This window comes from Cryptomeria japonica, chromosome 10, assembly GCF_030272615.1.
Source record: "Cryptomeria japonica chromosome 10, Sugi_1.0, whole genome shotgun sequence".
In the NCBI taxonomy this organism is placed as follows: Eukaryota; Viridiplantae; Streptophyta; class Pinopsida; order Cupressales; family Cupressaceae; genus Cryptomeria; species Cryptomeria japonica.
In genome coordinates, this window is record NC_081414.1 from 310,954,439 (window position 1) to 311,026,527 (window position 72,089).

The following is a 72,089-nucleotide window of genomic DNA, read 5'->3' on the forward strand; positions in this document are numbered from 1 at the left end:
GGTATATTGTGGCCTCTACGAGCTTGGATCTCTTAATTCTCCTGTATGCAACATTGAGGTTCTTACCAAATTCTTCTTGTCTGATTGATTCAAGCTCAATGTGTCCTATATTTGTATCTATGACAAATTGTACCTCATTTTCAAACTTGGAGACCAACATTTGTCCTTGGTTACTTCATGGTAATATGAACCTTTTCCAATCTTATCTCGCTCCTTGTTTTCTTCCTCGAGGTCCCTATTGCTTCCCTAAGAATTCTTTAATCTGCAAAAGAAAATTCAGTTATTAGCACTTTGCTTGTTAAAATAGTAGATTTCAAAATGTCGGGGTTCTAGAGTCAAAAGAATTTTATAAAAACTTGTCTCGAGATCCTAGAATCTTGAATTCCTGGAATGGAAGGCATGAAAACTTGATATTTCAGGATCTCAGGATCCTAGAATGTCAATGCAAAGGATCAATAAAGGCATCTCACAAGATTATACTTTGGAATCCCGAGGACTCAGGGTTCTGAGGTTTTGAAAGGATCCGCTCAAAACACACTTCGAGGTTCTGGAAAATCGGGGTTCCAAGTGCAAACAACTGCATACCACAATGCACTTTAGGATCCCAAGAATTCGAGGTTCTAGAGTGTTGAAACTACAAAGCGAACTTCAAGGGCAATACTTTGAGATCCCGGGATTCTGAAATGCTAAAACTTAAAAAAAAAGGAACCATACTAAGGGCATTTTGAGATCCTGGGACATGGGGTTCTGAAGTGAAAAAGGTCATGAATGAAGATTCATTTTAGGATCTCAGGGTCTTGAAGGGCATCATCCAAAAACCAAGACAAGATCTAGGATTTTAGGAACCCAAGATCCCAAAATAGCATGTAAGAAAAATTAGCCAAATCATTTAGTGCACGAAAATCAACAAAAGGCTAAAACTTGTCGAAATGACTTATTAAAAATGAGAAAACCCTAAACCTAAACCAAAAGTGAGGAAAAGAAGAAAATACTAATCTAAAACACAAGGCATGAAGAAAAACCTACCTCAATATGGAGGAAGAAAGCATCAAAGTGCCCCAAGCAACTCACCTAGATCGCTAGGGGTACAAAGCTCTCAAATGGATAAGGTGCACAGAATGAGCAAAAAATGAGCAAGGCGAGGGTACTTATACCCCTTGGCGACTACGCTAATCAAGGAACAACACCACTTCAGGGTTTCAGGATCCCAGAGTTTCAGGGTGTGAGAGCAACTGACCTTGGGAATTTGGAGTTTCAAAACTCCGAAAGGAAGACAAACAAAACAAGGAGAACCCGAGATCTTGTGATTTCGAGGTTCCAACAATGAAAGAGACAAGAGGGCTTGGGAACTTGGAAACCCAAGACTCCAAAGTCCTCACAAAAAGGACTAAAGACAAAACACATAACGGACTTTGGGATCCTGAGATTTTGGGATTCTGAGGTCCATGACGTGCAAACAAAATGGGGGAACTTTAGGATTTCAGGATCCTCAGAATATTCGCCAATGGCAAATTTTTCATGTTGGCCATGTCGGAAATGGCGAATATTTTGTACCAACTGGGGGGGCCACGTCACTAGAACATTATCAATTTCCGTCAAAGTCACGGCCCGATCGCCATATGTTTTATGCAATTAAATGTTTCTATGCAACGATTTCGCCAATACAATATATGGTGGACACACGATAAATTTAATTGTTTCGCCTACACTCTCTGAGGTTTCCTTAATAGATGACCTTAATTCGCCTATAGGCATGTGAAGATTTGTTAGCCAGGGGGACCCAATTCGCCCGACATCTTGCCGACGCGTGTCTCCATTCACCCCAACTTTTGCCAACTATATTGTATTCGCCTATTATTTGGACGACCTATAATCACCTCGAAAATTACATAAGTCATATTCGGATGACCTATAATCACCTCAAAAATTACATAAGTCGTGTTATAGTTACGTGAGATTTGCCAAATATTTTTATACCATATAAAATTCCCGCGGAATTCGCCATATAAGGATTGGTATAAAATTTAAATACATGCAAAGATCAGATCTATCTCAACACAATCTGGTGGGTTCTAGGCTCTGAATTCTGATCAATAGAAAAGTTTCAGATCAAGGAAAATCATTGTTGTTGACTGCATTGGCGACTGCTAGTGACCTAAAGCCTAAAGGTGAGTGATCATATTTTTGAAGTGGTATATTATACATTATAGTCTATTATTGCTTCTTCAACAAATTGATATTTTTTTGGCAGCCTTTATTTCGTTGGAGATGTCGAACAGGAAGAGGGGTAGGAAACCTGAATGTGGGGAAGGCCAGGAGAGGCCAACAAAAAGAAGTTAATTGTCTTCGTACTTTGGCATTGGAAAAGATTGTGGTGAAAATTAGGAAGGTACATCATCACAAGTACAAGTACAAAATTTGCCACCTACACCGCATGTTGAAGACGACAGCGAACCTGATATCTTAGATCGGGATGATCTTGAAGAAGATTATCTGGTAGATACCCAAGTTAGCCGGAATGATATAATTGACTTGGGTGATAATGCCATTGATGATAATGCACGGAAGGTGAAAAGAAAAGCCATATCAAAAAAGGGTGAACCATAATAAAAAAAGGATCAGGAGTGGGATATGTCAGCGAGGAATTTTCAAATTAATTGGGCATCAAAGTATCCATTCATTGAACCAGTGGAGAATCCAATTGAAGGCGTACCTCCAATAGAATGTAGGTGTAAGATTTGCACTTGGAAACATAACAAGGAAATTAGGTTGCAGCTAAAATTTGACACCATAGAAAAGCTTATGGGTAAAGTTTATGAAAAACAAATGATAGACGGGGTTGAAAAATCAGTGATAAGATGGAAAACAAAGGAGGAATGTAAGCATGTGAGGAATGCCGAAGAGTATTATTTTCATGAGAAATTACAGACGAAGCCTGCTGAAGTTAAAGGTTCTATTGAAATTGTTTTTGGAAAAGCAATGCAAATAGAACATTTGGGAAAAGCTGTTCAGTTAAGCGATGTTTTTCATATTTTGAGAAAAGGGCTTGCTATGACAGATTTCCCATCAATTAGTGGTTTATTACACTTTTTGAAAGTTCCTAACTATCCTAATAGACACTGGTCAGTAAATAGTGGATGGGAATGGGCAAGTTGTCTTGCCGAGGTTGAAAAAGATGTACAGGAAAAAATTAGAGAGTCAAACTTCATTGCATTTTCTTTAGACGAAGTTACGGCAGTAGACAATACTTCAAGGGTATGCATGCATGTTTATACTATAGAGAATCATACCTACCAACCTCATCTACTATCTATTGCTAAAATGAAGGAGAGTATGACAACGGAAAATTTATTTCAACTAGTAAAGAGAAGTTTAATTGAATATGGAGGTATGGATGACATGACAGTAGCCAAAAAATTGGTTTGTGTTGGAGCAAATGGAGCTTCAGTAATGCAAGGTCACAAGAATGATCTTTGCACAAAGATTGAAACTTCATTTGCACCGTACATTACTGCAATTCACTGCATGGCTCACAGAATGAATCTAGCTTTTGGAATTGTGAGCAAGTTTGCTTCGGTTAAAAAAATTGAAATTTGAATCAAAGAGCTCTACTCACACTTCTGTCGAAGTCCCAAATGATTTATGGAATTTCAACACTTTGCTGATGGATTAACTGATGGGAACAAGCTTCTCAAGGATAATGATACCAAATGGATCTCTTTAGATGGTCCAGCGCATCAAGTGTTTTTAGATTATCCATCCTTGATTGGACTATTTCACACAACTCACGACGAATTAGATCAACCGAAATTTCCTGAACTTCTTGGCAGGTTAAGTAATTTAGAGACACTCTTAACTTTAGCATCTCTTCTGCCCATGCTAGAGGAAATGATGAATATTATGAAGGCTGCTCAAAAAAGAGCTCTATATATTGCAGAACATGCTACGCTGCGTAAGATGACATGCATGACCCTCAAAAATCTCTATCGAAATCAACCAACACTATCTGATGAAAAATTTGTTAACTGGCGGACATTCACAGATTTGAACAATCCTGACAAATTTTTACAAATCGATGCAGATGGGGAGGTATGTGCCAATGTATGGGGAGTTGAGATACCAATGGACTTCTATGCCACGGTTGACCCTAAGGAACTAGGAAAGCGCCCCAGGAAGAAACTAGCAAGAGTTACAAATGAAGATTTCGACAAGATTGTTGAGACTGTAACTACTTCTGTGAAGAAAATTGCATATGATCTTTCCTCACAAATTAGAAGCAAATTCCCTCCTGACAACCTACTTGAAGCCATGTCTATTGTGTTTTCTCATTATTGGAGCCTCAACAGTGCATCTGATTTTCGAAGTAAGCTACTGACTTTGATAAAACAATTTTGCATATCCAGAGAATTGAATGGAGTAACTATAAATGGAATATTAGATGAAACTCATCTTCGAGAGCAATCATCTCATTTTGCATACACTATGAAAGAACAATATGCCAAAATGGAGAACCCCCACGAAGAGGGATCAGTAACAAGGCTTTGGAAATATATAGCTGAGAACGCAACCTTGCGTGATTCAATGCCAAAATATGTGAAGATTGCTGATTTATGTCTTACCATGATATTGGGTTCAATGGAAGCTGAGAGAGTTTTCATTGCTTTGGGGTTTCTAAAATCAAAGCTAAGAAACAAACTAGACAAAAATTTGGAAAATTGCTTGAGGCTCTATACATCTAGGTATGATGTCCACACTTTTCCTTACGATAGGGCACTGCAAATCTGGAGGTCCAAATGTGAAAGAAGAGGTTTGGGAAACACTTCAAACCAAAGTGCCAGTGGGACTACTGGACCTACTGGTAGCATTGAGATGTAGTTTAGCGAATATATGCAGACTCAGACTCAGAGTGAAGAAACCACAGACGAGAATCAAGAAAGCACTGAATTTGATGAGGATGAATGGCAACTGTAAGAGATTGGTATTTATTAATCTTATTACTGTATCTCATCATTCATATTACAAAAGCATATTATATTTTGCAATTAGAATTTAATATTGATTTGTAATTGTATTTTTCAACTTTCTATTTCTAGATTTAAAATAGCATAATAAAAAAAAACTATAATGTGTTTATTGATACAAAGATGTTTATTGTTTATTTATACATGTTTGAGTCTCAAATCTGTGTGATACATTTCAAAACCATATGATACAATTCAATCAATAGTAATACACATGTCGAGAAATTAGATTTTCATTAATTCTTTCAAAATATAGCCATATGATACAATTCATTCAATAGTAATACACCAATCTGTTTGATTCTCCATGCCAATTGCAAAAGTGAATACAAAGTTTCAGAACCCTTTGCAAATGACCATGAATTCCCTTTTATAGAAACAAGAGAGCAACAACAACTCCTGTGTGATTCTCCAATGTCCATGCAAAAGTGAATACAAAGTTTCAGAACCCTTTGCAAAATTGCAATTGACCCTGAATTCCCTTTTATAGAAACAAGGGAGCAACAACAGCTTCAGGTTGAATTGCAAGTTTGCAACATGTGAACACTGAACATCAAAATCACAAACTCAGCACAGATTTATATGGCCATCACAGGCCGTATTAGCAATTCAACATCTGCTACATGTTTAATGTCTCTTGTTCAAAAAACAAAGTTCAAAATTAAATATTAATTCACGCCATGACAAATTAAACACAGATAATAGTAGTGCCTAAAACCTACTAATCAGAAATAGAGAAATGCATAAATGTTAAAGCAAGGGAGAATTTGAGAATACAAATTTACTGGCTGAAGTTTTGCACTGTGCATCATAGATTCATAGGCTGGATTAGCAAAATAGCAATAGCGAGTGCTATTTTTTCCTATTCATAAAATAGATTCATAGGCTGGATTAGCAAAATAGCAATAGAGAGTGCATCATAGATTCATAGGCTGGATTAGCAAAATAGCAAACAGAAAAAACATAAAACCTTGAAATTAAGAATAAAAGAAGAAAATTGTGCAATACATACTATGATTCTTAAGAATTCTGTGCCAGTTTTTGTAGGGTGCTCCACTCTTCATCTGATGGAAGGTCAATATTCTGTAAACTATGGAAAGTCAGCTCTAACTTCGTCAACATTCCATATTTAGAAGATTTACTTGACATCACTATTTCATCCAATACCGAATTTAGAGTTGTAAATGGTTGGATGAATTCCATAAAGCTTTTGGGAGTTGTGTCCTTTGGAAGCAAGTCTAAATCAGACTTCATTTTTATCTCCATGCTTTTTTTGTAAGCTTTTTCTCCAATGAATTTATTTGATGTGTCAACAGGCTTAGGCAAACCAAGTTTAATCAAATTATTTTTCTTTTCTTGCAGCTTCACTATCTTTTTTCCACAACTTTCCATAACTTCTGATGTTTCCTTTAGCTTTTGGAATTTTTGAATGATAGACGATGGCTTAACTGTGGCATCAATGTGGCTCTTAATTCCCTTGGATGCCAAGTAGCTGTCATTGGAACTGTAGACTACTTTCAAAATATTTTTTGCCATTTCCTCTTTTGAATAAACATGTATGCTCTTCTCATAGCGCCCTTTGATTTTTATAAAAAATAGACTCATACTTTCAGTCAATTGAAACCATTCACACAACTTCTCACTCCTCTGCATTATTTGCCGCCAAATGTTTTCTTGTATATACTTCATTGTATTTTTCATATTATCTTTCAATCTATCCTCCAAAGTTTTTATTTTATCATTTGCATTGTGCCGGTCTTCTTTCATTTGTGCACATTTTTTTCTTTCTTCCTCTACTTCCTCTTGCAAATGTTTTTCTTTTTCCTTCCCATTATCCAATAGGTCCTGTAATTTTCTCATTTCGGCGGCAGTAGACTCATAACTTTTGTATAATTTTTGAAAACTGCCTTTTTCCTCAACAATTTTTTTACTGCTTTTAGCTAGTTTTTCTGTCACGTCCTTCAATTTTGCATCCTTCTTCTCCTGCTCTGCAATTTCTACTGTAGAGCCTGAATTTTTTATCCTTTTCTGTAAATCATTGCACTTGCTATCTGCTGCTTTCCTCCTTGATTTTTCATTTTCTAGGTCTACTTGTAACTTTTCTATTTGTTTCTCCAGTTTATTTTTTCTCCCACCTTTAGTAGCGAAGTGTAGATCACTTCGTTAGTCCTTTTTTACACACTAATTTTGTCCACATTATGTACTTTGGAAAAATCTATTTGGAGGGTGCTAACTTGAAATTGAGAGGGATCTATCTGACTGTGTGGTGGATTTTTATCTTTAGATGGGGTTGGGGGCATAACAACCATGAACTCCATCATATATTTCTGTGGTTCATATGTTGGAAATACCCCGTTCCTTGTAGGCTGTTTGTTTACAACTTCAAACACAAAAATCCTATGAAATGATTTCTTTTTTTCTTTATTTGCTTTTGTTGTGTGTTCATATTTTTCATAGTAATCATGAAATTGAAAATTTGGGCTTGCTGAAGCAATTGAATGTTTGAAAGGTGACATAGGAATAACATAGGCTCTAGTTCCACTTATTCCTGTGGTTTTAACTAATGCTTGACCAGGATTACCAACAACAATTCCTGATGCTGTCCCACTCCCACTGACACTTTCATGTGTAGTTTTCATAGTCTTTTGAGGTGTGTGATCTGAAGCTGTAAATGATTGATTTATAGTGTTAGTGGCACTTGATATAGGATTCTCAATACTATGAGATTGAGTATCTATCTCTAGTGGCCTCTTGCAAGAGATATTTTGTTGTTGCCCCTGTCCAACACCAAGACAACTAGTATTAGTAGTAGTACCCATGCCAACATCACCAATCACATTGACAGTTGACTGAACAATAATAGGAATACTATCCCCAAATTCCCCACCAGTGGCAGTGGCACTTGATTCACCACCAATGGGAATACCATGATGTGGTGGTGGTTATGGATTTGAACCAGAAACAAATGTAGGTGGATTCTAAGGGTAATGAGTAGTACCTATTGGTGATGAATTTGAAGAATCAACTCTAATGACTGGTTTATAAGGACCTTTTGATTTTGACCCTGATGGAATTTGTACTTGAAGTGGATACCAAATGCCCTCTCCTCTGGGACCTACACCACCACCTTCAAATCCCATTTTTTCCACAATGCTTTCCCCTTTGCTATATTTGTCTTTCATTGCGTCATGGACTACACCTAATATTTTAGGGATTGTAGTAGTTGTTTGAGTGGGCTCAACCTCTAGCTCATACTAATCAATATCTTCACTCCTATCATATGATGTTGTGGGATGCTCCATATTCCACAATTTTCTAAAATATGCATCCTCGTCGATGCTCTCAAATTCTGCACTTGTCTTTGGTTCACCGAGATTCCTCCTCATAGTCCAAAAATCATTTATTTTGGTTTGAGTCCAATAATTCTCTTTACATTCGTGTTTGGGAATAGTTTTCTTAGATGGATTAGCAAATTTTAGGTAGAAATTATAGGACCTGCTATTTTGGATGCCCTGGCCCTCCTCTGTTGTCCTCTTTGTGTGCAATGCCATAATTTGTGATGAAATTTCTTCTATTGAAATGTTATTGTCAATTGCAATTTTCTCCATCTCTTTTTTAACCTCATCCCAAGAGTCCTTATTTCTAAGCTTTTCTAGCAATGGTTTACTTTCATGTTGACATAACGCTGAAGAGTTCTCATTTTTCTTAAGCCGTGCTTAAACTACACCGATTGGATCATACTACCAGAGACCCTCATCACCAAAGTTAAAAACTGTCAAAAAATCATGTGCCACATTGAATGCTTTTCTCTCAAATGTGAACCCTCCACATGAGAAAGGCAAGGAAGGAAATATGCTCTTCTTTTGCTGACCATGGAAGTACCTATATGTGCTCTCCAATTGCCATACATACTCTAATGCAAATACCTTCTCTGTCACATATTTTGGAAGTCTGTATGGTTTTACCGCCGATCCGTAAAACCTTAACACAGTGAATTCTTCCATGAAGAACCAGTTAGCCAATTCTATTTGACTTCCGAGTTGATTGCAATCTCTACAAGACACAGGCAACCTAGGCATTAGAGTGCTTGTAATTTCATTATACATTGGTGCCAAAAAGAAGTCCACAAAATGGTTGTAGTTCTTTTTGTTATCATGCATCCTTATCTTTAGGGCCCAATCATATATTGGACACTCTGTTCTCTTCCCAGTCTTCTCATCAATCTTATAGCTCACAATTTGAAGCTTGTTGGTCTTGAATATTGCATGATACTTGGATAGAGGGAGATAGCACAAGTAGGATGAGAACCTAAATGTCTTAAATGTCTTACAGGAACCTTTTTTGATCATTAGTAATTGTTTTTGCATGGATTTTACAATCTGCTCAATAAAATTATATCTTACTGGCTGAACTACACAATGGATATTATAAATCATTTCAAGAAGGCTTGCACCCACTTCCCTATCATTTTCCAATCCCAGGAAAAATGACAGCAAGGAAATACTATACCCAACCCATGGAACAAAAATGTTAGAATCATAAGGAGGCTTATGATTCTGATCCAACACAATACCAATACCACTACCACTCTTTATTAGAGCTTTGACAAATGAATCTATGCGACTTGGATCGAGACTCTCATAATTCCCTGCTAGCTTTTCAAGATCAATTTGGACGTTTGAGTTTTGGGCTTCAAATCCTAGGTTCAACAAACGAGCAAATTCTCCCTCATTTATGGATAGAATTTCCTCTTTTGTATTTTTATTGACAATTGCTTTTTTATCTTCATCATAATTTTTGGCGCAGACCATGACAAAATTAGGGCAAGGGAATACTTCAGGAAACACCATGCTTCCCAATCCAACATCCCACGATGCGATTTTATTTGTTTTTTGTTGTAACATTAGGTTGAAAACAATAAATTTTGCCCTGGATGCATCTCCCACCTTACTAGACAATGCATATCTAATATCTATGATACACTTTTCGCCATGGATAGCAGGGTCATAAATATCATGGTATTCATCAGTGAAACCTAGTGTTTTAACCAGTTTAGTTAGGTACATTTTGTTTTTCACTTGGCTTCTTGTTGAACAACTGCTTCCCATTTTCCCCATCACTATTATTGTTAATAATTCAAAATAATGCTAGATGAAAACCTGAAAATGCTAACCCTCAAATTGTACCACGAGATTACCAAAAGCAAAAAAGGCAGGATGTAGGTGTTCTAGATTTTACCTGGAAATTGGAATTTCTATTTCACTAGATTGGCGTAGACAGTCTCTGTTGCAACTTGCATTCCTCAATCTAGTAGCTATTTCTGAATCTCCCTTGATTTACAGGTTTGTCCATGAAATAAAAGACAATTATGATTTACGAGTCTCTTATTTTGAAAAATCTGAAAAGTAGAAAAGTAAAACCTAAAGGGCAAAATATCTAGAATCATGTTGTAATTTTATTAATTACTATTAATAACTATTCGATGCCGAAGGACAAAGCATTCATTACTTCAGTATAAATTCCGAGGACATTATGAATCATGTTGTATAAATTCTAAGGACATTAAATGTAATAGGTTCAATTCCGGGTGGAGTTCTCCCAAATGTGTTCACTTCCCACATTCGGGGTGAAATCCACCCTAAGCCATTGATCTTTGCTCATCCAATGGACGAGGGACCCCAAGGTACCTGTTGTGATTTTACGGGTCTATTTTTCAAGTCTGTTTAATAATTTTAAACTTTTGCCCGAAAAAGTGCTTTATAGACTTAATTATATTTAATTAAATTTAAAACGTTTCAATTCCGGGCAAATTTCTCCCAAATGTGTTCACTTCCCACATTCGGGCCGAAATCCACCCTAAGTCGTTGATCTTTGTTCATCCAACGGACGATGGTACCTGTAGACGTATAAAAATGACCATATTCCTAAATGAATATTTTATGTTCATTTCTCTATTTGATTAAATCCAATTTAATTAAATTACCCACATTCCTCTATTTAATTAAGTAAATTACTCAATTTATTTAAATTAAATTCACTATACCCATTTAATGAATAAATCATTTTATTCAATAAAACCCCCCTATCCACTTTTAATTAAATTCAAATTTAATTAAATAGTTATCCTAAATTGAATAAATCTAATTTATTTAATTACAACCAAATTGAATGAAATACTTTATTTCAATTAAATCCTATTATCCCTCCATCCACTTGCAAAATCCTAAACCCCTTTCTAATCCCTTCTAGAATCTTCTAATCGCTTCTAATTAACCTAACCCCTCCTCTAAACTTTGTCACATTCCTAAGCAAAGGGAAGTCACTTCTCAAAACCTCAAAGTCTTTGATAACCATTAAAGGCTTTCAACCTTCAACCACTTAATTCCTCAAAGTCTTTGATAACCATTAAAGGCTTCCAACTTTCAACCACTTAATCCCCCAAAGTCTCCAATAACCATTAATGGTTAACTCAAACCCTCCTACATGGTTAAAACATTTGTTTTGACTCAACCTTCATCCAACCCAAGGGTCTCATCAGGCCTTTAATGCTTTGACCATGATTATCTCTTAATCATTTGCACAAAGGTTTATCCTTGGATTAACTCTTAATCCAGTGGGTAATCCTAACTTAAGCTTGACCCTTACCCTCTAGATAACCATAAGGTCTTCTTAGGCATTTAATGTCTCCAACCCCTTCTCTCAACCCAATCTTATGTTGACACTTGTCACCATTTCATCGGTGCAAATTGCAAACATGGATCCCCAACTTTCAAATTCAACCCTTGATCAACTCTTTCAATCCTGACCATCCATTGCCCTGTTTTTGCTATAAATAAAGCTCTCATTCCTCCATTTTCAACAATCATCCTCCAAATTTGTAGTATCACACTTATGTTCAAATACATTCAAGCTTTCATATCATTTTTATGCTCATCATTTAGCCTCTTTTAAATCAGGAACTAGTCTAAATATGCATGTTTAGAATAATTTCTTTATCATTTTAGCTCAATCATAGACTAATATATCATGTTAGGATAGTATTCATACTAACCTTGTCATCTTATAATCTAGTTTATTGCATTTCTAAAATCATGCATAGTTTAGAATGCATCTCATACTAAAATCAATCAAAACATCCCTCGTTCTTGCATTTGCCATCCCTAAACCATTTTGCTTAGTGATCTAAGAGCAAAAACATTGGTTTGAGGGACATTGTAAGATAGAGAACCATGGGACCCACCTTGGGAAGTTGAGTAATACTTTGTTACTACATAGCTTGCATCAAGAAGTCCTGTGTGTGTGTGTGGACAAGTATTTAGCAATATTTTCACATATTGAGTTTTATCAGCCCACTTTTCCCGCATACAGTACCTGTTGTCAATTGTTGTGGGTCCCATGACTTCTACCAGTTTTTGAGAACGTCACCATACTCGTGTCACTTTTCTAGGAAAAGTTCTCAGAAAGTTGTTCACTTCCCACATTCGCCCTAAAATCTACCCTAAGTCGTTGATCTTTATTCATCCAACGGTCGATGGTACCTATTTTCAGATGTAGTGGGTCCCACGACTTCTGCCATTTTTCTGGCATGTCACCATACTCAGACACGTGTCACTTTTCAGGTTTGATTTTTAAGTTTATTTAGTCATTTTAAACCTCCGCCCGAAAAAAAGCTTTACAGACTTAATTATATTTAATTAAATTTAAATTGTCCAATTCCGGGTGAAGTTCTCAGAAAGGTGTTCACTTCCCACATTCAGGCCAAAATCCACCCTAAGCCGTTGATCTTTGTTCATCCAATGGTCATCGGGTCGATGGTACCTGTTTTCAGATGAAGTGGGTCCCACGACTTTTGCCATTTTTCTGGCACGTCACCATACTCGTGTCACTTTTCGGGTCTGTTTTTAAAGTCTATTTAATCATTTTAAAATTCCGTTTGAAAAAGAGATTTATAGTCTATAGACTATAGACCTAATTATATTTAATTAAATTTACAATGTTCACTTCCGGGTGAAGTTCTCACAAATGTGTTCAATACTCACATTTGGGCCGAAATCCACCCTAAGCCATTGATCTTTGCTCATCCGACAGACGATGATACCTGTTGAGAACTTGAGTGTTGTCAGATGTCGTTGGTCCCATAATAAGAGACATTTAAATTTTAAAGATGTGCAAACTGCAATAGTTTGAGATAACTATTGAATATAATGTTAATATTATTTGTAATTAAATATGTGCAATAGTTTGAGATAACTATTAAATATAATATTAATATTATTTGTAAAAATTTGAAATTCAAAAATAGTATAAAACATGAAACTTAGATTCTAGAATAAAACAAATAACTAAATAAAAATATAAATTTTGATATACAATTTGAAAGGTAAAAGTTTAATATAAAAAAGAAAACATTCAATAATAAATCTAAAATATTAATTTAAAGTTTAACAAAATTCTTTGAAAATATGTTTACGATATATAATTTTAAAAAATAGTTTAAAAATATATATAAATGTACAACATAAATTTAGTGTATTAATTTAAAAAAATGTGCAGTCCTCAACCTGTTAAGGTGAGCAAATTTGGAAAGTACAAATGCCAAGGTGGCGATTAATTGTTGCAGAAGGAGTTGTTTGCGACATGTCGCACGAATGGAGGAAGGGGAGGATGGCAGGAAATTTTTTTCTTGATCTCATGGCATTAATGCCTTATCATGCACATTCATTACTTGACCTATAAGAGTTAAGACAGAGGCAGAATTTATTACCTTATGATCTATGTACCAGTTTTTGCTTTGAAGCAGAACAAATCTGTAGTTCGTAGAATCGTGGCTTCTGTAAGACATTTTTTGCAGGAAGTGCTTTTGAAATTGCAGGTGACCATGGAGGCCAATTTCACACTTCTAACAGACAAGAAGTTGGTGCCCTTTTTGGGCAAAGTATCTGATAAACAAATGCAAGGACTATTCAAGTTTAAGGAGGAGAAGTTATGGGTGGCAACTTGACTAATGCTTGTGGAGGAGGTGGCACATATCATTCACCGGTATCAAACTAACATGGAGGTTTACTCTCTGATTCTGGCATGGTCCTGTGAATTCGAACCGAAGGTGGAAAAGGTAAAACTCACATTGGTCAAATTGATTGATGGGGATTTTTTGATTAACCTGGATTCAATCTTGGAGTGGGTGGTGCCGGGAGTTGGCATTCGAATTAAGGGGATGACCAAGATGAATTACTTCCTTTTATTCATGGCCAAGAGGATGAAATCAAATACTAGTGCCGTGAACGTGCCTGAGTGGGGTGGGAAGCAATGAAATTCTTTATGAAATTAACTAGGGTGGATGAAGTCCTAAAGGCTTTGCACGTGGTGGCAAGGATGGAGGTTGGTAGGGAATTCAGAGATAGGGCTCAAGAAGGAAGGGTCATATAGCTATTGGCAAGCTTGGAGGGCGACCCCGACTTCGGGTGCCTAAATTGCATTCCAAAAATGAAAGCTGAAGTGGCAAAAGGGAAAGACAAAGCATCGACCTCTGAGGAGGGAAGGGACTAGGAGGAGGCGACCCAGGGGGACAGTGAGACTGAGTGAGTGGCCTATCGACAATGAACTGGGTTTTTTGTCTTCTTGTTATAAGCTGTGGGCAATATGGTTTTCTCTCTATCTGCATTTATGCATGAATGACTGCAAATTTTGTATCTTGAAACTGTTGAATTAATAGAATGAAAAAACCTTTATCGTTAAACTTTTGTATCTTGAAACTTTTGAAAGTTTGTATTTTGAATGAGTGTATATTTATAAAATTATAATCAACCATATTCAATGTACAAATAATTAATGGAATGAACTAATTTTTTTTTTATAGCATTACATAAAAAAGATCACAGTATTAAATTGATTTCCATTGTTTAACAAATAATTGAAATAACGTACCTCATATACAAAAAGCATTTGAAAGAAATTAATTAATAAAAATGAAATAGAATCATAGAAAGCATTTTTATATCCATAAGACTGTAAGAGGCAAACTGAAACAAACTGGAATTTGAAAAATTATCATTAATATTTATGCTTTTTAAATTTACAATTTTTTCATCTGAGACTTGAGTCCCCCCAAAACTTAAAAACCAAAATGAGTGAGCCATTGTCAGTCAGCCTGTTAGGGTTTGAGGACATAGGAAAAAAAAACTACAGGCGGGCGGGGCTAGGGCATAGGTAGTGGAATTGTTTACAATTTTGCCCTAAGAATCTGGCCCTCCTTCCATGTAGAATTCGTCAGACAAAATAAGCTAAGAGAATTCTTCAAGCCACATGTAGTTTGGAAAGTGGTCCAGGAGGAACCATTTCCGGAGGAAGCCCCTGCTAATCCACGTCCATTTTTTGTGATGCGTCAGCTACTCCGCATTTAGGTTTAGGAGAAATGGTTGCCTGGCCACTGGCACTGCTTGGTCAGGGAGGAGAAGCTTGGATAATTCACTCGCCCAAGGGATCCCCACCCCTACTTCTGCAATGACGACAAGAGTAATGTCATCTCCAAGGAAGTCTTCCTTAAAAACCTTCCTCAACAGCATCAACATATCCACCTTGTCTCCTGCTAGGTCCAGAAGAGACGCTAAGAAGCGGGATAATGTCTGTGTTAACACGGTACCTATTTTCATTTTGCAGAAACTCTCTACCTAGCACCATCCACACAGCCTCATTGGTGAATGACCCAACCTCATTGTAGACTGATTCGAGGGTTGGGTTTCTAACAAAGCCTAGAAAGGCCCTCTTGTCCTCTGCATAAATGCTTCTCAAGCGGATGGGAGTGTCCATCTTGAGAAAACAGATTAACAAATTAAACAACTTGAGCCTATACACCTAAAATACCATGAGCTGAAGCTCTGACGATTTAAATACCAAATGGAAAAAGCTAATTGAAGATGAAAGAAGCAGAGATCGTATATAAATTGTTGAAGCTCTTGATTGTAATAATTACTTCTTTAACCGTATTAACTGCTATAATTTTTTTTAAATCTTTCGTATCTCTGCGAATCTTTCCCATAAATGCACTATTGTGCAAAAATGGAAACAGCTATGAACCAGTACCAAATTGGCAAGTATCACATTGGAAGTCATGGGGACATAGTGGATTGCCGTAAGTTAATAGATATATATTAAATGAACAAAATTATCGATCGTGATTCGTGACATTTGATACATGTTTATTGAATCCAATTCCATTCCGGGCACTTTCTGGTGAGCTATGTTCTCTTCAGAAAATTGGGCCGAAATAAAACTTCAGCCATTGATCTACGATCATTGAACGGTTTAAAATCATTGATAGATTTTAGGTATGTGTCACCCTTCACGTGTCAAAGAGGCCGTGCTTATTGATACATCGTGTAGAGTCCAGACTCATTGTATTATGAATTTATGTGATGTGATGTGCCTTGTCTATTAATGGCAATGAATTCATGAAATCGCTAATAAATTATATATTTTTTCATAAATAACAAAATATTCGCCAATACATTTAAATAATTTTCAAGCAGTGGATAAAAATTGCCAATACATTTAAATAATTTTTCCTTCGGAGTAAAATTTTTCGCTCATACAATTATATATTTGTTCCTTTTAACAAAAAATATTCGCCTCCCACAATAAATATTTCCCCATAGAACAAGGTATTATTCTCCAGAAATTTATGGAATTATCGTACCTTAGAAAAAAATCGCCAATGCAAAATAATTTTTTTTCCTATTTTAAATTTTTTTTTTGCCATCGATATGAAAATTTCCCCCCGAAAATAAAGTCCGATTCGCCAGGATTTTACACATTTGCCTGAGGGGTGGTTTCTTAAAGTTATCCCTGCCTTGGATCCCAAAGTCTTATAGATAAAAACTTTAGGGATTTTGGGTTTTCAGAAACCTGAAGTTCTGAAGACACACGAAAAGAAATGAAAGGGGAACAGAGACACTTTGGGGTTTCGAGATCCCAAAACTCTGAAGAGGAAACATAAAGGAAAGGAGACAAAGAGAAAAGAAAGCACTCTAGAGTTTCAGGATCTCGAAACTCTGAAGGGACAAAAGGGAAAACAAAACCAAACAAAGGGCAAATAGGAAAAAGTGGGGGACCCTCATTTACTAAGCAGAAATGGAGAGGGCGAGTATGCAGGGCATAACAGGGAGGAGATATGTTATTTATACCATTGATTCCCACATAGTCTATGTAATCTTTTTTTTGGTCATAGTAAAATTGGAGCTACCCCCTACTAGCAATACTCCCCCTCCCCCACCCCCTTGCCTCCCCCCCCCCAAAAAAAAGGAATTATTGAATTTATTTTATGAACTTTAAAATTATATTTAATTGTATCATTTTATGTTTCTATATGATTTATTTTTAAATGTTTTATTAATTTCTTTGATGTTTATATAAATATTAGAAACCAACCACTTCATGCAAATTTCAAAGAGCTTTTTTACCATCTAAATTATCTACAATCATTATTGCATGAATAGCGCTATCAAGTAGGTCTTAAATTTTATTATATATTTGTCTTCATAATAATTTAAAATTAAATTCAATAGTATCATTTTATGTTTTAATATAATAATTTATTTTAATATATTTGTGTTCTATTGAAATATGAAGTTTAATACAAATCATACTATGTATAACACAATAAATTCTTAAACTCCAACTAAACCCTAAACTTACAAAAAACCAATAATAAACAAAAAGTAAACCAATTCAAAATAATTCCAAAATACAACAACAACCACCTCTACACCCTTATAATATTAATAGATTCTAACTATTAGCTTTATATGTATATTTTTTTAGTACAAAATAAAACTCCCTACTCATACCTTTACTCTTATTATATTACTATTACTATTGTATTTCAACCCTTATGATACAATTTTTAAATTTAAATTAATATCTTATTTAATAAATATGATGTAGCCTACAAAATCTTTTGAATTTTTGTTCTATTATATTACTATTTCTATTTATATTTCAAACCTTATGATATAATTTTGCAATTTAAATTAATATTTTTTTTGTTTACTAGATATGTTGTGGCTTAAGAGAAATTTTAAATCTGATGAACAAAATAAACAATATCAAAGAGAGTATCAAAGACAATCAAAAATGAAAAAGAGAACAAATGATAGATGCAGAGAAAGAAGAGCAGAGAAAGCGAAGGAATGAAGCAGATAGAGAAAGATATGCCTGCAGAAAATTACAAATATCAATACAACAATTACAAAGGGGAGGACTACAAAACATAGATATTGATGAATTTGAACAAACAATTACATAGCAAGCGAATCATATCAATAGAAAAAATCAAACTGCTACTAACAACACAAATATAAATATAGAGAAAATTACATCTGAACAACGACATATCTCTCAGTTAATATTTCACATACTTGGTAAGATAGAGAACAACAACAAATTCAATTTTGTTCCCAATCCAACACACCAAACAATACTAATCCAAACGTATTACTTGCCACTGAATTTAAAAAAAATTTAGTCTATATTTTATAATCATTTAGATACATCTAATTCCACATCAATGTGTTATATTGTGAAGAGTTTAATGTGGGAATCAAAGTTTTTACAATTTAGAACAACCCAACAATAAATCCAATGGAAATGATTGAGAGGTCAATGATTGGTGCATCTTTTATTAATGAATACGCTACATCAAGACTACTTGATATGGCATTCCCAACTTTATTTCTTATTGGTTAATGTGATTGGTTAGAACCTCGACTTGCATTTGTATGAATATGTCAAACATATGATATGATATAGAGAAATCGATTTGGACAACATCCACAGTTTGATTATTATGTGACAAATATGATCATGAGACATTACGCACAAACATCAATTGTAGTTTTTATCAAAAGAGGTTTTCATGAAATGTCAATCACTATAATGGAGCTTCATGATCATATGGAAAGTATGTCACAATCACATCTAGCAAATAGATTGATGTGATTTGGAACTTATTTAAGGGGTACATGATCATATTAGACCAAATGTTGTGTAGAACTAAAAGACACATGACACCAAATTAGAACACCAACAACATTCTTCACAATAGTGCAACTGATTTGTATTGGCCAAATTTACATGCACTAATTCCAAGAACATCACCAATAGCTCCAGGAGAAGCACATGTTGTTAGATCATATTTAGCTATTACTTATTTTTTAACAATTAGTTATGTTTTTTTGCTTAAGTTCACTTAGGAGTGCTTGCTTCTAATTTAGCTTTAGTGCATCTAGTTGAGATTTATTTAGCTCATTCTTGCACTTTAGTTTTTCTAAATTTAGCTTCATGATTTATTTATAAACACCTCATTGTACAATTTTAATTCATCCTATAATTTTGTATTCTTTTTTTTGAGTAATATAACATTCTTTTGTGTAGCTCTCATCTATGGAAGGTGTTTTTATTCATCGTTTCATCTTGTAGGTGCTTGCATTGCAAAATTAAACATGGTATCGAAGTTTGATCTTTACTTCAATATGGTATTAGAGCACAAATTTCACAAACCCCTTCTCAAGTTTTGAGTGTTTTCTCTACTCGAAAGCATTGTAGGGTCACATTTTTTTTTTAATGGATTTAGAAGTGGACAATTTTTTTTATTATCTTTGGAACAAAACAAGCATCACCATCACATCTGTAACATCGAACAACCCTAAGATTAATTGCCACTTTGTCAAAATCTGAGTAGTATAAATTTGGGGCCAATTTGGTTGAGGACACATTTTTCGAGGTGAGTTTTGTAGGTAGCTAAAAAAATTGGGCACTTTGGAGGAAAATGAAGGTCACCATCACACTCAAGAGACCTGAAAAACCATAAAATCACATGTCAATTTGTCAAAATCAGAGATCAACAAATTCTTTGCAAAGAAATTCAAAATTTTTCCATTTTTAGAAAGTTTTTGTTTTTTAGAAAGTTTCTATTTTTTGAAACTTACTACTTTCAACAACTTTCTATTTTCCAAAAGTTGTTTTTGTGAATTTTCCATTTTTGGGAATCCTTAATTGACATGTAGTTGGTTTTTTTGCCCATAACTTCGTCATACAGATTCCAAATTGGGTAAATGAGATATCGTCAAAAAGCATAATTCAACTCCAATCTAATTCTACAAGTGGTTTTGTTAGATTTTGCTCCTGGTCTTTGCTTAGATTTTGCTCTTGGTCTTTGCTATAGGCTATTGAGGTCAACATTCTTTTTCATGCTTTTAGGGCCATAATTTGGGCAAACAAACTCCATTTTTTTACTTCTGCATATCGCCAAAAAACCCTCAAAGTCACTATTCAAATCTGCTATTAGATTTTCCAAATTTTTCTCTAGGTAACTTTTATTCAGTCTTTTGTGTTTTCACTTCATGGCTGATTACTTGGTCATTTTGGCTCCTTGAATCATTATATTTGTAGTGGATGGCTTCTCTTGGGTTGTGTTACATGTATTTGTGATACTTTTCCCTATTCGGGCATTTTGAACATCCTTTTCATGCACTTATTTTCTTGTAGACACACTGAGATAAAGTGCCACTCTTGTGTATGGTTTTAAGAGATTTTGCACATTCTGTTGTGTCTTGTTTTGGACATGCATTGTATTATAAAGTTTCATGGGAGTTGTATAGTGCCTTTTGTTTTGTCATCACACCTTTGTCTGGTGAGTGTCCCTCCAAGACAAAATAGAATTCTTGTGTTTCTTGTCCCATACATGTGTTCATTGGTTGTGCCTTTTTCAATTGCAGGTACCTTCTTGAGCATATTCAAATTCTCCTTCATGCATTTCATGGCGACACACAGTTTCAGTGGATTTGTCATGCCTCTCCCTTGTCAACATTATGAGGGATTTCTATTGTTGGTGTTAATGCTTCCTTGATTTTGTCTTAAAGTTGACCTTCCATTAATTAATCAATGTTCTTCATACTATTGACAATTGCATTTTCAACTAGCAGTTTATTCTTGCAAGGTTTAGTGTTGTTGGGGTCACTTGTATAGATTCACATGCTATCGATATCTTTGACTAATAAATGTTTTGCCTTTGTTTTCCATCTAATTGTTTGAGTGGTATCATTGGGGGCACTCATGAAAATTGTTGTCTTCTTAATCTTGATCATCATCTTGGTTGTAGAGGAAGTTATTCATTCAAAACTATAGTAATTATCATTCAACAGTTATCTGCAACTTATTTGTGCTTCAAGGATGTTCTTCATGTTCCTGTTCTTTTGGGATATTTTCTTGGAGGCTTCTTAGTCCTTCATATTGGAGTTGAATGCTCAACCCTACAGCTCCGAAGATCACCTACAATCAAATACCTATCATGAAGCAAGAGAGAAGCAAATAGATATGGAGGCCAAAAGATGACTGATCTAGAAAGATAAATCATATTGATTATCTAATGATTGAATGAATAATTACAAAGGGATCAATTCTTATAAAAGGATATCAAACCAAAAAGTAAAAACCCTAGATTGAGTAATTAATAATGAATTAATTATTAATGTGCCTAAGTTTAGCTTAAGTGGAAATAAAGTAAAAGGTGACTTAATTATTAAATCAATATCATTTAATTAATTAAGTAAATAACCTTATTACTCTAACATCCCCCCTTAAGATGAACTTAGGGAGAAACTAAAAAAACTAAGGACTAGATGCATGAAAGCAAATAATGGCTCTCGACAACAAAGCCTGATGAGGTACACAAGTACAATGAAATCTTTGTAACGTGGAGAAAAGGAGAAAACCTTGTGGGAACAAAACTCCTCTCCAAGAAGAGAAACAAAATTGAAGACTAAGATTCCACTAAACAAGAATGTTCCAAAAGATAGGAACAAAAGATGAGCATGAAGAATCACTGAAGCATGGAGAAGTTGCAAACACTGTCGTAGAATGACTGTATGATGCTAAAATAAGAACCTCCTCTGAAACAAAAGATGATTAGGATCAAGAAGACATGAATTTGCATGAGTTCCCTCAATGACACTACTTGAATCCAAATCAAATGGAAAACATAGGCAAAACATCTAGAACCCGAAGATACAGATGGCACAAGTACCAATAATCTAAAGAACTAATCAAGTGAAAAATGGAAGGTCTCCTCCAAAAATAGGAATGCAAGAGTGTCCATATGGTAAGTGTTCCATCTCACCGAAATCCTCGGGTAACCAGCCGCTACATCCACCTAGTACATAGGAACAAATATTGAATACATAGCTCACTCCAACACAAAACCAAGGAAGCATTAGCACCAACAGTAGAACCCCCCCCCATAATGCTAACAAGGGAGAGGTATGACAGGTACATTGAATCTGAAAGCCATAATGTAGTGCATGAAGAAGAACCAAGAACATCTAATTCTGCAAACATGAAAGTACAAGCAAATACAAAGGGTGTACAAACCAAGGCACACTCACATGAGAAAGGTATGAAGGAAAAACAAAGGCAAACCTCAAACCCCCACGACACTTTATATCATAGTGCGAGTACAATAAGGCACAAAAATGATGTGCAAGATCCCATAATACATGTTCAATACAAAAGCACCTCAGTGTGTTTAAAAAATAAAAAGTTCTTACAATGAAGTAAGTCTACTATTTGAAGGTATGAAGGGCCCACCAAAAATTCTACAAATCATGAAGGACTGGCATGCAAATAGTAAACCATGCCCATGCAAAAGGAGATCCACTACTGCATAGACCACATGCAAAGATATAATCTCAATTGATGCCAATCAAATGAAAATCTCCTACTCAAGAAGAGACCGCATGTGCAAAGTTAGATCACCACTCAAAAAGACATCACTGCATGCAAACGACTTGAAATGGCATTGTTCACCATGCTTGGAAAATAAAAGCTTCTTGCGAACTTCCAATAGATGCAAGTGGAATTTGAAGAGTCATGAAAGAAAAATATCCATCCATTGCACAGTTGACTTAGTAAAACAAATGCCAAAGCATGCAAGAGGAAGATCAAGACGCCACCCAAAATAGACTTTTGACCCCATGCAAAGAGCTGCTTGTCAAAGAGAATTATTGAAAGCACAAAGTCATTGGTAAAATTGTAAAAATAGTCACCAACCACAATGCAAAAAATCCCCCATGCTGAAATTTGGAAAGAACCAGAAATCAGAGCATGGGCTAAACAAAAGTCGCCTCACCATGCAGAAAGAAGGCTACCAACAGAGGTAAAATCCAAACAACTTCCAACTAAAAGGAACAAACTACCATGCATGCAAGGAAAAAAATGAGGTCGCTGGCATGAAAATTTCAGATGCAAAGAAAATCTGCTTATGATCACCACAAGAGAGCCAAGTCGCTAAGTTGAAGAGAACAAATGTGAATAAAAATTGCCTCCACCAAAGTCGCTTAGAACCCAAGAATCTGTCCTAGGAACAAAAGAAAAACTACAGTGTATGCATGTCAAATCCACAATGCTATGAAAAAAAATCCACCTCTTGAAATGGTGTCGATACTGACAAAAAAAAATGACAAATGCATGGAGTTGATGGGCATGCAAACCAGACCACCACATGCAACATCCACCGTTTGAAGTGAAAGTCATCATGCACAATAACTTGAACCTCCACCATAGAAAATTGACACCTCCATGATAGCTTGCCAGATAAAAAGAGGAGGGCAGATGTGGGCATTGCATCCATCACCACAGAGAAATGAAACGTGTGTGCTTAGTCTTGTGAGCCGTAATCAAGAACATATTTTTTTGAAAACCAAAAAGGCTCACATTAAAGTGAAATTTTCTTGCTTGGCAAAGACCAAACCCAAAAAACCAATGCTGCCAAAAAGAGGTCGACCCTAGCAGCAAGTCAACAAGCCAATGAAGAGGGTCGCTAGATGCATGGGAAGACCAAACGCTAGCCCAAAAAAGAATACAAACTTTCTCCCCCCAAAAAATATGTCGCCAAATTGGAAAAAGATGCATGAACGAAAATTTATGTTGAGTTCTTAAAAAACAACAACGTCTATGCAGTCACATGTTGTTGCTAGAAACCAAGAGTTCTCACAAAGACAAACAAAATCACTTGCAAAGGTATCAAACTTAAAAGTTGATGCAAATTTGCCCATGCATAAAATCGATCACCAGAAGACTCTCAAACAAGAAGATAAAAAGAATCCTACCAATGTTGGAAAAACCCCCAAATAGGAAACATGCAGCCTACAAACAGAGTCAGTGATGGCCTTCAACATTGATAAAATTTCCAAGCAAAATCTTGTTTGATCAGCATGCAAGCATGAACTTTTCACAACCTCCACAGGAAAATCATAGGAATTGCAAAAAACGCAAACCTTTTTTGGCAAATGCACACTCCAATGAGAAATTGTAGGTGATTGAAGGTTTTGTCATTGCTGGCAACCTTGCAATCATATGCTACTAGCAAGACAAATATACAGGCACCGGCAGCGATAGACTCTACATCGGCACACAAAACACCAACAGTGAAAGGAAGGATACCGACACCTTGGCCAACTTCAATTTTGTTTGAAATGTATTTTGTAATTAATTGTAAAATCATTGTAAACCGACATGGCGAGTTGTAAATATGACTCATATATGTATGAGATAATTTTGTAATAGGAAATATGTGAAAGAGGATGCGAGATAAGCAGACCTAATATGCGAAATATTGGTTAAGGATTTATGTTGTAGCAGAGCTTAAACCGGTATTGAATTTGGCATAGCAGATGCTAATCTGAAGCAGTACAAGACATTGGATTAGTATAATCCATTTTTGTAAGTCAGTGTGACTTCTTTTGTAATTGAGTAGTGAGCTCTAGGCACTTGGCCTTTCTGCATGTGCAGGCCCCTATTGTAAGAGTAATATTCCCTTATTGGCCAGTAAGCGAATATTGTGGGTCACAAATCCCACCGAGGTTTTTCTCACATTGGTTTTCCTCATTAAAATACTGTGTTATGGTGTGCTTCTCATGTGGTTACTGTTATTCTTGTTTACTGCATTATTTCTAGTTTACCGATACACAATTTTAATATGCTTTTCATGTTTTAAGTCAAGTAAATTTATTAATTGGTTAGATACTAATTCACCCCCCCTCTCAGTATCTTTGGAAATCCTAACAATTGGTATCAAAGCTTGGTCCTCTATTTTCAAAAGCCTAACAGCTTGAGGAAGATCTTGTCACCGGTAGAGATGGAAAATTTGAGAAAACAATTGGAAACAACTCTTGCAGACTATGATGCAGAAAAAGTGAAGAATATCAAACTTGAAGATGATCTAAAGGTTGCTTAGGATATTATTCAAGCACTTCAAGAAAATTTTACTATTGCAAGGAACAAGAGAAGAGAACTTTGTGAAAAAATGTAGAATGAGGAAAATGAAAAGGAAACTCTTAATGATTTGGTAAACAAGCTAAGACAAGAAATCAGTACAACAAAGAATGAGATGCAAGATATGACTATGAGATTTTGTAAAGAAATTGAAGAAAGAAAGAAGAATGAAGAAGACTTGGTTAGAAGACTAAATGATGCTGGAAATGAAAACACAAGACTCAGTCATGAAAATGATATGTTGAAGACAAATCTTATGCACACACAAAATGACAGAACTGAACTCATAAGACAGAAATGAATCTTGGAGAGTGAACTAACTGCTGTAAATCAACACAAGGAGAAATTCAAGAAAATTTTAGAAGAACTTGGTGACATGCTGAAGAATCAGAAACCTAATGGTGATACAAATGGCCTTGGCTTTGAAATTGGTGAAAGCTCTGGTACTACAAACAATCATGATCATAGAAAACCGGTAAGACAACCTACTGCTTACAAATTTAATGGTAAATGCTTTAACTATAACAAGTATGGTCATAGAGCAAACCAGTGTAGATCTAAAAATTATCAGAATGCTAATACACCCACCGGTCAATGTTCTAAATTCCACAAAGTTGGTCATAATTTAGAGAATTGCAGAATGAATGTAAGATGTTATATTTATGGAAGATTTGGACACTTATCTAATCAACACAAAACACATACCGACATAGGATATGGGAAAGCTATTCAGAAGAACAATGTGACTTGTTACGCCTGTAACAAGATTGGACATATTGCTAAATTCTGTAGAAGAAAGTCCTCACCGACAAATAACAAAGGTTCGAGTTTGAAAGGTAAAGAAATGGTTGAAGAGGTAAAGCAAGAATTCTTAAAACAATGGATCCAAAAGTCAGATTTGAATGTTGATGGGAATACTCCTCCACTGGTAGAACAAAGTAACACTCCATCGACATGAGACTCTTCATCTAACTGAAGAAAAATCCTTTGGGGGTTTAGCAACAAAATAAAAAACTTGCTATTATTCCCTCGGTTGATGATAAGAAGTTGAAATTACTTCCATACTGGTAGATGAGTTAAGTTGTGACTTAACTGGCAGGCATTAAATGCGGTAGTTGGCGAAAATAACATTATAAAGCTAGTGTTTTGGCTCTTTTTTCCATTCACCGAGCATTCAAATCGTCGAGAGCATGAAAATTTTTGAGCAAAGGCATTCTAAGGGAAGAAGTGAAGCAATCCATCAAATCATTCATCCCTAAGGCAGATTGAGGTATTTATAGCTATGGAATCTTCATCCACTCCTGAGTTTATTGCAAACCCTACTGTTGTTGAAGTTGTTAAGCACCCTAGACCCGTTTTCAAACTGGTTCCCAAAATTGCAAAGAAAGATGATAGCATAGGTGCATTTTCTCAAATCCCTAAAGGAGTAGTATATGCTAGAGACCCTAGGATGTATATACACTGTCATATTGATGAATTAGGTGATAATGAGATTAAGAACATATTTAAAACTGTGATTTGTGATGAATCCAGAAATGTCAAACCTGAACATAAGATAGTAGAAACCCTAGGTTTCACTGAAATTCTTAGTATCCCGGATTTTCCCAAGGATATAATAAGGATTGTGTTAAGAAGAGTACATGGTGAATTTTTTTGGTTAGACTCTATTCATAAAATCACAAAAGAAGCAGTAAAAGCTATAACAGGGTTACCCTCCATCGGTAACAGACCAAACAAAACAAAAAAGATCTCAAATGACACAGTGACAAACCTTATTGGTGCAACATTTGATAAGAGATCTCTAAGGGTAAACAATGTGAAGGATATAAATGTCAGATTTATCAGTATGATCTTAGGTTATAAAGCTACACATGCAAATAGGTTAACTCAGTTTCTAGCCTATGTATCAAGAGTGCCTATGATATGGTAAATGATAATGCAAGGATAGACATATGTGAATGTCTTAAAGATGAGCTGATAGACAATTTGGGAAAGATTAAAAGAGATAAGAAAGGAACATTCAGATTTGGAAAGTTACTTGTTTGTCTGATGTTGTACATAACCAAACAAGTACCCGGTATTGGTGCAAGAGATTTTGGTTTTGACATACCGGTAGGAAAACAACTGTTAGATCTATTGAACAATATGGGAGAGAACAGGGAGAAAAACATAAATGAGTATTTTCAAGCATTAAAGACTCAAATGAAGACTAGAGTAAGACTGTCACGCGCCATTGTGGATAAGTATCAAAAAGAAATCTATTTTGTGATCAAGAAAGATGAAATCTGGATGGAGGCAGTTATCCCTAGAACTATTTGGGTAACTGAAATGGGCTATGAAATAGATGACAACATCATAGAAACTTATGCAAAAGCCCTCCTTGAAGCTCCAAAGGAACTGGAAGAGAAAGTGTTTGGTAGTGCTGAAACAATAGAAAGTACTATTCAATCTAGGAAAAGGGTTAAGAAAGTTGAAGAAATAGTAAGAAAAGGAACCCAACAGGAAAAGGCAATCAAGGAAGATGTTTTGAGACAAACTGGTATAAGTGAAAGTGAGTTGGAAGCACCTCAACTGGAAACTCATCTTTCAATGGTTGGAACTTCTTCTAAGAGTGATATACCTGCTGTATTTAAAAGGGTTGAAAGGAAAAGAAAACCCTCACCAGTACCTTCTCCTACATCAAAAAGGACAAGATAGAAGCAACAGGCAGTAAGGCCTCCAGCGAAGAAAATGACTCCTAAGAAGAAGAAGGTGAAACTGACTATTGCTCCTCTCGACAAACTTCTTAGTGAAATAACAAAGGATGGTAAGCTGAAGAACATCAATAAAATATACAACACACTATCAGCTAATGATAAGGAAAGCATAGAAAATAGTGTAATTCTACACTTAGATATATATAAGAAATTTTTGATGCAAATTGTTGATGAAATTCCAAATGACTTGTATAGGAGATTAGAAGCTAGAAGATTAGCCATTGTTGAATTGGATAAAAAGATTAAGATTGAAAAACTACTGGCAGTGCATCTAGTTAACTCACCTGATGAAATAGACAAATAGGGAATAAAGGATAATGCAAAGGACTTAAAATGCAGACTTAGTCCAAGACTAGAGTATCTTATTTCCTTGAGAAAAGAAATATCTGAAGCTCTGGTTCCCAGACTGAAGACACCAGAAGAGAAAATGCACACACTCACCAATACAGTACAAAGAACACAAGAGGAAATAAAAGATAGCAAAACTTTCAGCAATGGCATAAATTTAGTTTTGACAGATATCTTTCAGATTGTAACCCACCGGTTACAAGAATCCAGGCAGGACTCCACTGACACCGAATGACAACCTTTGTCATTGATGTCAAAGGGGGAGTAGTGGGATGAGAAAAATTATCAGAAGAAAGGACATCATCTGCTCAGGGGGAGCACACATTTTTTAGCATACAGTTTTGGTAAGACAATTTTGGCAGACTATTTTTGGATATCATTTTGGACACCTTTTGATTTTTCTCATGAGTGTTGCCATCAATGCCAAAGGGGGAGATTGTTGGCAAATGCACACTCCAATGAGAAATTGTAGGTGATTGAAGGTTTTGTCATTGATGGTAGCCTTGCAATCATATGATACCGGCAAGACAAATATACTGGCACTGACACCGATAGACTCTACACCGGCACACAGAACATCGACAGTGAAAGGAAGGATACCAACACCTTGGTCGACTTCAGTTTTGTTTGAAATATATTTTGTAATTAATTGTAAAATTATTGTAAGCCGACATGGCGAGTTGTAAATATGACTCATATATGTATGAGATCATTTTGTAATAGGAAATATGTGAAAGAGGATGCGAGATAAGCAAACCTAATATGAGAAATATTGGTTAAGGATTTATGTTGCAGCAAAGCTTAAACTGGTACTGAATCTGGCATAGCAGTACAAGACATTGGATTAGTATAATCCATTTTTGTAAGTCAGTGTGACTTCTTTTGTAATTGAGCAGTGAGCTCTAGGCACTTGGCCTTCCTGCATGTGCAGGCCCCTATTGTAAGAGTAATATTCCCTTATTGGCCAGTAAGCGAATATTGTGGGTCACAAATCCCACCGAGGTTTTTCCCACACCGGGTTTCCTTGTTAAAATACCGTGTTATGGTGTGCTTCTCATGTGGTTACTGTTATTCTTGTTTACTGCATTATTTCTAGTTTACTGGTACACAGTATTAATATGCTTTTCATGTTTTAAGTCAAGTAAATTTATTAACCAGTTAGATACTGATTCACCCCCCCCTCTCAGTATCTTTGGAAATCCTAACAGCCTTCATGACCAAATCCAAAATTATGTAGGAAAACAAACTCCAACTAACAAACTAGATCTCTTAAAAGATGGATAGGGAATTGCAGTAGTGGCTCTGATACCATATTGGAGTTGAATGCTCAACCCCACAACTCTGAAGATCACCTGTAATCAAACACGTATCATGAAGCAAGAGAGAAGCAAATAGCTATGGAGGCCAAAAGATGACTGATCCAAAATATAAATCATATTGATTATCCAATGACTGAATGAATAATTACAAAGGGATCAATCATTATAAAAGGAGATCAAAACCTAAAAGTAAAAACCCTAGAATGAGTAATTAATAATGAATTAATTATTAATGTGCCTAAGTTTAGCTTAAGTGAAAATAAAGTAATAGGTGACTTAATTATTAAATCAATATGATTTAATTAATTAAGTAAATAACCTTATTACTCCAACACTTCATTCCTTCCTTTTTTAGCAATTTATTTTTATTTTTATGCATTGCATCTCTCACTTTTGGAGAGGGTTTTTTTCCCATGTGGTTTTTCTCCTTTTCCCCATTTAGAGAGATATCATTGCATTGCTTTGTACAAGGGTACCTAATCAGATCTTTTGTTGCTAGGACCCATTTCTACATTCATGCATTTAGATTTTTTCTACTCACACTAAGTTTCACTAAGGGAGGGTGTTAGAGCCTATTTAGTTATTAGTTGATTTTTCAGTTATGTTTTTTTTGCTTAAGTTCACCTAGGAGTGCTTGCTTTAAATTCAACTTTTGTGCATCTAGTTGAGCTTTATTGAGAGTTGAGTTTTATTTAGCTCCTCATGCTTGCATTTTAGTTCTCCTAAATTTAGCTCCGTGCTTTCTTTACAAGCACCTCATTGTACAATTACAATTCATATTGCAATTTTGTATTCTTTTCTTTTGAGAAATGTAGCATTCTTTTATGCAACTCTCATTTATGGAAGGTGGTTTTGTTTGTCATTTGATCTTGTAGGTGCTTGTGTTGCAAAATTCAACACATTCTTGGCAAAAATAAAATATCTTCAAATATCCTCATATAGTTGCACAATATATGCATTTACAACATTCCACTTTTAGAAAAGACATTTTAGAAAAAATGAATGAATGTTATTGACTACTAGTGTAGATATAAATGGCAACATAGAGGGCCAACACATGTATATGAATTCTTATGACCACACATATCACTAGACATAGATAAAATTGATTGGTCAAATGACGAACAAAAGAAAATTTTAGAAGAATATCTCAATTCCACTATTCTTGCATGGAATCCTAGGGAGGATACACATTAAAGAAACATACAAGTATGTTCATATTTTGGATATAGATACTTTAAAAATTGAAAAATAATCAACATGTTTTGCATTCAATCCATAATTTAACTTCACATCCATGTTTAAAAAATACTAGGCAAATTATGCAAACAATTTTTGACGATGATTATAAATAGATAGTCAACATAGTAGAAAGGAAAACAATGTGCATAGAAGGAGCATGTTTATGCAAAAAAAAGAAGGAAAAAATACTTGTAGGTATATATGTCTCTTAAATCTATAATTTCATGATACAAATAATCATTATCGTAGTCATTAACATCATATAACTCTATGTTAGTTATGAAACATTTAGGTATAATGCTCCATGGCTAATAAATTTATAAATCCCAAAAATTCATTAAGATTTACAAACCAGATACAAGAATTTTGAACATACAAAAAATGGGATAGACTTAACACACACAATTGATATATATTACAACTTTGGAGGGAAAACATAGATTGGCAACCTGTTCTTTCAAAACATCCTGTTGACTCTTAAATTTGCATTAAATGCTAACAACCTTGTGGGAAATTTAGTGATGGGGGACCTTTTGCACAAGACTCACTGAATGATCTCTGGGTTTGAGAAGCCAACTCTTCATATAATTGGGGGAGAAAAGGGAAAGAGGAAAACTTAAAACAAGCTACACTAGTTGGGTGATACACCAGAATATTTTGAAAATACTAACAACATATGAAACCCAGATACATGTAGCTTTAAAGCTCATTCAACAATCTACATGCTCAAAACTATTTGAGAGGATAATTCAATAAAAACTCATTCAACATAATATGACATTAACCATTCATCCAACGGATAACAAGTCCTAAAACATAGTTTAATCCATGGAGTCTCACACCACATATCATAGAAGCTATCAAATTTGAAAACAACACAGAAATCAGTCTATTAAGCTTCAAATAAAACAATCACAAGGGCCATAGGCACAATCTGACATGTCTATCATTCACCAAATTTAATTAACATAAAGGCTTCTTCAATGAGCCAAAGTATTAAAATCTGTCTAAGTCTAAACCCCTTAAAAAGAAGAAAAAGAAGGCATATATAGATCCCCAAGCTCTTAACAAACAATACAAAATATCAGCAAAATCCTAGCAACCGCTTCTGATAGGAATCTCCCAGTGTGGCACTCCACGAGACGCTACCCAACGAAAATGGCCTTCAAAGTTGTTACCTCAACCGCATCATGGCGACCCCTATACCTGCCAAACAAGAAAATCATGATGCAAACCGCATTCTAGTTCACGAACCACCATGGAATACATGCGATGACTCGGGGGAGACCCAAAGTTGAGCATGAAAAGAGGACTGGATTGTGCAACGCGGGGGCACCAAGTGTCATTGCCTTTACACAGGGGATGGTGGGGCTGATAAACACACACTGAGAAAAAGACTTGATCCATGTGACAACTCTGTGTTCTCTCAATACTAGGTGAGAAAAGCGAGCCGCTCAGACAACACCGAGACACCACTTGGCACGCGTATTGACGAACAAGAAAGCGGGCCGAAAATCAAAAGAAGACGCTGCCACTATACCAAAATGCCACCTGCGAATAATCACAAAATACTATTAACACATCTTATCATTAAATATATTGCAAAGTATGCAACAAAAGTAGAAAGAAGCTCTGAAACCTACCAACAAATATTGTTATGATCTGCAAATGTTGAAAATCCAAATGATTTAGATTCCAAAGCTTATACAAATATTTTAATTAAGACTATCAAAGAGAAAGACATTAGAGCACAAGAGACAAGTCGTGTTCTATTAAACTACCAATTGTAGAAAATAGTAGAAGATTTATTAATCTAAATGTGTCAATTAAATTTTTCAAACATGTAATACAAAATGAAGAAAACACTAATGAAGAACACACAACTTCTTTCATTGATGCATACAAATGTAGGGCAATTGCTATGGAAGTGATCTCATTAATTACTGCTACAAAATATGGGATATATAATGCTCAAAGAAAAGGACCAAATAAATGGAACCTAAAAAAAAAAGTATTGTAAGAGTGTTTCCAAGATTTACATCTATTCCTACACGTAATACAAATAAATGGGCAAACTTTTGTTTCTTAGAATTACTGCTTTGCAAACTTTTTCACAACATTGAAAAGGACACATATCATGTCAATGATACAATAGTATTTAATTGGGAAAATTTTATTTATAATCCAAGGCATGTGCAACAAACAATAGAGAATGAAAATGTTGAAAACAATGAAGACTCTAAAAACAAAGAAAATGAGATGCTAGAAGAAGCTACAATAGAAAATGAATGTGAAATTATATCAAGACTTCATCATGGTCAGATCATGAAATTGTTTTAGAGAAAGATATGCTTGGAAGAAGAGATATAGAGAAAAAAAAGAAAATTGGTCTATTGAATTCCAAGGTGAACAATATACAAATGAAGCTATCAATTTCGTTAGTACTATGACAACTATTGGTTGTCTCATACACAATGACATTCCATGGTTCGTAAACTATGGTAACCTTAACAAAAAACAAGAATAAAAAATTAATTTTATAATTTCACACTATCATAGCATTGTTGGGAAAATAGGTGTTGTACACCTTGCATAATAATGTTTATAATTGTAATATTTGTTTATTAAGTGAGTTTCCCATGGACATGTAATGCAATATTTATTTAATTGATGTTGCACATGGACTTGTAACATGTAGAGATTCCTTGGGAATATTCTCGGGACCACTTGATGAATTGTATTGTAACATTAGGATATTATATTATATTTATTTAATATTGGGGAAAGTAATTTAATAAATTACCCAATATTAGATGTGGGGTCAATGGGGTAGTTAGTCCATGGTATTTGCACATGGTTTTATAACACAGTTTTGATGTAATACCACTTGGTGGTTTTGTGGGAGCTTGTGTTTATAAAAGAAACCACAAGGGTAGTTATTTGGGTTAGAGAGTCAGTTAGCCAGGATAGAATTTGTGGAGGTTGGAAGCATGGTAGGGATGTGTGGATACATGCTTGTTCACGTGGATTTCTTGTTGTTGGCTAGGCTTTCAGAGGCTTTCATAGTTGTATTGTAATGCTGCATTGGTGAATAATAATGGTGATGGATGCTTTTCGAGATTGGGTTTTTCCCTCATGAGGGTTTTCCCAAGGTATATCTAGTGTCATCTTTGATGGGTAAGATGTCTACTCTTTGCACATGGATTCTATGTGATTATTTAGTTGAAATCTAAATTGGGTTAGGTGGAAATTGTCATAAAGTTGGCTGCAAGTTTCCTTACAAGCATTGCAAATGAATGTTCATTGCTTAATATAATACAAGGAACATGTAAATCTCATGTGATGGGTACTATAAATCAAGCACTTTAAAATGCTTCAATACCAAATCAATGTCCCCTACTTCTACTCACACCAAATAGAGGTGCGACTTTCAACATTGGAGCATCAAAAATTAATGCCAAATTAGGAATCCCAATAAGAGATTTTAAAGAGCTTGATGGAACAAGATTGATGAGCTTCCAAGAATAAATGACACATGTTAGATACATATCGATCGATGAGATGAGCCTTATCAATGAAAAAAATGTGAATGAAAGCTTTGCAAGTATACCATCCAATCAAGCTATTGATATTGAATTCTTTTTGAGTTCATAATTTTTTCCACGAATATATCAATTTAATATCTATAATATACAAATTCACATACTTAGTCATCCAAACCTATTTTTTAGGAATATCTATCATTTTTCTTGGGGATCTTAGACAATTACCACTAGTTAATGATAAACCACCATATCAAAGCAAAGTTACTATGGGAAGAATTCAAAATTATTATTATTTTAGATCATTTTTTAGGCAAGATGGACAAAATAGTGAGCAACAATTATTTTTCAAATTCTAACAAATATAAGGGATGCAAAACCCGCCAAAGATGATTGGATGTTGTTAATGACACATTCTAATATGGCAATTGATGGACCAAGCAACCAAGATCTTGAAAACGATGTACATTTATTTGCAACAAATGATAATGTTCACAACCATAAGAATAAAAAAGTTCTATACTCATCGCAAAATCCAATAGCACATAGCATGTCCACAAGAATAAGAACTATTAATTTTATGATATTTCTATCAGGAATTAACTATGTAGTTTTTGAGTCAAATTCAATGACCCATGTTTCATGAATAGTGGTTCACAAGAACCCATCTCTCATGAAAATGAATAGCCCACTTATCACTCATTGCATCTAGGTGATGCTCACAGAGGTGAAGCAATGGGCCTTCTCGGGAGGTCACCCATCCCAGAACTACTCCAACTCAAGGGCACTTAACCAGGAAGTTTCCTCCAAGATTAAACACACTTAGTTTTCAAGCCCATTTGTAAAACCTTCAACAAGTGTTGTACCTTATTAACCATTCATAATAGAGCCCCTTTTCAAAACCTTCAACAAGATGGGTTCTTGTGAACCACTACTCATGAAACTGGGTCATTGAGTTTGACTCAATAAATACATAGTTAAATCCTGATAGCAATATCATAATTTTTTTTTTGTCGAAATACCTCCTACTTATCAATTGATGAGCTAAAGGGGCTCTACAATGAATTTTCCATAAGGCAAAACACTTATCAAGGTTTTGCAAATGGGGTTGCAAACTAAGTGTGTTTAACCTTGGAGGAAACTTTATGGTTAAGTGCACTAGAGTTGGAGTAAAACTGGGATGGGTGACCTCCCGAGAAGGCCCAATTCTTTACCTATGTGAGTATCACCTACATGCAATGAGTGCTAAGTGGACAATTCATTCTCATGAGAGATGGGTTCTTGTGAACCACTACTCATGAAATATGGGTCATTGAGTTTGACTTAAAAACTAAATAGTTAAATCCTAATAGAAATATCATAATTTGATTTGTTTAAAAAAATATCTCCTAGATTGTTAATGTTATTGAAGGAGTAACAAATGATGAACTTAATACAAAATTATTATTGTGTAACAATGCAAGAGTTATGTGAACATGCAATCTATAGATAGGAGCAAGACTTGTAAATGGAGTTGTAGGAAATATTGGAAAAATTGTATATAGACCTGGAAGTGGTCCACCTCAACCACCAGCATATGTATTGGTACAGTTTGATTATTACTTAGGCATACCATTTGATGATCTCCATACATTTTTATTTCCAATTGTAACAATTAAAAGGGGTGGTTCTACACAAGTATTATTGTGTTTGGCTTGGGCACTAACGATACACAAATCTCAAAGATTAACACTTGACAAAGTCATTGTTGATGTGTGACCAATAGATAGAACAAGACTTACATTTGTGACAATATCACATGTTAAGTGCTTACAAGGACTACAAATTGTACCACCATTCACATTTGAAAGATATGAAAAAAAAGAAGCGAAAACAAATTGAAAGCAGAAAAAGAGAAGAAGACGAGGTGAAAGCATCGCAAAATAATTGATGTACATTTTTTTTTCTTATCAATTCAATATTTTTTCTTTCTTTTAAATAAAATTAAAATTAATGTTCACTACTTATTGTAAAACATTAAATTGAAATATATGTTTAAAATGAGTATTTGTCATAGTATGGTATATAATTAGTAAACCCAAACATTGATTGTACTTATAACTTTGACCCAATAACTAAAACTAATATTTATTATCACTATAACACTAACATAAATTGTCACAATAATAGTAATTGTCATATGAATGCCCCAAATATGTTTTCAATTTAATAAGAATTCAAAATTGTTAAAGAAACATATTAAAAAATATATTCGCAATGAATAAGTATCATTCTATAGTAAATTACTAACAAACCCTAACTCTAATCCTACTTCTAACTTTTACCATACAACTAACACTAAGACTAAATGTAAGTGTAATCATACTACTAACTTTCACCCTAATTGTAACCCTAACAATAATCCAACATTAAAAATAATTTTTACCTTAAATTAAAGATATAAAATAACTAATAATGATATAACATTATTAATACTTATCTTATGCTTATATTGTGAATTCATTATATGTCACCCTAATCATAAATAAAATTATTATTACTAAACATAAACCAAACAATACTTCTAATTATAACCCTTTAAATATAACTACTACTTATTATAACTCAAAACTAATCCTAATTCTAACTGTAATGATTGTAATTTTCATAAGATCTTTTGAAATAAAAGTTCATTATATAATATTTAAAAAAGAAATCTTATGCAATAAATTAATACGTTGAAATGTTGTACGCTTCATGGATGAAAAAATAACAAAATGCACATGGGACAAGCTACCAGAACATTTGTCATTCATGATTATTGCAAAATTATCTACTTGAGATTTCTCGAGAATGAAATTGGTCTGTAAGAGATGGAAAGAGTTGCTTTCTTCACATGATTTTTTCAAAACATATTTTCATATCATTCCCCTCCCAGATGTAATTTCTTACTACACTTTTTTCCATTTGGGTCCAAAGTGATACAATCATGGGTCATTGAAGGTGATGCAAAATTATATAGGGTACCTTTAAAAAGTTTCCAAAATATTGTAAGTGCATTGAGGTGGTTTCGAATTGATGATGTGTAAAATTGGTGTAAATTCATTAAAATCAATTACACAAAACATCCAATGAAGCATCACATGAAAGAGTAAACACACAAATAAAATTATTAAAACACTCCCTCAAATTGCCTCATTGCTCTCTATTCTTGAGTACCTCATGTGTTTGTATGATCGCTCTCAGATGCATGATATTTGCAAGATGACAACTCAAGAAATGAGAATATGATAATGCAATTTTATGATCTATGATGAGATAAACAATGTAATTCTATGTCATTCTAAACTATGATGAAAACTATCATGAAAGACATTATGCTAGATACTAAATGATACTATGCTAAGCTAATTATGTAAAGCTAATTATGCTACAAAAAGATGATTGTTGAGATTGCTGAAAATGCTAAGAATTCTAAAGATGCCAAGGGGGGCTCTCATGGCTAAAATGAGGGCCATTTATAGATGTTTCAACACCAAGGCTAAGGTGGCACAAATCAACGATCAAGATTTGATCCGGAGATATCGATGACTCATAATGAAGAAGTTGGAGAAGAGGTTGAAGGAGAAGACACATATCATTGCTGGAGAGACAAGTGTCAAAGGATTTCCACCAAGTTCCCACAAAGAGGCAAGTGGAAAGGATAGGAGGGACAAGTAGCAAAGGTGCCATGTGTCCTTAAGGGAGGATGCACAACCCATATGAAGTTAGGATGAGATGGTTATAGAGGATAAAATTGGTTAACCTATGATTAAGCTAGGGGGGTTAGTTAGAAGAAGGTTAAGTTAGGAATGTTGGCATTATGGATGAATTGATTATGTGTTGCATTGATGTTTTGTCATTGATGTCAACATGAGCTAATATGGATGGTTATCGACAGACAAGTTTTGGTTACCGGTATAAGATCTAGTGTTATTGGTAGAAGAGATTATCTGTTGACACTTTCAACATGTTTGGATCAGTGAAGTATATTGGATTTCATGAGTTATATTCTCCATGAGCATGTTTTGGTATGTTGGTATTGGATTGGTAATTGGATGTTATCGTACACTCTGGTAAACCCTTACCAACACTAGTTTAAGGCTTTACTGACAGAGCTTTCATTGAGGAATCGTGACAAGATGCACAATTGGTGTTGGTGCAGCTTCTTCGAGGATTTCAGGATGCTAAAGATGTTCTTTGATCATGCTTCAAATGCTTGAAGACATTGCTTTGGCGTGGTGGACCCAGAATAGGTTCGATACCTATCTAGGTTATAGACCTATATCATGCTAGCCTGTACTCTACACATTACCTAGATGATTTGAGATGATTTATGGATTTGTTATTATTGTTTTGGTCTTAAGCCGACATGGCATATCATTGTAAATGGAATTATGTAATGATATTATTGTAATATCTTTAGGTGGATGACCTAATTGGTTTAGGCCTTAGGGTTTGTATAAATAAGAGATAGAAACTCTTTGTAAAGTATCATGGTTATTAAAAAGGTCATGGTCAAGGAATGTAATGTGCAAATATTGTAATATCATTCAGGTAGAGGAGTTGATCAATCATTGGTGATCGAATTGGATTCAAAAGAGGATTTAGTCCTCCAGCATTGAGCTTAATCGAGATTGTAATTAGGCATGGTAGATGCTATTTCCAACAGTTCACTCTATTGGATTGTTGTCCATTTATCTTGAGAAGGTTGTAGCCTCTCTGTAGTCAGTGAGACTCTTTTGTAATGAGCAGTACACTCTAGGCAACGTGCCTTCCTCCAAGTGCAAGCCCCTCATTGTAACACATACTTTCTGCAGAAGTATCATCTGATTGTGGGTAGGCTTCCCACTGTGGTTTTTCCCTTTCTGAGTTTTCCATGTACAAATCATGGTGTTATGTGGTATGGTTTCTTTTCATTGATTATCTGGTTAATTGTTAAGTTGTATTGTTTACCGGTATCTGTTCCTACAGGTATCTGTCTGTGCTTTACCGATACTTGATTTGTTTAAGGTTATATTGTGGATTAAAAGTTATAATATGTTAACAACTGATTGACCCCCCCTCTCAGTTTCTCACCAGTTATCTTAACAATTGGTATAAGAGCCCTAGTCCTCTTTTGTAGAAGCTTAATTGCTTGAGGTAGATCCTATGGCAACTAACACTTTTAATCCACCGACAACTATTTTTAGAAGAGAAATCCCTAAGCTTGATGGAACAAATTATGGGATATGGAAAATTCGAATGGAGACTCATCTTAGATGTCTTGGCAAGGATATTTGGGAGATCACTGAGAAAGGATACACACCTTATGATCCGACATCTGGCAATCCTACTCCTGTAGACCTGGATAAGAATATTGAAAATGATTGCAAAGCTAGAGAAGCCCTCTTGTGTGCACTTACTGATCAACAAATTATGGGATTGAATGACAAATCATCGGCTAAGGTTATATGGGACAAATGGTAAACTCTAAATGAAGGTGACCCTAATGTCAAAATTGTTAAACTTGATGGTTACTGAGTAAGGTATGAAAACTTGAAAATGGAAGAAAATGAAAGAATTGTTGTGTTTATGGAAAGAATAAATGAGATTGTTATGGGAATTCAATGTTGTGGAGGATTTCTAAGTGAAGATAAAATAGTTTCCAAAGTCTTGAGAACCCTTCCACCGGCTTACAAGATGAAGGCAACTGCAATTAACGCCTTAAGAACAATGGCAAACACTTCAGTCAATAGAGACATTCTGATTGGGAAATTATCTACTTTTGAGCTTGAAGAATTTGGATCTTCTGAAGTTGTAAAGTCTGAACCTTCTTTTCATGCATAATCATCAACATCTATCGACAAAATTGATTGGAGAGCCCTATATGCAAAATAATTGGAAGACATGAGGAAAGAAGATGAAGAGCTTGAGCAACTTGAAGTCTTGTTTGCTAGAAGAATACCTAAAGGTCCAACTGGAAGTAAGTATGAAAGAAAAGCACCTTTTAAATGTTTTGCATGTAATAAGATTGGTCATTTTGCATATAGATGTCCTGAAAGGAATGCAAGGTTTGAGGAAAGAGTTAAGAAATTTTTTAAGCCTAACCTGAACAGATATAGATTCAAGAAAAGTAAACAATGCTACATAGCAGATGAGGAAGGAGTAACTGATGACTCTAGAGATGAACCAATAGAAGACTCTGCTAGTGGATCTGGAAATGGAAAAGAATGGGTGTTCTAAGCTTTGAAGGAAGATGAACCAGAACCGACTATCAAAAATAAAGAGAAGGCCCTGATAGCAAAAGTTGAAGATAAGGATGAATGGGTAATTGATAGTGGATGTTTACATCATATGACTAGAGATAAAATAAAATTTCTGTCCCTGCAAGAATACAATGGTGGTCAAGTCAGATTTGGAGATGACAAGGCATGTATGATCAAAGGTAGAGGTATTATTTATTTGGATGGCAAGCATAACAATGATAATGTCTATTATGTATAAGGTTTAAGGCATAATCTTTTGAGTGTTGGTCAATTATTTGATAAGGGTTTTCAACTTCAGTTTAAAGATAGAAAATGCAAAATCATTAACAAGACTGGTTTGGAAATTGTAATCGGTATTTAGACAAGAAGTAATATCTTTCACTTGAACATTGGTAATATGACATGTTTGATTGCTCATATTGATGAGAGTTGGCTATGGCATAAAAGGTTGTGTCATGTTAATTTTGATTGCATTGTTAAGATCAGTTCAACTAAGGTAATTAGAGATATACCTAAGATTATGAAGCCTCATAATCTGGTATGTAAGGAATGTCAATTAGGTAAGCAAGTCAGAAGTTCTTTTAAGAGCATACATGATAAATCTAATGATGTACTTGATTTGATTCACACTGACTTATGTGGTCTAACAAGGACTAGAAGCTTTCAAGGTGATAGGTATTTTATGCTGATTATTGATGACTACTCTAGAATGATGTGGGTGACTTTTCTAAGGGAGAAGTTTGAATCCTTTGAGAAATTCAAGATCTTTAAAGCGAAGGTTGAAATAGAAACTAGATTGAAAATCAAATGTCTAAGATCAGATCATGGTGGTGAATTCACTTCTCATGAATTTAACAGTTATTATGAGACAAATGGAATTAGGAGACATCTATATGCACCTAGGACTCCTCAGCAAAATGGAGTAGTTGAAAGAATGAACATAACCATTTTGGATGCAGCTAGATTTATGATGATGGAAGCCAAATTGCCTCATATCTACTGGAGAGAAGTAGTGAGTACGATAGTCTACACATTCAACAGAGTTCACATCAAAGGTGAAACTGGTAAGACCTCTTATGAACTACGGTTTGGACATACACCTATTGTTAAGTATTTTAGAATTTTTGGAAGTAAATTCTATATCAAAATAGATGATTCAATTGGAAAGTTTAATCCTAGATGTGATGAAGGGATATTTCTTGGTTATTCAATTCAAAGCAAAGCATACAGATGTTATAACAAAAGATTGCTGAAAATTGTTGAGAGTGCTAATGTGAAAGTGGATGAACAATACATAAATCATTCTATATCATATGACAGGGAACTGACAGTGGAAATGATCATAACTGAATCGGAAATGCCTCAACCAGTATAGGAAGATGAGATAGTTACACCGACACAATTAGAACATTCAACTGTGACTGATGATCAGAGTGGTGAACCTGAAGTTCAAAAGACACCAAGGTATGTAAGATTAAATCATTCTGAAGATCACATTATTGGAGATAGAAATAAGGGAGTTATGTCAAGAAGAAAAATAGCAAATGAAGAGGTATGTCTTATTTCTCAAGTTGAACCGGCAACTATTATCGAAGCTTGTAAGGATAAACATTGGTTAAAGGCTATAGAAGATGAATTAGATCAAATAGAGAAGAATGAAACTTGGTCTTTAGTTTCTCGGCCTAAAAATAAGAATGTTATTGGAATTAAATGGGAAGTTATAAGAAACAAGGCTAGATTGGTCTATAAAGGATATTCTCAAATGGAAGGAATTGATTATGGTGAGACATTTGCACCTGTAGCTAGAATTGAAGTTGTTAGACTATTTCTTGCCTATCCAGCTTATAAGAACTATAAGGTTTATCAAATGGATGTCAAATGTGCATTTCTAAATGGTGAGCTTGAGGAAGAAATTTACATTGAGAAACCTGATGGATTTTTATTGACAGATGACAAAGACATGGTTTGCAGATTGAAGAAAGCTTTATATGGTTTGAAATAGGCTCCTAGAGTTTGGTATGCAAGGTTGGATAAATATCTTTTGAAGCTTGCTTTTACTAAAGGCAGTGTTGATAGTAATCTATATTATAAGATCACTGATAATGATATTCTGATTATTGAATTTTTTGTTGATGATATCATTTTTGGAGGAGAAGATAAACTGTGCATGGAATTTGCTAACAATAGGAAAAATGAATTTGAAATGTCCTTGATTAGTGAGATGGAATTTTTCTTAGGTTTGTAGATTACTCAAACTGACAAAGGCATTTTTATCTGTCAAACTAAGTATCTAAGGGAATTGTTGAAATTTTTTTGTATGGAGAATTATAAACCGGTAAGTACTCCTATGGCTACAAGTGAGAAATTATCTATCAAGGATACTTCTACACCGCTAAATCCGACAAGGTATAAATCTATGATTGGTGGTCTGTTATATCTAACTCAAACTAGACCTAATATTATGAATGCAGTAAGTATTGTTTCAAGATATCAAAGTAATCCTAAAGAAAATCATGAATGTGCAGTAAAGAGGATATTCTGATATTTGCAAGGAACAACAGAATATGGTTTATGGTATTCCAAAAATGATGATTTCACTTTATATGCATATACTGACTCAGATTGGGCATGTGATACTGATGACATGAAGAGCACTTCTGGTGGAGCTTTCTTTCTTGGAAAGAAACTAGTTTCATGGATAAGCAAAAAATAGTCATGCATTTCTTTATCTACTGCAGAAGCTGAGTATGTTGCAGCAACAACTAATTGCACTCAAGTTTTGTGGATGAAGCAAATGTTGAAGGATATTAGAGTAAATTGTAGTGAACTGGTAGTTATCTACTATGATAACTCTACAGCTATTTACATGTCTAAGAATCTAGTATTTCAGTCTAAGACTAAGCGTATTTCAATAAAGTATAGCTTTTTGAAGGACAAGGTAGAAGCAAAGGAAGTCAAATTGGTTTATGTGAACACTAAAGAACAAATTGCAAACATATTCACTAAACCGCTATCTAAGGAATCATTTGAATATTTAAGAGATAGGTTAGGGGTTTCTACCCCTCCGATAAAGACTTGATTGATGAAGTTTGTCATCAGTTTGACATGTATTATTAGAAACATTATTCATCCCGACACTGATGAGTGGTGCTACTACTCAAGGGGAGTATTCAGCTTTGAGATTCAGAGGTTTATATCATTGCTTTGATATTTTTGTCAGGTTTCTGGCATTGATGTCAAAGGGGGAGTGATAGTAATGTGAAAAATCATTCTGAACCTTACAGAGATATCATTCACAAGGGGAGAGCTATTGATTGTTGGTTATCTTCCACAGAGAGAGACTTGTTTGGCATCTCTTGGTACTTAGATATTTTTCACATCTAGTGTTGCCATCAATGCCAAAGGGGGAGATTGTTGGCATTATGGATGAATTGATTATGTGTTGCATTGATGTTTTTTCATTGATGTCAACACTAGCTGATATGGATGGTTATTGACAAACAAATTTTGGTTACCGATATAAGATCTAGTGTTACCGACATAAGAGATTATTTGTTGACACTTTCGGAATGTTTGGATCAGTGAAGTATATTGGATTTCATGAGTCATATGTTCCATGAGCATGTTTTGGTCAGTTTGTATTGGCTTGGTAATTGGATGTTATGCTACACTCTGGTAAACCCTTACCGACATTGGTTTAAGGCTTTATCGACAGAGCTTTCATTGAGGAATTGTGTCAAGATGCACAATTGGTGTTGGTGCAGCTTCTTCGAGGATTTCAAGATGCTGAAGATGTTCTTTGATCGTGTTTCAAATGCTTGAAGACATTTCTTTAGCGTGGTGGACCCAGAATAGGTTTGATACCTATCTAGGTTATGGACCGGTATCATGCTAGCGTGTACTCTACACGTTACCTGGATGATTTGAGATGATTTATGGATTTGTTACTATAGTTTTGGTCTTAAGACGACATGGCATATCATTGTAAATTGAATTATGTAATGATATTATTGTAATATCTTTAGGTGGCCGACCTAATTGGTTTAGGCCTTAGGGTTTGTATAAATAAGAGATAGAAACTCTTTGTAAAGTATCATGGTTATTAAAAAGGTCATGGTCAAGGAATGTAATGTGTGAATATTATAATATCATTCAGACAGAGCAGAGAGTTTTTTAGTGGCGAATTCCATGTGAATAGTCTTGGGCACCATCGTGGTCAAATCGCCTAGAATTTCGGGGTTAACAACACACTATAGAATCTGGCTTCACTATTGACCACACACCGTCAACGTGCATACACGTTACCTGGATGATTCAAGATGACTTATGGATTTGTTACTATAGTTTTGGTCTTAAGACAACATGGCATATCATTGTAAATTGAATTATGTAATGATATTATTGTAATATCTTTAGGTGGCCGACCTAATTGGTTTAGGCCTTAGGGTTTGTATAAATAAGAGATAGAAACTCTTTGTAAAGTATCATGGTTATTAAAAAGGTCATGGTCAAGGAATGTAATGTGCAAATATTATAATATCATTCAGGCAGAGCAGAGAGTTTTTTAGTGGCGAATTCCGCGTGAATAGTCTCGGGCACCATCGTGGTCAAATCGCCCGGAATTTCGGGGTTAACGACACACTATAAAATCTGGCTTCGCCATTGACCACACACCGTCAACGTGCATGCCCGTAGTATTCACCTGGAATCACTCAGACGTGGGTATTAGATCACCTCTGTTATTTGCCAGCAATAGTAAAATGACCACGTACCCAGGACCTAATTCGCCAATGGTAAATTAAATGTTCATTGCACGCGTCGGCCAAATTCGCCAATATCAATTAAAACATTATAAGCATTCGAGGACCCATTTCACCCCGCTTAAATTAAATGTTCATTGCACGCCCACGCAATTCACCAAAAATGCAATTAAATTAAATGTTTATTGGCAAATGCGACGCCCGGGCCTCGCGCAATTCACCAAAAATGCAATCATGGATTGCTATATATACACTCTTTCTTACAATTTGTTCGTGTCTAATTAGTAAATTGGGAGCTCTCGAGTCTCGATTCGCATTCTGCAAATTGAGTTGGAAAGTCGCAGTTCATTCACATTGTAGGGCGGGGCAGAGGGCCAGAGTTACAATCCTGCAACACAGGGCTAGACATTCCTGATTCCTAATTTAGAGAATTGAGAAGACATAAAGGTGAGTAATCATTTCTTCATACTTGATAGTATTAGTTTTAACTTTTAATTCATAGTGAGAGGTCAAGACTCAAGATGTCATAGTCAGACATGGGTGAGACTCCTCAAGGTGGTGAAGGGATTGAGATGTCACACAAGGGTGAGATTGAGAATCCTCAGGGTGGTGAAGGGATTGGGATGTTAGACAGGGGTAAGACTCCCTAGGGCGGTGAAACTGAAGGGATTGAGAGGCCATCAAAATGCCCAAAACCTAAACTTAAAGATACTACCATAAAGTCTTTCTTTGGAATTGGCAAAGTTTCTGGTCCATCAACTTCTACAGTTGCAGAAGCCATTCATAGTAGCTCACCACCACCACAAGGTGGGATTGTCATTGAGTTAAATGCATCAAATGAGGATGACAATACCAACATGGTAGAAGATGTTGTAAGGGATACACACAATGAGATAATTCACTCGGATGCAAATGCTAGTAGTAAAGATGATATTGGTAGGAAGAAAAGAAAAAGGAAAGTAAAACTGGGGTGAGAGTGGGAGATGATAAGGAGTTTTAAGATTGATTGGGTAGAAAAGTACCCATTCATTGAACCGGTCCCAAACAATGATGAACAACCAACAAAATGAAGGTGTAAGATTTGTAGCTGGAAAACTAAAAGAGAGAAGAAGATGGAGCTAAAGCTTGACACCATAGAAAAGCATATTGGTAAGGTTTATGAAAAATAGATCATAGAGGGAAAGGAAACATGAGTAGTAAGATGGAAATAAAAGGAAGAATGTCTTCATGTTAAGTATGCCGTGGAATATGAAGAGCATAACCACAAAATGACACTGATTGGTAATAGTGGATTTGGAAATATAATCAAGGCTGGGCTTGAACATGCAGCGAAAGATGCAAACCTGGCAAAGACTGTTCAAATGAATGTTGTTTTTCAAATTATGTCGAGAGGGCATCCTATGAAAGATTTCCCAGAATTTAGTAATTTATTATCTTTTTTGAATGTTCCTCACTATCCTATGTCACATTGGTCAATAAACACTGGATGGGAAATGGCAAACTATCTCATTGAGGTGGAAAAACAAAATTTACAAGAGAGTGTAAAAGAGTCAAATTTCATTTCATTATCCATAGATGAATTTATTGTGGTAGATAACATTGCTTGGGTTTGTATGCATGTGTATACCATAAAAGAACACGTCCATCGAGCTCATCTACTCTATGTTCGTAAAATGAGAGGCAATTCAACAACGGAAAATTTATATTTGGAAGTTAAGAAAGCTTTGAATGAAATTTTTGGTATGGATGACTTGACAATTGCCAAGAAGTTGGTGTGCATTGGAGCTGATGGAGTTGCAGTAATGCAAGGTCAAAGGACCGGTCTTTGCGCAAGGTTACAAACTAGTATTGCACCATACATGGCTGGCATTCACTGCATAGCCCATCGAATGAATTTAGCATATAGAATTGTAATCAATTTCCCTACAGTGTCAAAAGTTGAAGATCTGGTCCACGAGCTCCACTCATACTTCTGTCAAAGTCCTAAATGTTTTGCAGAATTTTAGATTTTTGCTGAGGGAGTAATAGGAGGAAACAAGCTTCTCAGGGATGTTGAGACCAGATGGATCTCCTTGCATGGACCAGCGGAACGAGTTCTAAGAGAATATCAATCCTTGATCAGACTAATGTATGAGCAATGCCTCATAGTAGACAAAGCTCCTGATCTCTCACATAAGTTAAGTGATATAGAGACTCTGTTAACTTTAGCTAGTCTTCTCCCCATGCCGGATTCAATGAAAAAAATTGTTAAGAAAGCCCAAGACAGAACTATGTATATCAATGAGTATATCACTCTACGTAAAATGACATGCTTGAGCCTAGATGGTCTATATTCAGATCTAACAGGGTGATGCCCAAATTTTTTTAGTTGGCAGATAATTACAGATTTGAATCATGCTGGAATTTTTTTACATTTCAATACAAAAAATGAGTTATGTGTCTTTGTAAAAGGATTTTAGATACCAATGCACCAATCTAAGATGGTCAAACGAGGCAGAGCACTACCAATTAAAAAAGAAGATTTTGACAGGATTGTTAAATCTGTTAATGATAATTTGAAGTCTATTGCATATGAACTTTCAATTGAGATTCATGAAAGATTCCCTCGAGAAGAAATACTTGAAGCCATGGGTTGTGTGTATCCTCAATTTTGGCATTCAATTGGAGATAATCCAAATGACGCAAAGATGTATCATAAAAAACTAGAGGAATTGATATTGACATTTTCAAAAGATGCATATTGCAATGGACAGGCAATAGAAGGAATTTTAAATTCAGATCATCTTAGAAAACAATGTAAACAGTTTGCATTGGTTATGAAACAACAGTTGGTTAACTTGGAGAATCCATTTGAACCCAAATCAATCACAAGGCTTTGGAAAAGGATAGATAAAAGTGAAGCATTACGTATTGCAATACCAGAATATTTGAAACTTGCTGATTTATGTCAAACAATGATATTGGGGTCGGTGGAAGATGAGAGAGTTTTTAGTGCATTAGGGCTTTTGAAATCAAAGATCAGAAACAAATTAGACAAGAATTTACAAACTTGCTTGAGGTTGTTTGTAACCCATTATAATGCTAGAGATTTTCCATATGATAGGGCACTGGCAATCTGGAATTCCATGCATGAAAGATGAGGGGTGTGCAACACTTTAAAAGCTAGTGGTGTTACTGCTAGTGCTAGTACAGAGACAAATGAATATGATGGATCGTAGACTCAGAGTCAACATGAAGACAAAGACATTTTTGAATACCCGACTCAGAATGAAGATGAACCTATTAGTACTAGTTAGTTTCTGGATCTTGACTCCATGTGGGATATGGAAGCCTCAGAGTGAGTCACTGAAGTGAATTAGCAGTCAGTTTATAGGTATTTAAAATTATACTACAATTCTTGAGTCATATTACAATTTCAATTTGCAAAATTGTAATACTATAGTTGTCATTGATGATTTTTGATATTGTATTCCTTGAATTTGTCAATCAGAACAGATACTTATTTCATATTTTTAATTGTGAATGTGAATTATTAGTAAATTGGTATTTGGTTCCACATTATGTTGAACATGAAATGCAACAATTTATGTCACAAGATCCATAAAATTATTCATATTGCATAACTATTACTGCTAGAACCTTTCTACTGTTCTATATTAAATGCTTAACATGATGTTCATGCCGATTAGGGTTTTGTGTTTGTTTTTTTGTCTTAGTTGGCTAGTAAACCGAAGTTGTCGTGCGTTGAAAATCTGAGTTGTCCTCTCTTTATTTGTCCATGTCAACGTCAAGTGTGGTCAAACGGTTGGTCAGACATGTTTAATGTTTCATCTCTAACTCGCAAATAAATTTCATGTTTAACAATTTAAGTGGTGACTTAGCGAGTGTTGGTTTGGGTTTAAATCGTGAGGTCTCTAGTTTTTTGAGTGTTAGCATTTTATGTTAGCGACTTGGAGATTGTTAATGAAATTGCTTTGGTTGCGAGGTCTCGAATTGGTTTGATGCCATGCATTATAGCTACAAGAGTTAGTGAGTAAGCACTAAGCCATTAATGGTCTATGCGCCACTGCTTGCGCTTGTTTATGACGGTAAATTAACAAAAAAAATTGATTTTTGTTGGTACTCGCTGGGTCGCTGCAGTCAAGAGATAAAAAGTTTTGAGATTTTTTAGCTCGCAAGTCCTTTATCATCAAGTCAGTTTAAGTCGCGAGCTTGCAAGTACCAGGAGATTTTAGTTGTCGCTACCTCGCAAGATGTTTTGCACTTGACCATTTTATGTTGCGAGGTTGCAACTGGGTGTGATTTTATGTTGTCGCAAGGTCGCAAGGTTTTTGTGGTTAAGTCATTTTAAATTGCGATCATGCGATGTGGTTGGTATCACAGCTTAGTTGGTTTCGTCGCTTGCTCGTAGGTTTTGAAGTTGTTTAGCATTTTTAGTTGCAATATGGCGATAGGTCTGATTTTGTGGTCATCGCATGCTCGCAGGTTTGTAAGTCTTAAGTGAAAAAGTATTGTGAGCATGCAATGGCGGTTAAGTGTCTTGTTGTCGCAGGATCGCAAGGGTTTAAGTCAAGTTAAGTTTCTAGTTGCGAGCTTGCGATGAAATAAGTTGTTTTGTTAGATTTGCAGTGGTCGCCAACTCGCAGGTAAAGAAAGAATATTACAAATGTTGTTGCGAGGTTGCGACTGAAGGGCTTGATGAAGATCAACGGCTGTTGCTCACTCGCGAGATTCTTTGTGGATTTGTAAAAGGGGTTGCGAGCTTGCGATTAAGAGGATTTGGTAGCATTGTCGCTAACTTGCCGGTTCCTTTCCAAATTGTTATAACTGGTTGCGAGTGTGCGATTAAAGATGGGGATTGACACGTGGACTTGTTTGCCGGGTTCTGTAAAAGTTTTGAATGGCAATCGCCAATCAAATGCCATAGTAGCTACTGCTAGTTCATGCAAGTGTGGCAATTAATATTAATGAGACTTGAGAGAAGTGACAGCACCCAAATACCATAAATTTCATGATCGAGCCGAGATTTTGACATTTGTATAATTGCATTAATGCCACACTAGCTAGTTCATGCAAGTATGGCAAACTACAAATGGCAATTAATGAGACCTGAGAGAAGTGACGATGCCCAAATACCATTTTATGTTGTGAGGTTGCGACTAGGTGTGATTTTATGTTATCGCAAGGTCGTGAGGTGTTCGCAGTTGTCATTTTAATTTGCGATCACGCGATGTGGTTGGTATCACAGCTTAGTTGGTTTCGTCGCTTGCTCGCAGGTTTTGAAGTTGTTTAGCATTTTAAGTTGTGATCTGGCGACAAGTAAGTTTTGGTCTGATTTTGTGGTCATTGCATGCTCGTGGGTTTGTAAGTCTTAAGTCAAAAAGTGTTGCAAGCATGCAACGATGGTTACGTGTCTTGTTGTCATGGGATCACAAGGGTTTAAGTCAAGTTAAGTTTCTAGTTGCAAGCTTGTGATGAAATAAGTTGTTTTGTTAGATTTGCAGTGGTCGCCAGCTCGCAGGTAAAGAAAGAACATTAAAACTGTTGTTGCGAGGTTGCGACTGAAGGGCTTGATAAAGATCAATGGCTATTGCTCACTCGTGAGATTATTTGAGGATTCGTAAAAGGGGTTGCAAGCTTGCGATTAAGAGGATTTGGTAGCATTGTCACTAAATCGCTAACACGTGGACTTGTTTGCGGGGTTCTGTAAAAGTTTTGAATGGCAATCACAATCAAATAGAAGGGCATGAATTCAAATTTCGCTCAAGTACTTCAGCTTTGAAGTTTGAAATTTGAATTAATGCCATAGTAGCTAGTTCATGCAAGTGTGGCAATTAATGAGACTTGAGACTTGAGAGAAGTGACGACACCCAAATACCATAAATTGCATGATCGAGCCAAGATTTTGTATAATTGCATTAATGCATTCTATCTTCAAGGTAATCCAGTGAATTGAGCTCTGCAACAACGTTGGAGAATTCAGAGTGTTGGGTGTGGGAAAATTTTAGAAAATTGGTTAAGTTTTTCTCCTACAGCTAAAATGAGCCAGGCGACGAGTGGAACTGGAGCTTCCAAGCCCAAGCCCAAGCCCAAGCCCAAGGCCACGACAAGTGGAGCAGGAGGACTTGGAGGTTCCAAGGCCAGTGCCACTGAGGAAAAGATGGTTAAGAAATACAAAGAAGAATTTGTAGATTTGGTGCCAGGGACTTCCGTTGCTTCAAATACAAATGATTTGGCATGGAAATATTTATGGAGCCAATGCAGAAACCCTACCATGATTAATATGACTGGTTCTACTCTGTTTAATTATTTTTGGAATAATAGGGTAAAGGGTGTCCCGATGTCAAACCATTGGGATTTAAATATGACAAAGTTAATTGTACCAAATGTGTATGTTGATGTGGATTTGACCAAAGAGTTGGCCAAATGCTATCGCCCAGTATCTAGGGTAATCAGAAGAAAAAACCAGTCTGCCCTAGTTTCAATTAACAGAGCTAGCTTTTGTTCAAGCTTTCCAGATTACTGGTGCTGCATGTATAGATATAGATTTGGAGTGGATTGCAGAGGATTATGACAAATACGAAGGTGTTATCAAGAAAAATGCAATCCCCAGATACATGCCTAGGGTAAATAGGAAGCCGCTTATAATTCCAGAGAGTATCAAACCACCATTTGACATCACACCTTTCCACCATTATATGCATTGTACAATCTATGGATTATGCAGAGTGTTGGGTTTTGATGGAGATTCAACAGTGTCAGCTGAATTACTGATGATGGCTATGGACATTCAAGACCCAAATGTTAACAAAGAATATGATTATGTGGGCTATGTGGCTGAACACATTCATAATGCTCTAGTTGAAATTCAGAGTGGTGCACCCAACCCTACATTCAAGCATTATTCATTGCTGATGCATTTAATCTTGTTCTATAATGTTGAGTTCACAGATAAATAATTGGAGCTTTTCAAAGAAGAATTCAGTGTCTTAATGCCAATACAAAGATGGACCTAGGTTTGGGATAGCAGTTCTCCCCATTATTCTTTCCTTTTCTTTGAAAATTGGATCATTTCGCCAATTATGGAAATGCTAGGAATAAATAGGGAACGATTGTCAATTAATGTTAGGAGAGTTTTGAGACCTTACCAGTTTGTTCCAAACTGATCTATTTCACATAATTGGGGGGACTTTTATTTTTTTGATAACTTTACTATGATCAGAGTCTATGGGTGTCCTCAGCCTCCCCATATTTTACCAAAATGTGTTCCAATTAGGATTGCTTTTATGGAGTTTATCTGACAATTGACCCTAGTTGAAAAAGAATACCTTGATAAAAATAGGAAGGGTTCTCTTCTTCCTAGGCTTTGGGTTGTGTCTAATTTTACCATTGGTAGGAGTTCCTTTGATGAAGTAAACAATTTCCTTAAACAATATAGGTTGGTTAATGTTGTGTCTAGATTCTATGATCTGGAACAATTTATTAAAGTTGCAATGCCAAAAAGGACACCTTGGGCCACAATAAAGGACCATGAACCATTGGATGATGAACATGTGGTTAGAAATTTGCTGAGAAAAGAAGAAGTACAAGAAAGGAGAAGAAAATGGAAAAATTTGATGAGAGTTGAAGCAGAATTGAAGGCTGTTGACCCTAGCTTCTCAGATTTTTGCCCTGATAGCCCATACCTAGAGAGGATTGACAAAATGTTGAGTTTATATGAAACTCTGATGGAACAAATGCCTCAAATTCCAGATTCAGAAGTGGTTTCTCAGCAACAAGACCCCCAAGATGGACATTCTTCACATGGCAAGAGGCCACTTAGTGTGTCTGCTAATGATGTAGAGAGTGGGGATGAAGTTCAATCTACTCCAGCTGCAAAGAAACAAAAAACTAATGAGGTCGGTACAATTGTGAGGAGAGATCCTTCTAGAGCAATTGTTACAGAACAAGGACAATACTTTCATCAAATAAGGACACATCTCAGAGAAGCAGGACAAAATGAAGAACATGGAGAAACAAATGAAGCCCTTGCTCAAGGTTTTGATGAGCGTGTGATGTTGTCAAATGAGTTCATGAAAGATGATGACTTTATTAAGTCAGATGAATTTAAATTTTTTTTGACAAGATTGAAACAAAAACAAGTAAGACAAAATCTGATCATAGAGGAAGCAAATGAAGAAAAGAAACAAGAGATCATCAAGGCACTACAGGAATATGATCCTGATAGGGAGCAAATATCTGTGGAACATGCAAGACAATTAATTAAGAGTACTGGTATGATTATGATGCCTGACTGGGATATCCAGTCTATTTTTATTATTGATCAGATTAGGAAGCAAGAGGACCCAATGTTTAAAACTGAATTTGAAATTGGAGATGTAATAAGAGGAACAAGATTTAATCCTAAGTCAAAGACACTTGCTGCTTGGTCTTTGGCCCCTTCCACTCAAAAGCCCCACCTTCTAAATATCCAAGTAGAGAAGAAAGCTGACAGAATGATCTGGAACTTGTAGAACACAACTAACATGGAGATTGCCTCATTTTTTACTCAAGTGTCTTTCATGAATTTATCAAAAACAAAGGATTTGTCAAGAAGATACAAAGAAACATATACCCAATTGATTGCATTGTCTAAAAAATATGAAGAGACACTGATGAAGAAGGGCACTCTAGAGGAAGAGTTAGTGGAGTTGAAAGAAAAAATTGCAAATGAGCCCCCTCTAATACAAATTACAGAACAAGTACAAGAAATACCAACTGATGTGACAACAAAAATGGGGGAATACACAGGGAAAATTGAAAAGCTTGAAAAGGAACAAAATGTCAAGGCTATCTCTGTTGTGTCAAGAATTTTGAAACACAGGATAAATGTATTGAAAGGAAAATTGATGGTAGTGCATGATTTGCACATTTCTTTGAAAGAGGCAAGTAAAACATCCTATGAGGCTGTCGGTTTTCTTGGACCTTTGTTCAATGTTTGGTCAGGAAGAAGTAGATTAATGGATAAGCTAGATACTACAATGATGTATAGTGACGAGTTCCCTCCCAAGATCAGTGACACTAAAGACATGGTGGAGGTAATGAATGCAACTTATGCATTTTTCACAGGGAAGGATGTGCTTATAAATGAAAAATTGCAGACATTTGGGGAAGGTTATAGTAAATTGGTACCTTCAATTTATGGTAGTAATGGAGATTTGAAATCATTTTCTGATTGGACCAGTGAATTTGATTTGATTCTGGAGCAAGAAGAAATAATCAAGCATGTAAATGAACAAGTTGATGCTGATTTCCTTAATGGTATGCTTGATTCACTGTTCAAGGTTGAGGTTGACCATGCAAAGTTTATTGTTGAGTCCAGGGCAATTACAGATGCCAGATGGATAGATTTAGTTGCAAAGTTGGAAGAGGTAAAGGCATTCAGTTGGCCAACAAACAAAGAGGTGGACAGGTGGCAAGGCATGCTAAAGCCAAAGAAGAAATCTCAGGTTGAGGTTTCTACCCAAGATTCCTCATAGTAATCCTAAGCTTGTTGAATCCTCATCTTATAAAAGGATTCCAAGATTAATTTGAGAGGGATGGCCACTTTTTCTTTTTGATCGGTAGAGAGGGATGACCAGTTGGCCACTTTTATTGATGTTGAACTTGAAAACTCTTATATAGTTATAATAGCTCAATTGTTCAAGAATTTGATAAGTGCATAGTTGAATTGCATTGTGAATTTACTTTCTGATATCATTATGAATATAATATCAATATCATTTGCAGTTTGAGATCTTCACATAATTGTCTTTGTGTTGAATTTATGTTTTCACTGTGAATTGAATGGTCAAGGGTTTTTCAGTTTACATATGAATCTGGGTTGTGTATGTAATGGCATTATTTATAATTTCATTCCTATTTATCTGCAAATGAATCTTATTGAAGTTTATTATCAGGCTGTCTTTGAATTGTAAGTGACTCTATGCCCTAGGATAAGGCATTGGTCTATTGCAAATGAATCTTATTGAAGTTTATTATCAGGTTGTCTTTGAATTGTAAGTGACTCTATGCCCTAGGATAAGGCACTGGTCTATTGTCTTGATGTTTTACTAATTATGTTGTATTCCTATCTATTATGGTGTTTAATACTTTTCATTCTTAATACTCTTATGATTTTATATGCTATGGATGTTTATGTAATATATATGGAGGTGTTCTAACTTCTATGACTATGTCTATAATCCGCCCACCAATTACAATGAGGTGAATTCTTAATATGATTCCAAACTAACAGAAATTTTGCATTCCTGGGTATAATAGGATTAGGAAGCATTAAATGAAAAATTACATACACCATAACAATGCAACAAATGAAAAAAGTTAAATCTCATGATTCTGATCATTTGAAAGAGATAGAATTATACACAAAATAAATTAATATATAAATCCTTCAAGAACCTACACAAAGCTTGACACTAAATGCTTTTCATTTTCTCTATAAATAACTATATAGTATACAATTTGCTCCCTTCACCTAGAGTCTAGAATCACTATTGGAACCAGAAAAGGAACCCCAATGACTATACAACTTGCAAAACTTCTTGAGCCATGCCATTATCACCCTGATGCCTTCGGATGGGATGTGAGATGTTACGTTCTATCCAATAGATTGTTTCCAAATAGAGGAGGAATCCTTCATGCCCAGGAACAGAGACAATGGAAAGAGGAGCCCGAGCCTTCATGCCCATGATCAGGGAAAGTGGAAACAAGAGCTTTAGGGTAAATGTAATATGTTGGGGAGGGGTTGCAGCTTCCATGTCATCACAAAGATCACTAGCTGCTAAAGGAGTTGAGAAATACAACCCCACAGTAGCTTGAAGATCTTCTGCAAGCCGAATAACCTATTAGAAGGAGAAGCAATGAAGCAAAATCTGAAGAACATACAAAAACACAGAAAAGTATTCTCAAAATATGAGAGCTCCAAATCACCAAAAATGTATTGTGAAAAGATAATACAATGAAAAGAAAAAATAACCTCTAATAGGTCAAGAAACCCTAAAAAGGTAAAACCCTAGGCTTGCACATAATAATTAATTAAAATAAATAATTATATGCACCTAATGTCAGCTTAAGTGTAAAAAGATAATTGGGAACTTAAAGAATTAAACAAATATTGTTTAATTAATCAAGTAAAGACCCAATTACTCTAACACCCCCCCTTAAGCTAGACTTAGGGAGAAGCTAAAACCTAGAACAACTACTGAAAGCATGAAAGATGGGTCCCGGCAACAAGGCCTGATCAGGTACCCAAATACAATGAAATCTCTATGAAATGGAGACAAAGGAGAAAACCCAGTGGGAAAAAACTCCTCTCCAAAAAGAGATAAAAGAACATGCTGAAAGAAAAAGAAGAAGGAAGGACGGCCTCATAAAGACCCCCCAAGGACAACTTCCTTCACCCCAAGCATAGAGCACAACTGAAGATAGCACGGTGATGCAAAAGGTTTCGTGAAGATGTCTGCAACCTGCTCAGAAGTGGGAATGTACTCCAGAATGAGAACACCATCTTGAATCAACTAACAGATGAAATGCATGTGAAGCTCAATGTGCTTCGTCCAGTGATGCTCTACCAGGTTGCGGGAAATATGAATAGCACTCTGATTGTCACACCAAAGAACAGTGGGACTATCAGGAGGAAAACCAAACTCTGTCATCAACTGTCAAAGCCATAAGGTCTCTTGACTAGCGAGCACAACAACTGGGTACTCAACCTCTATAGATGATAATGCATGAGCAGTCTGCTTCTTGTAGGACCATGTGATAGGACTAGAGCCAAGATAGAAAACAAAGCCAGAAGTAGACTTCTGATCAGTGACATCACCAGCCCAATTTGAGTCAGTGTAGCCAACAATGTGAGGTTCCCTTGATGTGTAATGAATTCCATGAGAACTAGTACCCTGAATGTACCTCAAAATATGTTTGGCAGCTTGCCAATGACTCTCATGAGGATCATGGGAGAATCGAGAGACAAGACCAACCGCAAAGGAAATATCAGGATGGGTGTGAGTCAGGTACAACAAACTGCCAACCAACTGCCTGTAAAGTGTAGAATTGACTAAAGGAGTGGGACAAGTTGTAGTCAAAACAATCCCTGACTGAAATGGAGTGGGAGCAGGCTTGCAATCAAGCATGCTGAAGTGCTGAAGCATGTCAAGAGCATACTTCTGCTAGTAGAGAGAGATCCCATCAGAAGATTGACCTGAAGACCAAGGAAATAGTGCAATAGACCAAGATCTGTCATCTCAAACTGGTCCATCAAGTCACGCTGAATATGCTGAATCATAGATGATGAGCTACCCGTGATGAGAAGATCATCAACATATAGCACAAGAATCAATATGTCACCCTCAATAAGCTGAATATAGACGGTGTGATCAGAATGAGTGTGGGAGAACCCAATGGAGAGCAAGAAAGATTCCATCTTCTCATACCAAGCCCGAGGGGCTTGTTTGAGACCATACAATGAACGTCAAAGTCTGCAAACCAAAGAACTATTCTGCACAAATCCCTGAGGTTGTTCCATGTAGATTTCCTCCTGTAGATTCTCGTGCAAGAAGGCACTCTTCACATCCATCTGAAAAATAGGCCAACGCCGAGAAGCTGTAAGAGATAGTACAAAGCAAATGGAATTCATCTTGGCAACAGGGGCAAATGTCTCAGACTAATCAATACCCTTAACCTGTGAAAAACCCTTCGCAACAAGATGTGCTTTGTACTTATCAATGGAACCATCAGTAGTATATTTAGTGCGATACAACCAGCGATACCTAACCATCTTTCTGCCCTTAGGAAGAGGACAAAGATCCCATGTATGATTCCTCATCAAAGAAGAATACTCCTCCTCCATAGCACAATCCCACTCAGGGTGACCTGTCACCTCTGAAAACTTCTGAGGATCATCTGAAATGAGATGACTCAAAAGACTAGAACCCATAGTATGAGAATGAGTGCAACGAGTATCTAAAGGATCACCAACCATAGGACCTGCCGCTGCAACAGTAAGGTGAGCCCACTTGGGCATCTGAGGTGGAGCAGGTGGAGGTGGGGATGGTGGGGGTGGGAATGGTGGATCATCAACACCATCATCAGAATCATCCTCAAAAAGATCCTGAAGAGGTGCAGTTGCCGAAGTAGGCAGAGGAGTAGACACTGGAGTCGGGGTATCCACTGTGGGAAGACGCTCATCAAACTGAACATCCCATCAAAACAGGGCATCTTTGAAATCAGGATCAAACAACCTGTATGTCTTAACATCCTCACAGTAGCCAATAAAAATGAGTGGTTGGTTCTTTCTCTCCATGGCTTTCCTCTGAGCATTAGGAATAAAGGCCCATGCCTCACTGCCAAATACTCAAAAAAAGGAAACATCAGGCTTGTCATGAGACCAAGCCTCCTTAGGAGTCATATGTTGAATAGCCTTGTGAGGCATCTGATTCTGAATATAGTTGGCACAATTGATTGCCTCAGCCCAAAAAGATGAATCCATGGACCTGGACTGAACCATACAATTCACCATCTCCCGTAAAGTTCTGTTCTTGTGTTCAGCGACACCATTCTGCTAAGGGGTGTAGGGAACAGTAAACTGATGCTGCAAACCATGCTCAATGCAAAAATATCTAAAAGCCTGATTCACATACTCCCCCCCATTATCCGTATGTATCTGCCAAATAGAATAGCTAGACTGCTTCTCTACATATGTCTTGAAGATTTGAAAGGAATCAAAGACATCAGACTTGTACTTAAGAAAGTACACCCATGTGCACCTAGAGAAGTCATCAATAAAAATGAGTACATACTTGGCTCCTGAAAAAGAAGGAGTGGGAAATGACATGAGGTCATTGTGAATCAACTCCAAGGGTGCCAAAGCACGAGAGGCTCTCCCCTTTAGAAAGGGATCTCTATGATGCTTGCCAAGCACACAACCATGACAAACACCATCAGTGCAGGAAATCTGTGGGAGCCCAAGAACAAGTGCCTGTGTACTCATCTGCTGAAGATATCTGTAATTGACATGGCCCAATCACTCATGCCAAAGCTTACTCACTGAATCTGCATGTGCTATGAGAGATGAACCTGTACCTAAAGAGGGCTCAAATTCGTCAAATCTATAGAGACGAGATGCAGAATCCACACTACCAGAAGCCACAACCAAATCAGGGTCATGGAGGTCTCGAATAACCACATCATGTGGTGAGAAATCAACTGTCTTACCAGAGCTAGAGTGGAAAATATGATAAATGGACAGGAGGTTCATCAAGATGTCAGGGACAACTAGAACATCCTATAGAGTACCCCCATCCAAAGTGACAAAACCTGAACCCAAGACTGAAAACTGAACTGAGTCACCCACTGCAATCTGTGAAATACCACAAGAGGCAAGAGAAGTAACCAACTATGGAGTATGTGTCATATGGTGAGAAGCACCAGAATCTAGAATCCATGTGGACCCATAGGTCGAAGCTCTAGCAGTGAGAGCATGACCTTTCCCTGTGGAAGGAGAAGATGCCAGAGGTGAGGAAATGTGATGCTGCTGCATGGCTTCCTCTAAAGCCTCTAATTGTTTCCAACACCTGGAAACTGGATGTCCGTCCTTACCACAAAAACTGTAAGTGTCTAATGATTTCTTTTTAGTCTTGGAGGAAGACTCACCGGACTGTGAAGATTTCCCTTGTTTGGGAGGAAATGGTTTTGAATCAGACTTAGGAGCAGGCTTGGAGGAATTCTCACTACCTGCAGAAGGCTTTTTGGGCTTCGGTTTCTGCTTTTGTTTCTCCTTCTCCTTAGAGGACTGAGCAACCAATGCTTTGCTCTTGGAGCTTGAGAGCGTATCCAGCTGAGAAAGATGAGACTACTCACGAGACAATCGCTCACAAAAGACATCAAAGCTAGGCATGGTGAAATTAGTACCCAAGCCATCCATGGTGGAGTAGAAAGCAGAGGCAAAAAATTGAAAGTGACCCCGAAGCTTCGAAAGAATCAAATGAATGCACTCTGTATCAGTCTTGTTCTTTCCACATCCCTGAAGAACATATCTAGTAGTCTTGAATTTGTTCAAAAAATATTCAATAGTGAGAAAGGAATCAGGTAACAAAGAAGTCAACTCAGCCTCAATCTGTAATGCCCGAATCTCATTGACCCTCCCGAAGAGAGAATCAAACTTCAACCACATATCCTGAGGAGTAAACAACTCATCAAGGTGAAACAAAAGATTGTCAGAGACATGCAAAGAGATCAAACCCATGGCCTCATCCAGCTTGTTCCGGTACATAAGAATCTCATAAGGATGCTGTAGGTCTGGCTGAACCTCATCCAAAGAAGCCCACAACCCTCGTGACCTGAGAAGCCTCGTGATGCGGGGCTTCTAGGTGTGATAGTTATGTGAAGTCAACAACTCAACTGAAGGATCTGCCATGAGAACAAAGAAAACTCTGCACCTGCACCTGCTTGTTGGTTGTTTTTATTATGTGATCTTTCAGAATAGACAGAAGATGCAGAAGGGTTTGTTTGTTTTGAGAGTTTAGGTCTTCTTGATTTCTGATATAAATGACAGAAAGTGAGAAAAAAACACCCCCCCACAATAGAGAAACCCCAACCCTAGTACATAGTAATGAGAAGGAAGTAGTGCATAAGAAAAAAAACTTCAAACTAATATCTCATGTACCTGGTGAAAATTATGAGAAAAAATATCACACGTTTTTGAAAAACGGAGTCCGTTTACCCATTCTATGGCCCCGGAAGTGCATAAAAGAAGCCTGACTTTGACTGGCAAAAAACATAGTCAAACAAAAGATGTAAAAAAAAAAATCACCACCACGAGGTCCGGCTCAGAAGCGCCTTTCCGACGCCTATTCGTTTGCCGAAATCTGACTCCGGAAGCACAATCTAGGCCCAAAAAACTAACCCTTGCTTAAAAGGGGTAGAAGCCAAGGTCTGGTGGTGCGTTGGTGGAGCAGCCAGGCAGAGTGGAGACCGGGCGGAGGAAGGGCTGAGCGGAGCGGCCGGGCAGAGGTGGCGGTGCTAGGGCGAAGCAACCAGCGGAGCGAAGGGGGGCTAAAGGCCGACGGGGTTGCCGGGGCCGGTGGGGGTTGGGGCCAGCAGGGGCCGGAGTGCCGGTGGGGCCGGGCCTGATAGATCCGCAGGCGTTGTACGGCGGCCGGCTATCAGGTCTGGTACCCTGCGGTACGGACAAGCCCAAAACCAAAAAAAACTTTCTAGCACCCTTGCTTAGATTTTGATTTTTTGACTTTTGAAAAAATATGTTTTTTAAAAAAAAAAAGGTCAAGATTCGGCTTGCATGCCGTAAAAAGGCACAAATTTTTTTTTTCAATTTTTTTCTCGATTTGCGTGCTAGGGCCGTACGACCTGGTTGGGAGAAAAAAAAATCACCCAGATGCTTAGGGGTCAAAAATGGACAAATTTTATATGACTATAGGGGTTTTTGGGCCTTCTGAGCACGATGGTGAGGTCTGTTTAGGCCCAAAGTGCTAAAAAAAACCTTAAACCTAAGCACAGAAAAAATTCCTGAAACCCCAGATCTGCTTCAAATGCAAAATTCTCAAAAAATAGGAATAGGTAGCTATAGATCTGAGCTCTGATACCATAAAGGAGTTGAGAAATACAACCCCACAGTAGCCTGAAGATCTTCTGCAAGCCGAATAACCTGTTACAAGGAGAAGCAATGAAGCAAAATCTGAAGAACATACAAAAACATAGAAAAGTATTCTCAAAATATGAGAGCTCCAATTCACCAAAAATGTGTTGTGAAAAGATAATACAATGAAAAGAAAAAATAACCTCTAATAGGTCAAGAAACCCTAAAAAGGGAAAACCCTAGGCTTGCACATAATAATTAATTAAAATAATTAATTATATGCACCTAATGTTAGCTTAAGTGTAAAAAGATAATTGGGAACTTAAAGAATTAAATAAATATTGTTTAATTAATCAAGTAAAGACCCAATTACTCTAACAACTGCCACTCCCCACCCAAACAAATCCTTCTTTCATTCCTTTGCGGGCTCCTTCAAACCCCTTGCCATCCTATGGCAGAGTAGAAGTAGAGGATGTGCCATGCTTGACCTTTCTTGACAAGAAAAGGCTTTCACACCCCCTCTGACAATCCTTCTCACTTTCACAACCCCTCTGACAATAAACAAACTCACATAGAAGAAAACAAAAAAACACCCATCCGGTATCACAAAGCACACAACAACTCCATGCACGATCCTGCTCAAACATCATCTTCCTTTCTGAGGAAAAAAATACTCTCAGAAAATGAAAAAGGTTTCTTTTTTGAGTTTCTCTTCTACCAATTAAGTCACCACTCCATTGTATTTATAACATTTTCACACTTAATTTGGTGATGCTCATTCACGCGAAACATCATTATTTTGGTATTTTTCAACATGACTGTAGACTCTAGAAGTCATGCCTATCAAACCCACTGCATAACGATTTTGTTCTGATTTTATTCCTCCATGATTGGACAAATTCTGCTTTAGAATCCCTGACAACAAGCAACCTCAGCTCTTATTTCTCAGAGAAATCTATGATCTCCCATCTCTAACTCAGAAGCTATCAAATCCTTTTATGCCTCTGAAACCATTGTCCTTGCTTGTCTAATCAACCTCGACTCAAGAGAAACCTTCAAACTAGTCCCTCAGGAACGAGTCAACATCCAAGCCTTAAAATTTTTAGGTTGCGAGCTAGCGACCAGATAGTTTGTGGTTAAGTTTTATGGTTATTGCCAGCTCGCAAGGTATAATGTATGAAGACGTGATCAAGCCACGAGCTGACGACAAGTTGGTTTGGGTTTACATCGCGAGGTCTCTATCTTTTTGGGTGTTAGCATTTTATGTTACCGAGCTGGAGATTGTTAGTGAAATTGCTTTGGTCACGAGTTCTCGAGTTGGTCTAATGTCATACATTATAGCCGCAAGAGTTAGCGAGTAACTCATTCCATACAGTTGTCGCTAGCTCTCATGTTTGTTTAATGTTAGCATTTTTAAGTCACGAGATAGCGACTAGACAATTTGTGGTTAGGTTTAATGGTTATTGCTAGCTCGCAAAGTTAAATGTCTGAAGACCTGATCAAGCCACGAGCTTGCGAGTGAAGTGCTAGTGGTTAAGAGATAAATAGTTTTATGTTGGCGAGTACACGACAAGGGTTAAAGTTACCACTATCTCCAAGTCGTTGTGGTGACGAGGACTTAACATTTGTGGTCGAGAATTGGCGAGTGCCAGTTCAGTTTCCCTCAGTCGCTAGATCTTGAGGTTACGAAGGCTTAGCATTTTTAGCTTGCGAGTTGGAGATAGAGAGAGTCATAAGGGCTTGTCTCTAGGTCGCGAGATTTTCTAATGGGCAGTCTTCCAGGCAGAGAGTTGATGACTGTGTGCCACATGTTTTAATTACTTAAAGTTAATATCTTGAAATCGCCAATATTTTTTTTTTATGGTTTGAAAATAGCTTGAAATCGCCAATATTTTATTTTTATGGTTTGAAAATAGCTTAAAATCGCCAATATTTTTTTTTATGGTTTGAAAATAGCTTGAAATCGCCAATATTTTATTTTTATGGTTTGAAAATAGGTTGAAATCGCTAATGCAAATATTTTTCTGGTTTTAAAAACATTACCATTCGCCCATGCAATTATTTTTTGGGTTTTAAAAATAGTACAATTTGCCAGGATTTTTCACAAACTTTGAGCGATCGCGGCTAATTCGCGAATGGAGATTATTATTTTTCTCCGTAAACTGCAAAAATTCGCCAGTAAAATTAAATTTTTTTTCAGAATTATACAACTTTCGTCAGGTTTTTACACCTTGTCCAAGGGAGGGGTTTCTTAAAGTTTTCCCTGAGGCAGAGGAGTTGATCAATCATTGGTGATCAAATTGGATTTAGAAGAGGATTTAGTCCTCCGACATTGAGCTTAACCGGGACTGTAATCAGGCATGGTAGATGCTATTTCCAGCAGTTCACTCTATTGGATTGTTTTCCATTTATCTTGAGAAGGATGTAGCCTCTCCGTAGTTAGTGAGACTCTTTTGTAATGAGCAATACGCTCTAGGTAGTGTGCCTTCCTACAAGTGCAGGCCCCTCATTGTAACACATACTTTCTGCAGAAGTATCATCTGACTATGGGTAGGCTTCCCACTGTGGTTTTTCCCTTTCTGGGTTTTCCACGTACAAATCATGGTGTTATGTGGTCTGGTTGCTTTGCATTGATTATCTGGTTAATTGTTAAGTTGTATTGTTTACCGGTATCTGTTCCTACTGGTACTTGATTTGTTTAAGGTTGTATTGTGGATTAAAAATAATCTGTTAACAACTGATTCACCCCCCCCTTTCAGTTGTTTACCGGTTATCCTAACAAGGAAGTGGTTAGAAGTAAGGACACATGTGTCCAATTTGAAGTAAAAACTCAAATTTAATAGGGAGAGAATAATTAAATAAACAAACTCATTAAATTTATTTATTTAATTAGGAAATAGAAGAAATATAATTAAGATAGGATGAATTAGAAAAATGACCTATATAAACAAATTATTAAATTCATTTATATAGTAGAAGAATAAAGACTTTAATTAATTAAATAACTTCGTACTTAATTAATTTATCTCTAGACCAAATTTTATTGTATACATTTTGCCCCTCTTTGAAGCGATGTGTGACAACACATCAGTTCAAAAAAAAATTCAATCGATGCCCTAGGCATTCTGGATACTAATAAAAATACTGATATTTTCTCTAGACTCCAAAATTTGCATGGTTATTCGTGTATGCCCCCTCGGGAGATGAATAAGAGAATTTGACAATTTTTAGGATTTTTTAGGAATTTTTGAGAAATTTTTTTTTTTTTTGAAAGTTTTTGAGAATTTTTTATTTTACGACAATTTTCAAATTTTTAAATTTGTTCGATCGATTCGTCTCCCGATAAAACAGAAGAAAATTAAATGGCTATGAAAAATTAATTAATTTGAAAAATAAACAATGCCACTTAATTCACTTTTTCATTTACTATTGAAAAGGGGTAAAGTTAAAATCATTTACCAAATAGCACATTAGCATTTTGAAAATTTGAGAATTTGGAGCTTTGAGACAACATGGTGATCATGCGGTGAAACCATCAATTTGAGTGTCTGCAATGATATCAGCGACCTCTGGAGTACGGTCCCTCGATACGTAAATCGAGAAGCCCTCTTCTTGTACAATTTTTTATTATTTTTTAGCTCATTTTTTTCTTTGATTTTTCACGTTTTTTAGCATTTTGGCATTCAATTTTAGTGTTTTTAGTGTTCAGGCTCACTTTAGCATTTTTGGTTTGAGTTTTAGCGTTTGCAGTCAATGTTGTAGCATTTTTGGTTGATTTGGTGTTTTAGGTCATAGATATAGTGTTTCCACTGTCTGCTTTAGCACTATGGGTAATTTGGCATTTTGAGTAAGATTTTTAGCGTTTTTGGTCCACAGATTGGCATTTTGAGATTTTTAACTCTACCTGTCATTATTTAGCATTCTTATTATGCAATCTAACGTTTTGATTAATATGTGATTTTCCATCCACATCATTGATTAACTTCAATTATTCTTGATTACCGTGATGTTAATAGGTCGATAGGATAGATGATAACGACCTCATGATGAATGAGAGTCAATGTTAAAAGCTCAACGAGATTGATTGAATCTCACATGAGCTGAGTAGATTGATATATTGATTGACAGATATATTGATAATTCAAAACTGATATTGGGATTTTAATATGATAATAGGCAGACTTAGGTGTTCTTCAGTCTCGGGAGAGATTTCCAAAGACTTGGCAGTTGATATCGTGCCTTAGACAAATAGAGCTTGATCTCATTGATAGATGTGGACTATCTTCGTTGATCGATATGCCCCAGTATATGATCAACTGGGGTTTGTTAATCACCATAGTTGAGAGGTGGCATAGTGAGCATAACATATTCCACCTTCCTATCGGCGAGATTATAGTGAAGCCAGAGGACGTGTAAAGGATCTTGTAGATTCTTGTTATGGGCGATCTTGTGTTCTACGATTTGACCGAGTAGGGTGGTACTGATTCCTTGAGGAGGATCTATCATGATGAATATATTTGTGGATACGACATCCCTTGGCAAGAGATGCTCAATTTTTCATATGCATCGCTACCTTCGGTTCTCACCATATTTGTTGGAGGATTCCTTTGTCTTGATCACAGGTCAAAGGGATTATTAGTAGATTGGGGTCATCTATTGGAGCAAATGATCATATAGAGCACATGGTTCTCCTAGGGTTCCTACATGTTGGCCCACTTATATCATGATTTACACTGGGTGGTATACCTAGGAGATACTAGCTTGTTGGTTGGTGTTACGTTGTTACAGATATGGGCCTGGGAGCACATGGCCATCACTAGACCATTAGCAGACAGGGATCAACCAATAGGGATACAATATGTTTACGGTTATATAGGTGTGGTTGTCTAGCGAGAGATAGGAAAACTAGAGTACAGGTGTTGAGCATTAGATGACCTTGATATAGTTATTTGGAGGCTGCACAAATATTATGAGCCATGGGTAGAGGATAGGCTTGAGATTAATTGTGTTCTCTTCGCGATACCTTATTGGATCTATGCCATATGTTATTGAGGGCTTCATTGTGACACGGGTGTTGAGGCAGTATGGTAGAGTACATGGACCTCCGTAAGGTACAACACTCTATGTGCGGAGATGAGATGATGTGGTCGATTGGGGGCCTACCCTTTCTTGTGATGTGGCATATACAGAGTACATGACACTTGGAGCATAGGATTGGGACTATCTGACAGGTACTATTGATCCCAGGATGATGATAAAGTATGCACAGTACCTTGCTGCTCACCCTTTTCCTCAATTATTAGACCTAGATGAGCCAGTGCTTGCATTTGACGATGGGGAGAAATGATGGCTACATAGGTTTTGAGACAATAGCGAGATGGGGATGAGGGTGGACATGGAGGTAGAGATGGAGGAGATGATAGAGATGGAGGAGATGGTGGTGGTGATGGGGGACGGGGAGGAGATGGTGGTAGTGGTGGTGTAGCAGTTACAGGTAAATCAAGGGCCAACAACTTGAGAGCTTCTAGAGAGCTTCCTACTGATTGGGAGACACAGGTGGTTCGCCGCATGAGATTTGGTGGATAGGAAGGAAAGGTGCAACATGCACCATAGTAGGCAAATCAGACACAAGGACCATCCCGACAGATACTTATCAGAGTGTCATCCTAGCAGTAGTAGGCATATATTAGTAGCCTACAAAGTCAACTACAATAGCTATAGGGGTAGGTGACACAATTATAGGCTCAAGTTGCTACATTGACAATTGAGTGGGATACTGCTATAGAGAGGCATGGTTAGGTACAAATATTGATACAGAGCATGCAATAGACAACTGCTCAAGGATTGACCTGGGATACTCTGAGGGAGCTTACATATTAGTTTGCTCGGGCTGATTACTATAGGATTCTCTATTTCTAGGTTGTGCCCTTAGAGAGACAGGAATAGTCATATGTGCAGAGCTCTAGGCATGGGGGATCACAGTGGGGTACTGAGAGTCGGGGCGTCACAGGCCCTAGGAGGGATCCAGGTGGTGGTGCTAGACCCAGTGATTATGGGGAGAGTTTCACTCATCGCCACACCCGAGACATTGATATGTTGTGACATGATACGGTTGATTTTGTATACACTCTTTGAGACATTCGTTGATTCATACCACTCATTTTTGTGATGTATCTCTCATATTTTTTTGATATCACTGTGTACTAGACATTGATTATTTTTTGGCTATATGAGATGTAGCCGATGCCTGATGAGATGCCTTTGTGGTCTATATGATTTATTATGATGTGATGGATGTCCTTATTTATATTATGGATGCATTTATATTTACATGTTCTATATGGTCTATATGGTTTACATTATGAAATGAATGCATTTATCTATTTCCCTATATGATTTTATGATAGGCAATTTATGCATTTACCGATTATGAGATACATTTTATGATTATGCTATTTATCACTTATGTACATGTTTATGTGATAAATGCTTATGTCATGTAGTCTTATAATGTTATGATGCTTATATATGATGCCATGTATTTGTGTGATGTTATAATGTGATGGATAACATGCAATAACTACAGGCTTATGAAATGAATGATGATGAATATACAATGAAAAATATGTCGTGGTTACATGATGATGACATGAATGATGGTGAACATGATAATGTATATGATGAATATATTGACATGTAATTTGATGTGTGGATTTCTTTATGTACTATTGATGTGTAATGAAGTGCAATGTGCACATAATATGTTATGATATGCTAAATTATAAATGGAATGCGCAAATTTATTACATGAATGCATAGATCTAATATGAAACTATATGCAATGACTATTTGAATGTGATTATATACAATGATTAATGCAACACAATGATTCAAATGCACCTATATGCAAAATGAATCTAATGATAACAAAATATTAATAAATGAAATATTATGCAGATGGAATGATTGTTTTTTTTTTGTTTATGTCCAATATACTCAACCTCTTAATACGCGAGATAACACCATTTGAAACCTCACCCTTGGAAAATGATACTTGACCTGATTGTGTAACATGAAGGAGACATGAATGCAATCTAGTCTAAGCATGCAAATATGCAACTAATGCAATGCTATCATTGGTTTGGTCACTTGATCATGCTTCTTATCATCATTGAACCTTTTAAAATGTTGTAAGATAATACAAAAATCTATTGTATAATTCAACCATGATGACCTGAGTATCGCTTATAGATTTTGATATTGCAAGTTAATACAAGCATCGAGGTATGATGAAACCAAGATGACCTGATTATTTCTTGCATGCAAACAAACATAAGTTAATCATTTTACTATGAAAACCCGAAATTTCATCAATGATATTTGATTTATCATGTCCCATGACAAATTTTCACAGTAGTAATGATTAACTGACAAATATCAGAAAAAGAAAAGATCATGCTCCGTCCTTGCTCCTCTGCTTTGAGACATCCTTAAGTCACTTAGGAGGCATGATAATTAAAAATCAAAATACAACTTGAACATTCAGACTAAAGCATTTTAGTCATGATTCAAGAGATATCATCCATTGATTGTTTGTTTGTTTGATGTTGAGTTTGATTTTGATATGGGTACTCAATGTTTAGCTTTGGATTTTGTGATCTTTGGTTTTATAAGTGTTGTCTCGTTGTTGTTTGTTTGTTGCTTTTAAGTTCAATGTATATTGCTGCTGACTAGGTTCAGGATTTTACCCCTAGTCTGTTTATTGTGGGTATATACAATGGTCCAAACCATGGTGAGAATGTATACACAATACCTAATTAGATACAAAAGGCCTTATTATGGATATGTGCAATGGTAGAAGATGGATGCAAGAAGAAAGTTGCATGACCTAATAGATGGAAGAGCTAGCTGACAAATAGCGCTCATTTCCAGGTTTTTACTATTTTTTTTATTGCACTTTTTCTCATATTTGATTTTTTTCTAATTTTCTCTTTTTTTTTGTGTGTATTTTTCTCTTCTTTTATTTTATTTTTTAGATATAGAACTTTTTCAGATGTAGACTATTGATGGTTCTTCGAGATGATCTCCCTCAGTTGTGGATAACTAATAGGCACTTGACCCATATACAACTGTGATAATAGAAGGACCCAGCTAATTCGGCTCAAACTTTCCTTTCTTTAATTGATTTTGCTGGTTGCATGGATTCTCCTTTAGCATGAGATCACCTACCTGAAATTCCCTAGGCTTAACCTTATGATTATAACTTTGTGACATTCTTTATTGGTATGATCTCAAGTGATCACAAGAATTTTCACGATGTTCTTGTAGCAGTTCCAACTCTTGCAATCTAGACACCTGTCATTCTTCATCTAGAATGGGGTCTTTAAGTGATATATCTACCTCAACAAGCAATATTGCTTCTGACCCATAAACTAGGGAATAAGGTGTGGCACTTGTGGGCATGCGGATATTTCTAGGATACACCCAATTGAACATGCCAATCTCTACCAACATCATTAACTATTTTTTTTAGGATTTTCAAAATTGTTTTATTTGATGCTTCTACTTGACCATTCCATTGCAGATAATATGGTGTGGAGAACCTATGCTAAATTTGAAATTTCTCACAGAGCTCTTATACATATTGAGTCTTAAAAGGTCATCCATTGTCAGTGATGATAGTCATGGGAATACCATAGAGACATATGATATAATTCAAAGTAAAGGTGGCTATCTATTTTCCTATGACATTTGTGAGTGGCACTGCTTCGATCCATTTTGTGAAGTACTTGGTAGCTGTAAGAATAAACTTGTGTCAATTAGAAGAAGGATGAATTTTTCCCGCTAGGTCAAGACCCCATTGACAAAAAGGCCAAGAAGAGGCTAAAGCATGAATATATTGTGTTGGTGCATGTATGAGATTACCGTGGATTTGACACTGCTTGCACTTTTTGGTAAACTGAAAAGAATCTCTCTCCATAGTTGGCCAATAGTAGCCCAATCATATGAGTTTCTTTGAGAGAGTAAGACCACTTGAATGAGTACCACATATAGCATTATTAACTTCATTTAAATCCTTCTCATATTATTCTTGCTCAAGGCATCTAAGGAGAGTACCATCCAGACCTCATCTATAGAGAGCATCTACGACAATAGTGTAATGAGCAGATTGTTGAATGAAATTTCATTTTTGGTTTCTTGATAAGTCAAGAGGGAGGGTACCATATTTCAAGTAGGAAAAAATTTGGCCACAATGGGAAGAATTAAGTCCGACTAGGTGATATATGAGTTGAGTATCAGGAAAATCATAAGTGGGAGAAAATAGTTCTTCCACTAGGATTTCATAATGATCTAGTTTTCATACGTTTGGAGTAGAGAAGCTATGGTGGCCATGGTGTCTACTTCTTTGTTGTCATTCCTTGGAAATTATTCAAAATAAATATCCACAAAATACTTTTTGAAACCATCGACCATCCTTTTGTAAGGCATTATTTTATCATCTTTGGTTTGGCAATTATCATTGACTTGATTGATGACCAACCTAGATTCTCCAAAAACCTGTAAACTTGTGATGTTCCATTCTATAGCCATCTTAATCCTTGTGACTAATGCCTCATATTTTCCATATCATTTGTGCAAGGAAAGTTCAATTTGTATGATTTTGGGATGCTATGGCCTTGAGGTGTGATGAATAGAAATCCTACCCCTGATCCATGCTGTGTATAAGAGCCATCAAAATATACCTACCAAGTTTGTGTGTTCAGTGTGAGGACATCGACATCTAAAAATTCAATGTGCAATGGATGATCATCATAGAGTGGTGCTTCTACTAATTGGTCAGCAATCACTTTCCCTTTGATAGATTTTCGATCAATGTACT